Source organism: Oncorhynchus nerka, linkage group LG28 (assembly GCF_034236695.1).
Source record: "Oncorhynchus nerka isolate Pitt River linkage group LG28, Oner_Uvic_2.0, whole genome shotgun sequence".
Taxonomy (NCBI): Eukaryota; Metazoa; Chordata; class Actinopteri; order Salmoniformes; family Salmonidae; genus Oncorhynchus; species Oncorhynchus nerka.
Window position 1 is genome coordinate 17,927,993 of NC_088423.1, and position 71,733 is coordinate 17,999,725.

General features: G+C 42.7%; 4 protein-coding genes and 1 long non-coding RNA gene across 5 annotated transcripts; 2 read left to right on the top strand and 3 right to left on the bottom strand.

Annotated features, from left to right (window-relative positions):
* Positions 1-2,873: 2,873 nt before the first annotated feature.
* Positions 2,874-30,204, bottom strand: LOC135565495 (kinesin-like protein KIF16B). The gene is made up of 7 exons (XM_065012541.1): positions 29,332-30,204; positions 27,819-27,994; positions 27,598-27,669; positions 22,640-22,699; positions 5,428-5,547; positions 3,125-3,176; positions 2,874-2,914 (listed from the first exon to the last, which is right to left on the bottom strand). Exons 1-7 carry the CDS (start codon positions 29,672-29,674, stop codon positions 2,874-2,876), a joined length of 864 nt encoding a protein of 287 aa, XP_064868613.1. The 5' UTR covers positions 29,675-30,204.
* A 2,559-nt stretch (positions 30,205-32,763) lies between these two features.
* Positions 32,764-37,544, bottom strand: LOC135565496 (kinesin-like protein KIF16B). Its single transcript, XM_065012542.1, has 5 exons — positions 37,428-37,544; positions 36,180-36,277; positions 34,642-34,757; positions 33,399-33,541; positions 32,764-32,943 (listed from the first exon to the last, which is right to left on the bottom strand). Exons 1-5 carry the CDS (start codon positions 37,542-37,544, stop codon positions 32,767-32,769), a joined length of 651 nt encoding a protein of 216 aa, XP_064868614.1. The 3' UTR covers positions 32,764-32,766.
* Positions 37,545-43,088: 5,544 nt separating this feature from the next.
* Positions 43,089-45,211, bottom strand: LOC135565544 (uncharacterized). Its single transcript, XR_010461658.1, has 3 exons — positions 44,995-45,211; positions 44,823-44,896; positions 43,089-43,161 (listed from the first exon to the last, which is right to left on the bottom strand). It is a non-coding gene; the product is annotated as an uncharacterized LOC135565544 (long non-coding RNA).
* A 4,028-nt stretch (positions 45,212-49,239) lies between these two features.
* Positions 49,240-51,276, top strand: mad2l1bp (MAD2L1 binding protein). The gene is made up of 3 exons (XM_029640038.2): positions 49,240-49,644; positions 50,035-50,333; positions 50,632-51,276. The coding sequence occupies exons 1-3, from the start codon at positions 49,293-49,295 to the stop codon at positions 51,175-51,177; spliced, it is 1,197 nt and encodes a 398-aa protein (XP_029495898.1). The 5' UTR covers positions 49,240-49,292; the 3' UTR covers positions 51,178-51,276.
* A 16,808-nt stretch (positions 51,277-68,084) lies between these two features.
* LOC115112651 (cystatin) lies at positions 68,085-70,825 on the top strand. Its single transcript, XM_029639679.2, has 3 exons — positions 68,085-68,384; positions 69,814-69,924; positions 70,488-70,825. The coding sequence occupies exons 1-3, from the start codon at positions 68,178-68,180 to the stop codon at positions 70,566-70,568; spliced, it is 399 nt and encodes a 132-aa protein (XP_029495539.1). The 5' UTR covers positions 68,085-68,177; the 3' UTR covers positions 70,569-70,825.
* Positions 70,826-71,733: the final 908 nt, after the last annotated feature.

A 71,733-nucleotide genomic window follows, 5' to 3' on the forward strand; every position in this document is an offset into this window, starting at 1 on the left:
CTATCATTACCTGCTGAACCTGCCTCAGTAAATGGAAGTCAGCGTCCCAAATGGAACCCTATTCCCTACGAAGTGCCCTATGGTCCCTGGTCAAAAGTAGTACACTATAAAGAGCACTGAGCCTGGAACCTGACAGTTACAGCCCATTATCCAAAGAAGCAGTTCGGTAACACTTTACAGTACTTAAACCAGCAGGTATATATTGCATTTGAATTCAGTTAGACTAGACTTGTCATAAGCATACAATATATGACCCCCTTATGTCTTAGAATCATCTCATGATCCTGACTAAATACCAGCCACCTTGAGAGCATATTATATGCCTTATAAGACATTAAAATAAATACTTATTGATAACAAGCTATGAAGTATTATGCCAGCAGATGTTACCAGAAGTGCTTCACATCTCTGTGTGTGTATGTGGTGTGTACAGACATGGTGAAGTAGGAGGAGATACAGTATTTACAGTGATAGCTTCGAGGAAGTGGAAGATGCATTTCTTTGAAGATGTGTTTTTTCCTTGTTTGATATATAGCCGACGGCACAGCACTAATTATGACTCCGAGACGAAGAAATGCAAATTACTTTACGTACTGGGTTAGATAGCTTGTGATTTCTGCTCAAGTTTAACTGATAAAAAACAGGAAAGTTAGGGAAATGTAAGGTTATGTTCTGGGCTGGAGTTTACTCTGGTCCGGAAATAAGAGTTGGTTGGGTTGCAAGGACTGGTTTCCCAAAAATATTAATAAAAACTAGCCCTGGAATAAAGAGCATGCTCAATGTAAATTGTCTATTGAAAGTGTTTTTTAGTCCAGGGATAGGCTTAGTCGGTGTCGGGGAACCTGGCTCTAAGAGAATAAGAGCGGTTGTGGTGTGGTCTGGGGGTTTGGTCTGGTGGGTCTGGGGGTTTGGGTTAGTAAGAGCGGTTGTGGTGTGGTCTGGGGGTTTGAGTCAGCGGTTGTGGTGTGTCTGGGGGTTTGAGAGCGGTTGTGGTGTGCAGCTCTCTGAGATGTGCAGCTTCTTTAGGATGGTTGAAACGGAATATAGTCCCTCTACCTAGCTGGATTACTGCACCTGAAACCAACCAGACACAGAGACAAACATGCTCAATGTGAATGGCACATAAGTTATTATACTGTAAACAAAGTTTTACATCGATGGTTGGTTTCCTGGACACAGATCAAACTTAGTCCTGGACTAAAGAGAATCTCTTTTGAAATAGCTTTTTAGTTCAGGACTAAGCTTGATCGGTGTCTGGGAAACCAGCCCTGAGTTGAGTGCTATGGCAGTGGATGGTTGGTAATTGGAACATTATTAAAAAGCTGATAGTGGGTTCAGTTTTAGTGGGAGGCACACAACACATCTCTCCCAAATGTGTTAAGATTAAAGTGCTGCCTCTTCACCTCTTCTCATGGTATCCACTTCAAATTCCTGCATTCTGTCTCCCTCTGAAGCATTCCGTGTTACCAGTCAGGAGTGGCTGTGAACCACGCTCCCATCCCTTCTCCACAGGGCAGATGACATTTCTTTTACTAAACATTTGAGGGTGAGAGGCCTTGGAAAAAGCCCTGAACAAAGCTCCAGGCCTCTCCGGTCAATTGGCAGATGGTGGTGATAGCAGAGTGGGTTCTGAAGTAGAGACCAGGATCAACCTTTACAGAAAAGTGGGAATAGAGCCAGCCAGGCAGGCAGAGAGCTGAAGAGCTAACTTTGGCCCCAATAGAAAAACCCACTATTCAGTTAGCTCTGCCAGGTCTGTCTGCGAGCTTTTTTTTCTTCCATCGTAGCCTCGCTTACACCAACCTGCTCTGACTCAGAAACATAAAGAACAGCTGTGAGTGTGTGTGAGTGTGTGTGTGTGTGTGTGTGTGTGTGAGAGGATATAGAGGAGAAAGAGTGAGAGTCCCAGCACCCCACATCAAAAGGTCCCTGCCACTACTCCTTCATAGCCATTTCAAATTGACCCAAAAGTCCCCCCGAAGCAACTGCATCTCAGGCCATTTTCTACACAACAAATGATAGTAATTTCTGCTCCTGTTGCAGCTCAGGTGCATTGTCACTCGTCAGAAGCCATTAATCAAAGCAAGATTAGTATTTTATGCACAGAAAGAAGGAGAGAGAGCGTGCCTGTGAGAAAGAGAGGAGACCTGGAGAAAATCTTATAAGTGTGAGCCTGCTAGATATATAAGCCTCCAATATCAGCCTCTATTCCATGGCTTTACAACACATCCTAGAGTTTTTCTAGCCTATTACCTTTGGTAAATCACCCAGCCGGGGTCTTGACGAAAGCCAATCATGTCAGAGAGATTGTGTACTTCATGGCAATGTATTCACTTTACCACGGCAAAGGACTGAGAAAATTAGTAAAACTTTTTCTATTTATTTGTCAAGTTGCCTGAAAGTTAAGAGTTGTGTTGTCTAGTCCCAAAGTAAGAAGGGGAAAGATGAGGTCTCCAAAGTTGGAGCAGCCATTACAAGTTTAGCATTGAAAGAGAGGTGTGCCGGTTTAGATTATAGGTACAACTGTCCCAGTGCCCCGGTTAGAGGACGTAAATGACCAGTCACAAAGTTTGTGCCCCTAACTCCCAGGGTCAGAGAGAGGATTTTGTACACATTATCTTGCAGAGTCTCCACACACGACCGGGAGATGAGAGACGACACACACACACACACACACACACACAGACAGACAGATCATTACCCTGTGTCAGCTGACAGGGCTGGGTCGTCTCCCGTCTGTTGACAGAGCACAGCGCCCCCGTCTGGGGGATCAGAGTCACAACTCCATCACGGTTCTCAAACACACAGTGTTCCTCCAGGAGACCAGCACCATGGAGCACTGCATGGTGGGAGACAGGGTTAGGGGTCAAAATTCAAAAACTGTGTTCCTCCTGCAGACCAATACCATGGAGCACTGCAGAGAATAAAGGGAGGGAAGTGGTCAGAGGTTGATGTAGAAAAAGCGTGAGTTTAAGGGGGTCAGTTAAGGTGAGGCTCAGAATCACTTATATTGATCATATAATGAGCAAAAAAAATGAGTGCCTAATATTCTGGAATAACACTAAACTCACATGAACCCGAAGCAACAACCCACAGCAGATATCCTGTCTGCCTACTGACTCACCAATATCCGGATTGGATGAAGCCTCGTCTCGACCCACCAGCGTCCTGCCCTCCTGCAATCAGATCACAAGGCCAATGTCATTAGGTCTGCCTGATCGTAAGCTGATTTGCTCACGGCAGAATCCAAATCTAAGCCTGCATCCCAAACGGCATCATATTCCCTATATAGTGCACTACTATGGCACTGGTCAAAAGGAGTGCACTTTAAAGGGAAGAGGGTGACATTTGGGATGTAGACTAAGAGACCAGTTGTGGATAAACTAATATGGATTTTCCACATTCAGCAGTAGTTTTAAAACAAGCTACATTATTGGCTAGTACCACAGACCCATTGAGAAAGTACACTGAGTGTACAAAACATTAGGAATACCTGCAATGACAGACTGACCAGGGGAATCCAGGTGAAAGCCATGATCCCTTATTGATGTCACTTCTTAAATCCACTTCAATCAGTGTAGATGAAGGAAAGGACAAGAGGTTAAAGGATTTTTAAGCCGTGAAACAATTGAGACATGTATTGTGTATCTGTGCCATTCAGTGGGTGAATGGGCAAGACAACATATTTAAGTGCCTTTGAATGGGCTATGGTAGTAGATGCCAGGCACACCGGTTTGTGTCAAGAACTGCAATGCTGCTGGGTTTTTCACGCTCAACAGTTTCTCGTGTCTATGAAGAATGGTCCACCACCCAAAGGACATCCAGCCAATGACAACTGTGGGAAGCATTGCAGTAAACATGGGCCAGCATCCCTGTGGAATGCTTTTGACACCTTGTAGAGTCCATGCCCTGACAAATTGAGGCTTTTGTGAAGGCACAAGGGAGTGCAATTCAACATTTGGAAGGTGTTCATAAAATGTTATACACTCAGTGTATACAGTATACTCTATATACAGTGGGGAGAACAAGTATTTGATAACCTGCAAAATCGGCAGTGTTTCCTACTTACAAACCATGTAGAGGTCTGTAATTTTTATCATAGGTACACTTCAACTGTGAGAGACAGAATCTAAAACAAAAATCCAGAAAATCACATTGTATGATTTTTAAGTAATTAATTTGCATTTTATTGCATGACATAAGTATTTGATACATCAGAAAAGCAGAACTTACTATTTGGTACAGAAACATTTGTTTGCAATTACAGAGATCAAACCTTTCCTGTAGTTCTTGACCAGATTTGCACACACTGCAGCAGGGATTTTGGTCCACTCCTCCATACAGACCATCTCCAGATCCTTCAGGTTTCGGGGCTGTCACTGGGCAATTCGGACTTTCAGCTCCCTCCAAAGATGTTCTACTGGGTTCAGGTCTGGAGACTGGCTAGGCCACTCCAGGACCTTGAGATGCTTCTTACGGAGCCACTCCTTAGTTGCCCTGGCTGTGTGTTTCGGGTCATTGTCATGCTGGAAGACCCAGCCACGACCCATCTTAAATGCTCTTACTGAGGGAAGGAGGTTGTTGGCTAAGATCTCGGGATACATGGCCCCATCCATCCTCCCCTCAATACGGTGCAGTCGTCCACCAAAGAATGATGTTTCCACCTCCATGCTTCACAGTGGGATAGTGTTCTTGGGGTTGTACTCATCCTTCTTCTTCCTCCAAACACAGCGAGTGGAGACCAAAAAGCTCTATTTTTGTCTCAGACCACATGACCTTCTCCCATTCCTCCTCTGAATCATCCAGATGGTCATTGGCAAACTTCAGACGGGCCTGGACATGCACTGGCTTGAGCAGGCGTGCGCTGCAGGATTTTAATCCATGACGGCGTAGTGTGTTACTAATGGTTTTCTTTGAGACTGTGGTCCCAGCTCTCTTCAGGTCATTGACCAGGTCCTGCCGTGTAGTTCTGGGCTGATCACTCACCTTCCTCATGATCATTGATGCCCCACGAGGTGAGATCTTGCATGGAGCCCCAGACCGAGGGTGATTGACCGTCATCTTGAACTTCTTCCATTTTCTAATAATTGCGCCAACAGTTGTTGCCTTCTCACCAAGCTGCTTGCCCATTGTCCTGTAGCCCATCCCAGCCTTGTGCAGGTCTACAATTATATCCCTGATTTTATCTTACTGGTTGGTAGGTGATCAAATACTTATGTCATGACATAAAATGCAAATGATTTTCTTTTTAAAAAATCATACAATGTGATTTTCTGGATTTTTGTTTTAGATTCAGTCTCTCACAGTTGAAGTGTACCTATGATAAAAAATTACAGACCTCTACATGCTTTGTAAGTAGGAAAACCTGCAAAACCGGCAGTGTATCGAATACTTGTTCTCCCCACTGTATGTATTTGTCTTACTCACTTTTAAATGATAGAGAATGATGCCAGTGCTGAGAAGATCATCATCGATGCCGATTAAGTGAGGTAGTTTGGAGTCCATGACCACGCCTATACCCTGCTTCCTCAGAGCTACAGTCTCCTCCTATATAGTAGCAGACACAGAACAGGGTAGTACTACTATTATGATAACATGTTAACCCAGCATTACACCTATGCCCTGCTTCCTCAGAGCTACAGTCCCCTACATAGCAGGAGATTAACAGACAGGTGAGGTAAGTCCAACACTGTCGTCTCATACACACCAACACTCGAAGGTTTGGGATCACTTAGAAATGTCCATGTTTTTGAAAAGCACATTTGTCCATTACAACATCAAATTGATCAGAAATACAGTGTAGACATTGTTATTGTTGTAAATGACTATTGTAGCTGGAAACTGATTATTTCTATGGAATATCTACATAGGAGTACAGAGGCCCATTATCAGCAACCATCACTCCTGTGTTTCAATGGCACGTTGTGTTAGCTAATCCAAGTTAATCATTTTAAAAGGCTAATTGATCATTAGAAAACCCTTTTGCAATCATGTTAGTACAGCTGAAAACTGTTGTACTGATTAAAGAAGCAATAAAACTGGCCTTTATTTTTTATTTCACCTTTATTTAAACAGGTAAGCCAGTTGAGAACAAGTTCTCATTTGCAACTGCAACCTGGCCAAGATAAAGCAAAGCAGTTCGACAGATACAACACAGAGTTACACATGGGATAAACAAAACATACAATAGACTAGTTGAGTATCTGGAGCATCAGCACAGTCATAGTCAGTCAAAGACACAGAATCAGACACAGTCAGGGTCACAAACAGTCACAGTTCGATTACAAGCTCAAAATGGCCCCCAAAAAATACATTTCTTCTGAAACTCGTCAGTCTATTCTTGTTCTGAGAAATAAAGGCTATTCCATGCGAGAAGTTCTTTCAAAAACAAGGACATTTCTAAGTGACTCCAAACTTTTGAACGGTAGTGTAAGTCACACACAGTCATACATAGTCAAACGACACATACAGCACACTTCTGTATATTTTAAAAGCGTTACATGGTCGCTGCACATATCATTGCATACCGCAGAAAATACGAGAGTTCAGAGGCCTTGCTTTAACAAAGTTAACCATTTTCACTGTAGTGTTCAAAACGTCTTTCAAGCTGTCAGGAATTTCCTTGGCAGCAAGAGCCTCTCGGTGGATGCTGTAGTGGACCCAAGTGGCGTCAGGGAGCAACTGCTTGCACGTGCATTACCACTCCACTATTTTGTGCCATCACAGTGCATATACCAACACATCTTGACCAGTCCATTTGATGTCACAAAGCTGTCCAGTACTTTAAAAAGTATCCTCTCCTGTTGTCTTGGTTTCCAGTGGTTTGCAGAAGAGGATGTCTTCCTTAATTGACCCCCCATAAACGTAATGGACATATACCAGGAGCCGTGCCAGGCCCGCCACGTCTGTTGACTCATCCAGCTGTAACACATAGAATTCACTGGCTTGTACGCAACGCAGTAATAGTTTCAAAACATCTCCTGCCATGTCACTGATGCATCGTGAAACAGTGTTGTTTGATGAAGACATTGTCTGTACAGTTTTTTGGGTCTTTTCCCCCACCATTGTCCTAGTCATATCCACGGCAGCAGGAAGAATGAAGTCCTCCACAATAGTATGGGCCTGTTCTAGCCACCTGGTAGCTCACCATATAAGACGCTTTGAGCCCCCTCTCATTCATGGTATCTATTGCTTTTATACGTCTTACTACTCAAAAGTCTTACATTTTCACTCAAACTTTGTGGCTTATTTTTCAACTTCGCATGTTTTGTTTCTAAATGTCTGTGCAAGAGTGAAGGTTTCATTGAGTTGAGAGATGACTTTTGCACATATAAAAAACACTCACTGTGGCTGAGAAAAGGCACTACTCCCAATATAAGTGAACCCCAAATCAATGTAGTTCTCATCATATTTGCGCCTCTTCGATGGTCCAACGTCCCGGTCTGTTGTTCGGTGCTTTCCCGGGTAAGGGGGCAGTAGCTCTTCGGCTGCATCAGATTCACAACGGCCAGTGTCCATGCTTGCTGGGCTAACAACAAATGTAGAATTACTGATGCTAGCATTGGATCTGCTCATGGAAGCAGAATTTATGTCGTCGGAACAGAATGAACAGCAGTTACGTTTGGCTACATACGGACCGTTAGTGGAATTCCCACCAGAGACAGAGTTATATTTCGTATTGTATTATGTACTGTATATTACTAATTTTATTTGTGTTTCCTGTTTGGACCCCAGGAAGAGTAGACGTTGCCTTGGCAGCAATTTTGTTACTCTAAGCACACCCTCCAAACCCCATTCACCTCTTCTGAATATAAAGGTATAGCGTGCCTTCAGAAACTACCCTTGATGTTTTCCACATTTTGTTGTGTTACAGCTTGAATTTAAAATTGATATATTGAGATTGTCACTGGACTACACAAAATACCCCATAATGTCAAAATGGAATTATGCTTTCAGAACAGTTTAAAAATTAATAAAAAATGAAAAGCTGAAATGTCTTGAGTCAATAAGCATTCAACCTATGTTATGGCAAGCCTAATTAAGTTAAGGAGTAAAGATTTGCTTAAGTCACATAAGTTGCATGGACTCACTGTGTTCAACATGATTTTTCAATGATTACCTGATCTCTGTACCCCACACATACAGACAATTTTAAGGTCCCTCAGTTGAGCAGTGAATTTCTAAAAAAGATTCAACCAAAGACCATGGAGGTTTTCCAAGGGCACCTATTGATAGATGGGAAAAAATAAAAAATACCAAAGCAAACAGTATATTAATTATAATTTGATGGTGTAGCACTACACCCAGTCACTAAAGATACAGGAGTCCTTCCTAACTCAGTTTTCGGAGAGGAAGGAATCTGCTCAGGGACTTCACCATGAGGCCAATGGTGACTTAAATACAGTTAGAGTTTAATGGCTGTGATAGCAGAAAACTGAGGATGGAACAACATTGTTACTCCACAATACTAGGGAAAGGGGGATACCTAGTCAGTTGTACAGTGCATTCAACTGAAATTTGTCTTCCGTATTTAACCCAACACCTCTGAATCAGAGGTGCGGGGGGCTGCCATAATCGACATTCACGTCGGCAGCGCCCGGGGAACAGTGGGTAAACTGCCTTGCTCAGGGGCAGAATGACAGATTTTTACCTTGTCAGCTTGGGGATTCTATCCAGCAATCTTTCAGTTACTGGCCCAATGCTCTAACTACTAGGCTAATATCCTAAATGACACTGAAAAGGAAGCCTGTACAGAATAAAAAATATTCCGAAAACATGCATCCTGTTTGTAATAAGGCACTAAACTGCCCAAAAAAAAGTGGCAAGTAAATGTACTTTATGTACTGAATACAAAGCGTTATGTTTGGGGCAAATCCAACAGTGTGAGTACCACTTCATATTTCCAAGCATGGTGGTGACTGGAGCATGTTATGGGTATGCACGTCATCAGGAAGGACTAGGGAGTTGTTTGTATTTTTATAAAAAATAATCAGAATAGAGCTAATCACAGGCAAAATCCTAGAGGAAAACTTAGTTCAGTCTACATTCCAACCGACACTGGGAGAAAAATTCACCTTTCAGCAGGACAGTAACCTAAAACAAGGCAAAAACCAAATACACTGGAGTTGCTTCCCAAGACAACATTGAATGTTCCTGAGTAGCCAAGTTAAAACTAACTTAATACGGCTTGAAAAGCTAAGGCAAAACATGAAAATGGTTGTCTCGCAATGATCAATAACCAACTTAACAGAGAATGAAGAATTTTCCAGGTATGGAAAGCTATTACAGACTTACCCAGAAAGACTCACAGCTTTAGTCAATCATGTATTGACTCAGGGGTGTGAATACTTGTGTAAATTAGATATTTCTGTACAAAAATGTCTAAAAACATGTTGTTTTCACTGTCATTATGTGGTAGTGTGTAGATGGGTGAGAGAAACAAAAAGTTAGCTATTTTGAATTCAGGTTGTAACACCACAATGTGCAATAAGTCAAGGGGCAGGAATACTTTCTGAAGGCACTGCATGTTGCCCTCCTAGTAAATCAAATCATATTTGTCACATGTGCCAAATACAACCTTACAGTGAAATGCTTACTTATAAGCCCTTTATATAACAAGTGATGTGTTTTCTCTGCGCCAAATTATCTTTCAATGCACCATCTTCCCGAGGAAAGATTGAAGGATCGGGTGAATATGAATCATTTTTTAACAATTTCATGGCCGTATCAACCATTTTCCTTTCTGAACATTTTGTATTTATTCACACAGAAACCTCCATGTCAAACACTGACTAATAGAAGGGTTTTTAACGTCCATACGCCACACACGAGTCTGATAATGCTACCCTATAGTGTGTGTGTGTATGTGTGTGTGTGTGTGTGTGTGATGAATGCTGCCCTATAGTGCTGACATTCACATTACAGGCAGTCACACCCCCACGTTAGCCTTTGGTCGCATCAGAAACTCAAGTCAGCCTCGAATCAATGAATGTTCAGGTGGAAAAATCCATGCCGCTTGTCCAGAAATCCCTGCTAAATATGTATTTAATGCATTTTAGGTTTCTGCACGTCAGAAGAGGGTGATAAGAGGCAGGATAAATGAAATTGATCTGTGGAAGATATTTTTTAAAGCTTTAGTACAGAGAGCTACAATTCTACATTTCCATCGGCGATCTGTCTGCTTCACTGCCCACAGTATGGGAGCTGGGCTAATGTCAGGAAACTGTCCTGAGAGAGGGAGTCGACAGCCGTGTGTGTGTGATTGTGTGTGTATATTCTATAATAGAGGCTGAAAAACAAACAGAATACAAGTCACCAGTGTTATGACTATTGACATTGATGAAATGGCACCAGACATTAAAAACAGAGCAGACTTCCCACCTTGGGTTCAAGGCTAAACGGCCTTTTCCTTCCAGTCAGTGGCTCCTGCTGAATAACAAACTAACTCCTTCAGTGTGTGTCTGTGTGTCTCATCTCCCAGTCCTGTCTCAGTGAAGTGACACAGTGCATTAATCTGCCAGGCTCCTCTCTTCACCTCTAATGAAGTCAGTGAAGGAACCCTTTAATTAACTACCAGCCTGGAAACACACTTCCCTGAGACAGGATGGGTAGATGAGATTCTCTTTCTTAGTCAGACCAAATCAGAGTATAGGGCCAGGCCATGCAGCATGATGCCACTCTCCATCCCTTGATTGAGGCAGGTGGTGGACGTAATTATCTTTTGGGCAGGCTTGGGCACAAACACTCACACACACCTCATCTATCAGCCAGGCTTGGGCAGCATTTAAACTCGCATTAAAATTTCACCCAACTGCAGATGATGGCTTTCATGCATTTGTGAGCACTTCCACTCAGAGTTTCTCTACTTCACTTTACATAAATTAAAAGTAACTCCACTGCAAGGTCAGCCTACCACCTGTCCATGAGAGCTCTGATGAGAGCTTCTATCCATCAGAGAGCTATGATGAGAAAACTAGTGAGTAAGATTTCCAATATATTTTATAAAATATGGCACAAACTTTAGTTAATCCGTCAGGAGCCCACACTACAACACATCAATAAAAAGTCCTCCCACAGAGATAGCAGAGGGCAGAGTAGGGTAGTAGGCCATCTCAAAATGAAACAGTATTGTGGTAACTTGGGGTATATCTCTCCAAAGAAGTTGAAATTAAGTTCACACATCACAGATATTTGCATTATTGGGTTTTATATTTAGGAGTTGCAACAAAATGCTTGAGGCTTTGAGAGCAAACATTGCATTATTAAAATGTCACCCAACTGCAGATGTCTTTAAAGCTAGACTCCATAATGGTGAAACTGATATTTAAACAAAAAGGTTACTGCTAGCGCTGTTTTTTTACACCTCCAACATCATTGCACACACACACACACACAGCATAGAACAGCAGCATATGTACTGCAACAACAAAAAATTACGATGTGCAACGCTCCCCAGCTCTGCTTCGGCAACAAAACAATACAGTTACAGTTGCACCGTATCCCCTACATGCAGATTCCATCTTTAAATGGGTTTCTGAGCATCTCCAGACACCTAGGAGTTTCCCTACTTTACTCTACATATCAAACAAACAAACTACACAGTTGGACAGCAACGCACCTGTCCAGCTTGCAAGAAAGTCACCAGTCTGTCCAGCTCACGTACAGAAACCCATACTGAAACACTTCAATTTAAAAAAAACAAGACTTCTCCATTCGGGGCAGGTCTAAGGGAAGTCGCCAAAGACATTAGAATGAAGCTCATAGATTACAGATCTAGGCATTAATGGGATTTACTGTGGACTTGATTGAAGTTAAGGGCTCAAAAACAGCAGCAACTTGAATGCTTATTGATTTCCACTGCGAGTCAAGCCATCTGAAATTGAGCTCTATCGCTCATGTAAAGGTTATAGATAGAACAATCACAAAGGTCATCTCAAATGATACATCAAGGCCTAACTGCTGACAGGGTGGATACTAGAATGTCATGGAATCCCTTAATGATTAAATATAATGTAGAAATGACAGACCAAAGACAATGGCGGAATAACCGAAGACAGTCTGTGGGAATGACCCAGATGTAGTACTGAGCGAGCGATTAGTGCTTTTTGTGGTTGGTTCGACTATCAAAAACAATCATGGTTTTTCGATTTCGATTATTTGGGTAAATGCTGTAAGAGAATAAAAAAATATATTTAAAAAATGTCCCATGATGGTAGTGAATGCCCATTACTGTCTATCACTTACCAGTATTTTATTCACATTACTTTCCTAAAATATTTAATGTTGTGTATATTACATTTGTTTTATTTGAAGACTTTTCATTCCAAGTTATAATCTCATCTCTTTAGAGCTGCTGCGTATGCTCTGACAGAAATCACAATGTTGTAGTTCTTCAAAATCACTTTGATCATGTATTTTCAGGTAGAGATACCTCGCGAAGCAACAGCAGCTCTATCTAGATCTCCTCACGATCGATCACGGATTACTGTCTCTTCTGTAGCAGGCGTATGGTCTTTTGAAACACAGAGCGGACAAGTAGATGCGCAATGTAGTTAATTACCATTTTGTATGGGGTAAACTACGTAGAATATTAGCCTGATGGAAACTACAACTCCCTACTACATTGCATCTTCAGGCTGGATGTGATTTCTCTCTAGAGAAACTGTGCGATGTGTGCTTTGAGCTGACAGAAAATAAATCAGAAAGAAATGGAATTCAACTAGTTGTTTAAAAACTGAAAAAATATATAATAAATAAATATATACACACACAATATAGGGAATAGGGTGCCATTTGGGAGTATCAGAAACCGATGTTTACATGTATTAATCTCTACTGTCCGATGTGCTTAACATAGCACGATCAAAAGGAGTCTGATGACACAGACAGACACACAGAGAGCGAGACACACACACACACACAGACAAAGAGAGATTCATCCAACCCAAGTAACAGTTCCGTTGGCACTGGCTCTCACGACAATAGAAAACTTCCAGAAAGTAACAGTCTCCCTTTCCGCAAATCAAGAGGGCAAAGCTCCTCATATGTTTTCATCATGTTCTTCATTCCAAGAGTGTGTCCCAAATGGTACCCTATTCCGTATATAGTGCACTTTTTAAACTAAAGTAGGGCACGATATAGGGGATAGGGCTACATTTGGGACGCCACCAACACTACAAGAACAGGTTTGCAATCATCTGCGCCACCTCTCCCCAAACATGTGCAGGTACATCCTGCAATCTTGTGTGTGCATGTGTGAAAGGATACAGCAGGAAATGAGAACATTTTGGCATCTTTCTCCCTCCACCTCTTCCCTACAAGAGGCTGCCTTTCCCACAAACCCTGCAACCAATCTTTGACTGCGTCCTAAATGCCACCCCATTCCCCATTTAGTGCTCTACTTATGACCAGGGCCCATAGGGCTACAGTCAAAAGTGGTGCCCTATTCTTTCATATATATATACACTCTAGTAGTGGACTAAATGAGGAATTGGGTGCCATTTGCATTCTAAATCTACCTGAGAAATGGCATTAACCTTGTGTTTACACTGCTCTCTTTCTCTAACGACGAGGAGCCTAATATGCCCCCCCCCCCCCATTCCTCACCGTACCCCTGGCTCCATGGTGGGAGTCTCATAGCCTTTCCCTTTCAGGGAGAAGCGAAGCAGCTCTCATCAACAGAATTAACCAGTCTCCACACACACACACACACACACTATAGCCACTAATACATCCCCTGCATTCCACACCGTACCCCTGGTTCCATGGCTGGTTCTACCACTCGCCACCCTGCACAGAATTCAAAAATAGCGGAAGACAAAATGTCAAATCCATAAAGCTGTTCATCAAACACTTATCATTATGGCATCATCAGTATGCCTGCCGCTTGCCAGTACAGTGGCCTTTCAGACCGGGTGTCACAGGGTGTCGTGCTGAACGTTTAACATGGAAAAACACGGCCAGGCTTCATACCAGTGTGTGCACGCTTTTGCGCAGTACCAGTCAAAAGTTGACACACCTACTCATTCAAGGGTTTTGTTGTGAAGAGGGCACGATAAAACCTAATCCTGCTCAGAACTGAAAACATTTGGCATGAGTCCTCAGATCCTCAAAAGGTTCTTACAGCTGCACCATCGAGAGCATCCTGACTGGTTGCATCCCTGCCTGGTATGGCAACTTCTCGGCCTCCGACCACAAGGCACTACAGAGGGTAGTGCGTACGGCACAGTACACCACTGGGGCCAAGCTTCCTGCCATCCAGGACCTTTATACCAGGCGGTGCCAGAGGAAGGCCCTAAAAATGGTCAAAGACTCCAGCCACCCTAGTCAGACTGTTCTTTTTGCTACCGCACGGCAAGCGGTACCGGAGCGCCAAGTCTAGGTCTAAGAGGCTTCTAAACAGCTTCCTCCCCCAAGACACAAGATTCCTGAACATCTAATCAAATGGCCACCAAGACTATTTGCATTGCCTTCTCTACCTCTCAGAAAGACAACGGTTGGAACCAAAAATCTCAAATTTTGACTCAAAAGGACAGATTTCCACCGGTCTAATGTCCAAGTCTCTTTACCTTATTGATGTCCTTTAGTAGTGGTTTCCTTGCAGCAATTCAACCATGAAGGCCTGATTCACGCAGTCTCCTCTGAACTTTTGACTGGTACTGTGTGCATTCAGATGGGTCGTGTACATTCAAGGACACGGGCATTTTTACATTGTTGAAGGGAAATGCTTCCCAACTCCTGCACCCAAAGGGGTGCACATATTCCCTACCCTGGCCCCCACCCAACCCAAATGACAAGTTTGATGGGTCCCAAGGACCAGGATCAAGAAGCACAACTCCGAGGTATAGACAGGTATGGTAACAGATTCTTAGCGGGACCAATCCATCCACACATAATGGATGCAAATAAAATCAAAAATTAAATAACAAAGGCAACAGCATCAGTAACCCAGTCAAAAAGGAGGGTCTGGCCCTTGTGGACCACAGGTGGAATGAAATACATATATTATACTTTAAAAAAGGCAAAAAATTAAGTTTTATAGTTTTAAAAAAGTGAACAAAATCATGCAGCCTTCGACTGTGCAATGGAGGGTGGACGCTGTTCCACTCAAGAACTATACATCTTTTGGCGAGAATCAGTGGAGGCTCCTCAGTAAACCATCCTCAGTGAATTGCATAAAATGTGAAACATTTTAAAAAGTTATCCGTTTTAGATGGAACTATACTAAATATATTCACGTCATTAAATAACTGATTAAAAACACACTGTTTGGCAATGTAGGTCTAAAGTAGCCTCATCAGCACTCTGTAGGGTAGCACCATGGTGTAGCCAGAGGACAGCTAGCTTCTGTCCTCCTCTGGGTACATTGACTTCAATACAAAAAACCTAGGAGGCTCAGTTCTCACCATCTTCCATAGACGTACACAGAAATTATGACAACTCCGGAGTACATCCTCCAACCTATCAGAGCTCCTGCAGAGAACAAAGGATCAGAGAAGGAATCTAGTAATCAAAAGCACAAGCTACAGCTAGCTAGCACTGCAGTGCATAACGTGGTTTGAAGTTGATTCAGAGAAAGACAATAGTTTAACAAATTAATTTATTCTAGAATTAAGAAGCAAGAGAGCGAGCTAGCTATATGTGTTTGTATTTTTTTTAAACTTTCACTTAGCTAGCTAGTTTAGCCTACTCATAACACCCGGTTCAAAACAAAGAGGGATGCTATGTTAGCTAGCTGGCTAATTTATTGTCACCGGGGCCCGCAATTGTAACTGCTAACATGCTTGCTGTACACAGTAGTGCATGATTGGGTTACAGCTGTTGTATTGTGCACTGAAGTCAACAAGCAAAGAGGAAAGGTGAGAGGAAGAGCGAGCATAGACAGAAGAAGGAATTATATATACAATGAGCAAAGTGATGCGGTTTATATGTGGCTGCTAGTTATGTGTAATCAAGGGTGTGTACGTAACAGTATAAATTTAGTCCGTCCCCTCGCCCCTACCCAGGCTCGAACCAGGGACCCTCTGCACACATAGACAACTGACACCCACGAAGCATCGTTCCCCATCGCTCCACAAAAGTCGCGGCCCTTGCAGAGCAAGGGGAACCACTACTTCAAGGTCTCAGAGCAAATGACGTCACCAATTGAAATGCTATTAGCGCGCACCACAGCAAACTAGCTAGCCATTTCACATCGGTTACATGTACAACAGCTGTCTGTGACTAGGTGGGAAAAAAACGAGAAAAAAACTTTCATACCATAACCGCTACACCAAGCCTAAATTGTTTTCACCATATTAACGTCAGTCAACATGGCTACTAGAACTAATGCGTTGACCAAATCGTAAATAAAACCAAAAGCTTACTTTGACTTGGAAGAGTTCCAGTGTTGGATAGCCAAAGCCAGCTAGCTAAAATAGCATCCCTCTCTGTTTGAACCTGGTGTTTGAGTAGGCTAAACTAGCTAGCTGCATTGCAAGCTAAGTGAAATATATATATAGTTTGTTGTCCTTAAGCCATTTTGCCACAACTTCGGAAGTATGCTTGTGGTCATTGTCCATTTGGAAGTCCCATTTGCGACCAAGCTTCAACTTCCTGACTGATTTCTTGAGATGTTGCTTCAATATATCCACCTAATTTTCCTCCCTCATGATGCCATCTATTTTGTGATGTTCACCAGTCCCTCCTGCAGCATAGCACCCTCGCAACATGCTGCTGCCACACCTGTGCTTCACGGTTGAGATGGTGTTCTTCTGTTTGCAAGCCTCCCCCTTTCTCCTCCAAACATAGCGATGGACATTATGGCCAAACAGTTCTATTTTTGTTTCATCAGACCAGAGGACATTTCTCCAAAAAGTACAATCTTTGTCCCAATGTGCAGTTGCAGACCGTAGTCTGGATTTTCTATGGCGGTTTTGGAGCAGTGGCTTCTTCCTTGCTGAGCAGCCTTTCAGGTTATGTCGATATAGGACTCGTTTTACTGTGGATTTAGATACTTTTGTACCCGTTTCCTCCAGCATTTTCACAAGGTCCTTTGCTGTTGTTCTGGGATTGATTTGCACTTTTCGCACCAAAGTACACTTATCTCTAGGAGACGGAACGAGTCTCCTTCCTGAGCGGTATGATGGCTGCGTGGTTCCATGGTGTTTATACTTAAGTACAATTGTTTGTACAGATGAATGTGGTACCTTCAGGTGTTTGGAAATTGCTCACAAGGATGAACAAGACTGGGGGTCTACAATTTTTTTTTTGGCTGATTTCTTTTGATTTTCCCATGATGTCAAGCAAAGAGGTACTGAGTTTGAAGGTAGGCCTCTAAATACATCCACAGGTACACCTACTTGACTCAAATGATGTCAATTAGCCTATCAGAAGCTTCTAAAGCCATGACATAATTATCTTGAATTTTCCAAGCTATTTATAGGCACAGTCAACTTAGTGTAAGTAAAACTTCTGACCCACTGGAATTGCGATACAGTGTTTTATAAGTGAAATAATCGGTCTGTAAACAATTGTTGGAAAAGATACTTGTGCCATGCACAAAGTAGATGTCCTAACGGTCTTGCCAAAACTATAGTTTGTTAACAAGAAATGTGTGGAGTGGTTGAAAAACGAGTTAATGACTCCAACCTAAGTGTATATAAACTTCAGACTTCAACTGTGTATTTGATTTATATATAGATCTAGCTAGCAAGCAATGTTCTCTCGCTTTTCCTTAATTTTGAGTGCTGTTGAGGATAGACCTGTTTTTATCAATTATTTGGTGACGTGAATATATGTAGTATAGTTGTATCTGAAAAGCATTTAATGTTCCACTATTTTTTGTTTTATGAAATTCACTGAAAATGGCCCTCCCCTTCCTCCTCTGAGGAGCCTCCACTGGTTTATACCCAATATTTTCAAGCCTTAGAGTATGACCCTCTCTGTTTGAGGGTCATGTTCCCCATGTGGGGAACAAACACCATCCAGGACTAGTCCATGTAGACACTGTAGGCCTGAACAAGAGCTACTTGAGAAGTTGAACCAATTTCAAATGTGAAAGTAAATGGAGTCATTTTCAACTTGTCTCAGCTGGGCCAAGTCCATGTGAGAAACTCAACTGCTTTTCCTTGATTCCTCACCTTTTCAAAATCCATTGACTGAGAAGGTCAGAGGTCTCTCCCCTCTGAACTTCTCATCCAATGGATTTTGAGCAGGAGACTAGAGGAATCGAGGAAATGCAATTGAGATTCAAATGGAGTGGCTGCGCGACCTGTGTTTTCCCCACCCCCTAGAACACTTTTTCCAACTTTTGCCTCAAAACCTGTCAACTCTGTGAAGCTGAAGTGAACATCAACTAACTCTTTCATTGGGCCTGAGTAGCATCAACTAAAACTCTGGGTTTGCACGCTTAAGTGTGAAGACTGAAATTCTCTCCCACTCTCTCTCCGGCACACTGATGAGCCATATGGGATGTAGAGAGAGTAAGCGATTAGGCATGTCTGATGAGTTTCCCCTTCTCTCCCTCACTCTTCTCCCAGTGTCAGATGTTGACTTCAGGACCATTTAAGCAGCTATAATGTCAGCTGGATGCCATTTAAGCTAAATAGCTGGAAAATTAAATAGCAATGCCATGTTGAGGTTCAGCAGAGCAACACTGACACCCGCTGGTAGAATACAGGAACTATAAGCAGCAGTTAACATGGGACGGAACGAGGAAGAAAGGGAAATGCTGGTTAGACTGTTTTGTAAACAGGCAACTGGAATGTAGGAAAACCTGCAACTAACTCCATATTGGGTTGCTTTATGACCATTTATAAGTATTCCAGTATACAGACATACACACACAGTCAAACGTTTGGACACCTACTTATTCCAGGGTTTCACTTTATTTTTACTATTTTCTACATTGTAGAATAATAGTGAAGACATCAAAACTATGAAATAACACATATGGATTCTTGTAGTAACCAAAAAAAGGGTTAACAAGTCCAAATATAATTTATATGTAAGATTCTTCAAAGTAACCCCCCTTTGCACGCTTGGCATTCTCTCAACCAGCTTCATGACGTAGTCACCTGAAATTCATTTCAATTAACACGTGTCCCTTGTTAAGTCTGTAGAATATAATGCCAACCAGTTGCGTTGTGACATGGTAGGGGTGGCATGCAGAAGAGAGAGCTATTTGGTAAAAGACTAAGTCCATATTATGGCCAGAACAGCTCAAATAAGTGAAGAACGACAGTCCATCAGTACTTTATGACATGAAGGTCAGTCAATATGGAATATTTCAAGAACTCTGAAAGCTTTTTCAAGTGCTATGATGAAACAGGCTCTCATGAGGACCACACAGGAATGGAACACCCAAGGTTACCTCTGATGCAGACGATTAGAGTTATCAGCCTGAGAAAATACAGCCCAAATAAATACTTCAGAGTTCAAGTAACAGACACATGAACATCAACTGTTCAGAGACTGCGTGAATCAGGCCCTCATGGTCAAATTGCTGTAAAGAAATCACTACTAAAGGACACCAATAAGAAGAGACTTGCTTTGTTTGGCCAAGAAACATGAGCAATGGACATTAGAACTGTGGAAAATGTATCGTTTGGTCTGGAGTCCAAATTGGAGATTTTTGTTCCCAACTGCCGTGTCTTTGTGAGACGCGGTGTGGGTGAACGGATGATTTCCGCATGTGTATTTCCCACCGTAAAGCATTGACGAAGAGGTGTTATGATGTGGTGGTGCTTTGCTGGTGACACGGTCTGATTTATTTTGACTTCAAGGCACACTTAACCAGTATGTCTACCACAGCATTCTGCAGCGATACACCATCCCATATGGTTTGTTCTTAGTGAGACTATCATTTGTTTTTCAACAGGACAATGACTCAACACACCTCCAGGCCGTGTAAGGGCTATTTTACCAAGGAGAGTGATGGAGTGCTGCATCAGATGACCTGGCCTCCACCAAATTGAGATGGTTTTGGATGAGTCGGACCGCACAGTGAATTAAAAGTGCTCAGCATATGTGGGAATTCCTTCAAGACTGTTGGAAAACCATTCCTGGGGAAGCTGGTTGAGAGAATGCCAAGAGTGTGCAAAGCTGTCATCAAGGCAAAGGTCGGCTACTTTGATTTGTTTAACACTTTTTTGGTTACAACATGATTCCATGTGTCATTTCATAGTTTTGATGTCTTCACTATTATTCTACAATGAAGCAAATAGTCAAAATAAAGAAAAACCCTTGAATGTGTAGGTGTTCTAAAACAACTTTAGACCGGTTGTGTATATACACCGAGTATATCAAACATTAGGAGCATCGTCCTAATATTGAGTTGCACAGCCCCCCTCCTCCCCTTTTGCCCTCAATTCATCGGGGCATGGACTCTACAATGTGTCAAAAGCATTCCACAGGGATGCTGGCCCATGTTCACTCCAATGTTTCCCACTGTTGTGTCAACTTGGCAGGATTTGGTATTGGTCCTCAAAAGGTTCTACAGCTGCACCATCAAGAGCATCCCGACTGGTTGCATCACTGCCTGGTATGGCAACTGCTCGGCCTCCGACCGCAAGTCACTACAGAGGGTAGTGCGTACGACCCAGTACACCACTGGGACCAAGCTTCCTGCCATCCAGGACCTCTACACCAGAGGAAGGTCCTAAAAATTGTCAAAGACTCCAGCCACCCTAGTCATACTGTTCTTTCTGCTACCGCACGGCAAGCAGTACCGGAGCACCAGGTCTAGGTCACAGAGGCTTCGAAACAGCTTCTACCCACAAGCCATAAGACTCCTGAACATCTAAATCAAAATGCTTCCCAGAATATTTCCATTGCCCCCCCCCCCCTCTTTTACACCGCTGCTACTCTTATTATCTATGCAAAGTCAATTTAATAACTCTACCTACAGGTACATATTACCTTAATTAACCTGTTGAGCATGAAAAACCGAGCAACGTTGCAGTTCTGGACACAAACCGGTGTGCCTGGCACCTACTACCATACCCTGTTCAAAGGCACTGAAATATTTTGTCTTTCCCATTCAACCTCTTAATGGCACCAATACACAATACCATGTCTCAATTGTCTCAAGGCTTAAAAATGCTTCTTTAACCTGTGTCCTCCCCTTCATCTACACTGATTGAAGTGGGTAAACTAACAGACCCAATCGAAGGGCTGATCGTTAAGAAGACAAAAGGGTACATGGACGAGCAAGTTTTAGTATTAAATCAACTGGCCAGTGTGGCTTAGTGCAATTGTATTATAACAATCTTGCAAAATCCTCCAAACAAAGTTTACTTACAAAATACCCCAAATTTAATTTCCAAACAATTTGGTTCTTCTTTCCAAGCAACATTATTTAGTTCATAATCAGCATAGCTAGCTAATCAGTCCACAACAGAATAACTAATAAGCAAAAAACAAAATGTTCATTTACTGGAAAACTAGAATATACTCCACCAAAGTCCTGCTACATCAAGTGATTATACTGTGCCGAGTATCAACCAACTCATTTCCATACACCAGACAGCACTATGAAGCCTGCTGAGCCTCTGTTACCACATCCCAAATGGCACCCTATTCCCTATGCAGTGCACTACTTTTGACCAGAGCCCTATAAAGGGAATAGGGTGCCATTTGGGACAGAGGTTCTGAGTTGACAGAACCAACAGCAAATTGGTCCCTGGATATTTAAGAACTTTTTTGTAATCTTATTTGGCTGCCACACAAACAAGAGATGATTCTAGCAACAGAATTGTGTGAGATGAGAAGCCAGACAGCCAAGACTAAGTATGAGTCCCAAATGTTACCCTATGTAGTGCACTACTTTTGACCAAAAGTAGTACACTATAAAGAGAATAGGTTTCATTTGGGATACAAACTAAAAGTGCTTATACATGTCAAATGCCTATGGCCTTCTGAGGGAGCCGTGGATCTAGACAGACGGTCAGACGGAGCCCAAAGCTCAGACACTGACACACAGCCATCTTTTTCGACTGATCTATTGGGAGAAGTGTACGCACGCGCATGTGTCTGAGAAAGTGTGACTGATAATCACACAAATGGAGAGAAAGAAAATGGAGGAAAGAAAATGTTCAAATGTCTTACTGTTCACTAGGTTTACACACTGACTGACATTCCAGCGCCCAAGACTCATTCTACATTCCAGCATACCCCAGATGCTAGAAAATGAGTACATGATATCATCATCTATCTAGTGGAGAGCATTTGTTGCTGACCTATGAGTCAGCCAATGCATTAACCGATATGCCAGTGATGGGGATGAGTGAGAGAGAGCATCTCTCATCTCGCATAAATTGTGTGAGTCAAAGAAAATGTTGTACGAAGGATTAGATCCAAAACAGTAACAGAGGAAGGATTGCCAACTGCATCACCACCATCTGGCATCACTATCATCAAACTGAAGTGGGTTGCCACCAGTCTTCACCATGAGTGGGCATACTCCTTCCACCAAAAAAAAGAAAAAAAATAGAAAAAAAGCTACAATGGCATTTTGTTTTATTAATCTCCATAATTGTTCAGGGCCACAATGGAAATGTGTTTCATTTGAAATCCATTGCGCCACATGTGTGGTTGTAGCATTTCTCAATTGTCAAATAAATTCTAAAAAGAATAATGATTAACTGACATATTTGCGTACCTTGAGAATGTTCTGGGTCTCCCCCCACTTGTTGGTCCACTCCCTGGTCAGTTCTAACACCTGTGGGAGAGCACAGAAGGGTTTACTACAAAGCAGGATAAATGAGTTAGCGGTCTAACTTTAATAAACAACCAGAAATAACTGTTGATTTTCTAATTAAAAAAGCTAAACTTGTGCATTTCCAGTTGTTGAGAGAACTGTTGAGAACAGATCTGTAGTCACAAAACATTGACATACAACTTTTCATATTTGCAGAGAAACACATTCAGTACATTCTAGAGGTCGACCGATTAATTAGGGCCGATTCCAAGTTTTCATAACAATCAGAAATCTCTATTTGTGGGCGCCGATTTTGCAGATTATTATTATTTATTTTTTTACACCTTTATTTAACTAGGCAAGTCAGTTAAGAACACATTCTTATGTTCAATGACGGCCTAGGAACGAGGCAGAACGACAGATTTTTACCTTGTCTGCTCGGGGGATCCAATCTTGCAACCTTAAAGTTAACTAGTTAAACGCTATAACCACCTGCCTCAGGAGGAGCCTGCCTGTTACGCGAATGCAGTAAGCCAAGGTAAGTTGTTAGCTAGCATTAAACTTATCTTATAAAAAAAACAATCAACGACAGTCGTTGCGCCAATGTGTACTTAACCATGAACATCAATGCCTTTCTTAAAATCAATACACAAGTATATATTTTTAAACCTGCATATTTAGCTAAAAGAAATCCAGGTTAGCAGGCAATATTAACCAAGTGAAATTGTCACTTCTCTTGCGTTCATTGCACGCAGAGTCAGAGTATATGCAACAGTTTGGGCCGCCTGGCTCTTTGCGAACTAATTTGCCAGAAATTATGTGATTATGACATAACATTGAAGGTTGTGCAATGTAACAGGAATATTTAGACCAGTGGTCACCAAACTACGGCCCGCGGGCCGGATACGGCCCGTCAGCACATTTGGCCCGGCCCTCTGAACAATACCAGAGACGCTATCGAATTTTTTTCCTATTTGGCCTCCAGAAAAAAAATCCTAGGCCCGGCCCTGTCAAAGAGAGAACGGAATAATGGCGAAAAGGTTAGGTAAGAGAAAAATTGATTCAGAATGCAGGGTATTTAACCTGCAGTGGACAAACAATTTTTTTTTTGTTCAATGCAAAGAAAAGGCTGTTTGTCTCATCTGTCAAGAGATGGTGACGGTATTCAAAGAATACAATCTTCGCCGACACTATGAATCCCGTCACAAAGACAAGTACGATAGCTTGCAAGGCCAAATACGAGCAGACAAACTCTCAAAGCTAAAAAGTGGACTACTATCTCAGCAGAATACATTTGTACGCCAAGCTCAGCTGAACCAGGCATCCGTTCGGGCCAGCTTTCGGATTGCTAAACTGATAGCAAGAAGCGGTAAGCCTTTCACTGACGGAGAGTTTGTTAAGAAATGTATGGATGCTGTCGCGGAGGAGGTGTGTCCCGAGAAGAAAGATGCATTTAATGCCGTAAGTCTGTCGGCGAGTACAATCACCAGACGCGTTGAAGAAATCGGGAGTAATGTATATGCCCAGCTGCAGCAGAAGACGAAAGAATTTGACTTTTTTCATTAGCACTGGATGAGAGCACGGACGTGCAAGACACAGCGCAACTGCTCATTTTTATTCGTGGAGTTAGCGCAAACTTTGAGATATGCGAGGAGCTGGCAGCCCTCCAAAGTCTCAAAGGGACTACAACGGGAGAGGATATTTTTGACAAAGTGTGCCAAACCATGGAGAAGTTGGACCTGGACTGGTCAAAGCTAGCTAGCATCACGACTGACGGGGCTCCTAGCATGGTGGGCGAAACTCGCGGTCTAATAGGACGCATGAACCGGGAGTTGGAAAAAAGGGGTCTCACCGCCCCGCTACGAGTCCACTGCCTAATTCACCAGCAAGCACTGTGCTGCAAAGTGTTGAAGTGGGATTCTGTAATGAAGGTTGTGGTGTCGTGCATAAACTTCATCAGAGCAAAGGGACTTAAACACAGGCAGTTCCAAGAATTCCTGTCTGAACTGGAGTCTACGCACGGAGATGTGCTGTACTACACAGAGGTCCGATGGCTGAGCCGGGGTAGAGTTGAGGCGTTTTTACGAGCTGCTACCCGAAATTAACGCATTTCTTCATTTAAAAGACAAAACGGTCCCAGAGCTGATCGACCCAGAATGGAAATGGCACCTCGCATTTTTAACAGACGTGACAGAAATACTTAACAGCCTTAACTTGCAGCTACAAGGCGAGGGGAAACTCATTTGCGACATGTATTCACACATAAAAGCATTTGAGGTGAAATTAGCGCTGCTTTTGGAACAAGTGAAAAAGCGCAACTTCGTCCATCTTCCTGCTACCCAAAACCTGTCGACAGAGAACCCAGCGGTCCCGTTCCCAGCTGAAAAGTGCGTGGAAGCACTGGAAATGCTGAAGGCGGAGTTCGGTGTGCGATTCAGTGAACTACATGTTCATGCAAAAGAAATCCGTCTTTTTCAGAACCCCTTTGTTGCCGACATTGATGAAGCCCAGCCTTCATATCAGTTTGAGTTGGCTGAGTTACAGAACTGTGATGTTCTGAAAGACGCATTCAAGCCCAACAGTCTCATTGACTTCTATGCCGCCCTCCCAAACGACACATATCCAAACATCAAAAAACACGCAATGAAAATGTCCACAGTTTTTGGCAGCACGTATATCTGCGAGAAAACCTTTTCTCGCATGAAACTGCTGAAAACCCAGATGAGATCAAGATTGACAGATGAACATTTGCATCAGTGCTTGAGACTGGCTGTAACTAGAATGGAACCTGATATTCAACTTCTCACCAGCCAGATGCAGGCCCACAGTTCACACTGATGAACATACATAGGTAAGCTCACTTTTCTGACTTGAATGAGTCATTCTGAGCATAAACAAATATAATCATAATAAAATCTACTGGGATAAAATCCATCTTTACAACCATACTGGTAGTGAAATGTATTGTGCTGTGTAGGTGCTGTATCACTTAGTTCACTTTCTCAACCTGCTTCTTTTGTGGTTTTCACAGGGAAGTTGATGAGAGAGAGCTGCAAACAGCGGTGTCTACAAGCCTACTGGAACCTACAAAAGGATTATAAGGAAGGAACACAAGAACTTTAAGAGACTGCTCATATGTGTCAGAGAGATTCTGCTCTGACAACTGAGCTGAACTTTTATCTGTTAAGATTGTGCATGGCACGACAGAAAGTTAATGTTCCATGGCTTTTTTTTCTATGAAGAACCCAGAGAGAGTTATTTAGTTATTATTTATTTCCTGTTTTTTCTGTGAAGAACTCAGAGAGGGTTATTTAGTTATTATTTATTTCATTAATAGTGTTATTATTGGTTTCCTGACTTTTTTTCTGTAAAGAACCTGGAAAGGGTTATTTGGTTATGTGTGGCTTTCTGGAAAACAATAAATTTTTTAAGCTCCCCTACGATCGTCACACTTTTTCTGTTACAAACTGACACCGGCCCCCCATCAGAGAAGGGAAAAGTTATGTGGCCCTCACAGGAAAAAGTTTGGGGACCCCTGATTTAGACTCATGGATGCCACCCGTTAGATAAAATACGGAACGGAATAAAAGTTTTGTTTTCGAGGTGATTTCCGGATTTGACCTAAGGCTCGTATTTCTGTGTGTTTATTATAGATAAGTCTATGATTTGATATTTGATAGAGGAGTCTGACTGAGGGGTGGTAGGCAGCAGCAGGCTCGTAATAGTCAAAGGTATATGGTTTAGAGAGAAATAGTCGACGCGTTATAATTCCTGTAATAACTTGCGGCTGAACTTGAAAGGGGTTCCTTCGTTATTTTACCGTTCATGTCTTCCATAGAGAATGTCTTGATCTACTTCAGATAAGGTCTGTTTCGTGCAGGTTAGGGTTCAGGCTTAAACCGCCTCTGCGTTTTGATACCCGTGTAAATCTCACTAGGATAAGGTAATGTTTGTCAAAATATTTTCATAAATCCACTCTACAAAAAAAATCTTCGCTTATATATGATCTTCGCTTACATTTAGCCAATATTGATCAGAGTTACCTTGTCCTATGGATATCTACACAGTTATCAAATTGGCGCGGTGGTGTGAGCCTACATGAGAAACAGACCTTATTTTAAGTGAATCTAAAAATATTCTATGGATAAATAAATGAAGGAACCGCTTTTCAGATTTTGCTAGGTGTCATGGGAATTATGACTGGCACTTTGGTAGTCAATTCTTACCATGTCAATTATTAAAATAGGATTTCCTGCATATAGAAATTACAGTTTTTGTTTTCAACATTCATCACAGGTAACTTACTTTATTTTTATTCAAACAGTTGAGTGTATTTGTCTCCTAAGCAGACTCTTCAGTATCATTGTCACTTCAGAGCTGTGTGTGTTTTACAGATGGCAGAGAAAAGCAGAGCACCAGTGTGGGACTATTACATGGAATTGGCACCAGGGAAAGCAAGGTGTCTTATTTGTGATAAAGATGTAAGCATGGGGTCAGCAACGGCTAAATAAAAAAATACCACCCTGTGGAATCACCTTAAGAACACCCATCCAAAAGCCCATATGTATTATATTAAGTTAAAATAAAAGTGTTCATTGTTCATTCAGTATTGTCATTATTACAAAAATGTGATATACATACATACATACATATATAGACATACACACACATTTTAAAAATCGTCCGGGTTTTTTTGTCCTCTAATAATCAGTATCGGCGTTGAAAAATCATAGTCGGTCGACCTCTAGTACATTCCACTAGGTACTGGCAGACACAATAGGCTACAGTGAATGCATCCAGCTTTAGAATGTGTATGACGATCCCAGCAGGAATAGAACCCAAGACCTTAGGAGTCACACTGAGAAACATACACAAGTCAACCCAGGCACACTTCCTGTAGGCCTGAAAAGTGCACTCACTTTGATCTCATTCTTGTGAAGTTTCTCCTCCACCTTCAGTGTCTTGGAGAGATCCTGAGGAGAAAGGCAAGCCTGGCGAGGGAGAGGCCATACTGTATGAGCATTGTACTTCAACATACCCTTACATAATCTCCCACACACACCTGGTTGCTTTGCTGGAGAGTCACATGTACAGATATTAGCCAAATGCTTTAACATACACACCCACCCTCCCCATCTACCTGGTTGTTCTTCTCCACTAGACGTTTCAGTCTGACAATCTCCTCCTGCAGTTTTCTGATGACTGTAACACTGCTGTCCTCATTGACTGTGGGCTTGTTGAAGATGTTCTTAGCTCTGTTAGCATAATGCAGCGTGCTCAGTGTCTCACTGTAGTTCACGTCAGCGGGTGAAAGAGCTGGGCGGGAACATTGACAGGAACACATGGCTTACTAAAAACCCCCTGTACAGGAGTTAAAGCAAATGATAATCCCATGACTGAAGCGGAAGACGATCTCAGATCGACTGTCTGGGGCCAAGTTAACAGAAACAACACAAAAATATGACCCTTTTCAATTTAGTCATTTCAATAAAAACATACCTGTCCCTGACTTTTCCTAAATGTGTATTTTAGTAGTAGTACTTTGAGATAAATACCCCCAAAATACAAAAACTTTTTGCATTTCTACCTCAAAATGACTATGCATATTAACAGTAAAAGAGCCAGGCGTCCACAAGTAACAATAGATCAGTTAAATAAATAAATCCATTTAAAATATATCACTAATTAATTCATATTTTGTTAAGAAAGGTCAAATATTTTTATTTTCTTTAAATGATATTAAGACAATTTTATACCCATCAGACTACTGTCAATTTAATCTCGTCTTTAGACTACATCTAATATGTGTGTGAATTTAGTTTCAATATAAGTTTAGGCTTAGTTTGGGTCAGGCATTATCTGGGCAGACAACTACTGTCTTACAAGCAGAAAATACATTATCATCTTATTTGAGTATTTACTTATGCGCTTCTGGATCAATCAATACATTTTCATTCTAGTAGTTTAGGAATTCCGACACGCCGAGTGTTAACCTTCCCTTTCATGTAATGAAAAAGTAATAACCATCATGTATTAGACTAATTCCAGACCTTTTCAATATTGGATTCATATTTAATATACATCTCCCCCCAAAAAATACTAAATCAAATTGTAAAAATCAATATAACGTAAATCCGTCGCAAAGAAGGATAACTAACTCGAGCCTGTATTTAAATCAGCAGCTGTGCTAAACAGTAATACCCAAAGGAATACTATGAATATTCCCCACCAAATAGGTTACATTACTAGTTCCCCCTTATCAACATGTAAAGACATCGCTTAACGGCTTGGTGGAGGGACCAAAGAATGTGTTACACTGTGTAGTGTCAGAGGTAGGAATTAGATCAGTGGTATTCAAACTTTTTCAGTAGGGACACCATTTATTTCATGACCTCAACCCTTTAATCTAATGGCAACCTTTAAAATCAGTACATTTCTATTTGTACATCAACAAGAAATAACCTTCATTACATTTTCATCAAAATCAAGTTATCCAATAATTATATTTACTCAATGTTATTTTTCAATGTATTATTCTCAAAAAGTCTCTATATTGTCCATTATAATAACATGTCCTCTTACTTATTTTTATAATTTTTTTAATATAGGATTGTGACACCAATTTGAATACCACTGACTAAGATCAACCATACTTGCTATCATGATGGTCTTGGAGTTTCCTCCCAGACTGTCTTTCAGGAGCCAGGTCAGAACAGAATCTCTGTAGGGGATGAAGAGCTGCTTCTTCCCTTTTCCCTTGTGGGAGCTCCCTCCATCTCCTCCTCCAGCCATACAGACACACAGAGCGGGAGACAGAGAAAAAGCCTGGTCAGAACAGTCTCTGTAGGGGATGAAGAGCTGCTTCTTCCCTTTTCCCTTGTGGGAGCTCCCTCCATCTCCTCCTCCAGCCATACAGACACACAGAGCGGGAGACAGAAAAAGCCTGGTCAGAACAGTCTCTGTAGGGGATAAACAGCTGCTTCCTCCTCTTCCCATGGTCTGGGACTGAGAGGCTTCACTTACTCCCTAATGCTCCAATTATATCAGCTAGGAGGACACACGCAGACAGAAAGAGGAGTTAGGACAAAGTCTTTATAGGGGGACAAAAGCTGCTTTTTCCTCTTGGTAACCCCTCCAACTCCTCCTCCATGTAGAGACACACACAACACTGAAATAGAAAATTACACAAAAACATCCTCTCCATAGCCAACTACAAAAGCATGTAAGAATATGCCACAAAACTGGGCAGATAGAAATGGAATCATAAGTACATGTAGCTACCACTTGTGCAGCAGACTGATTTTAAAAAATGAATCCTTATCCAGAGTCTAATTGGTGTTAACTTATTAATAGCCTTCCTGAGTCTAAAATTGAGTAAATTGTTGTGTCATGGTTGGCATCAGGCATGTGGTGTGGCACGTGCGTGTGTGTATCATGTCTGGCACTGGACATTTGAACGGTATAATTTTTTTTATTTTTTAAATGGACATTGAGAAACGTACCTGACCCATATGCATTGGGGGCGTAACCTGATTAGTGCATCCAACAACAGTCGTCAGAAATCGCATTTAGAATATGGTAATTCCGCCTCCCGAGTGGTGCAGCGGTATAAGACACTGCATTGCAGTGCTTGAGGCACCACTACAGACAGCCGGCCATGACCGGGAGACCCATGAGGCGGTGCACAATTGGCCCAGCGTCATCCTGGTTATGGAAGGGTTTGGCCAGTATGTTCTTGTCCCATCACACTCTAGCAACTCCTTGTGGTGGGCCGGGAGTCTGTAAATGGACTTTGGTCGCCAGTTGTACTGTGTTTCCGCCGACACATTGGTGCGGCTGGCTTCCAGGTTAAGCAAGTAGTGTGTCAAGAAGCAGTACAAAAATTATATTTATTTTTGTATAATTTATCTGATGCAACATACATTTAGCTTAAAATGTTGATACAGGTGAATCTTCGTTCCATAATGCAATTGTCAAAAGCACAGCAAAGCGGTTTCATATGACAGAGATTAAAATATTGCTGTGTTTATAATGTGAAGAAACAATAGTGTATCAACATTTTAAGGCAAACGTTCTAATCTGCTGCATTTTTTTGTGGGCATTTAGAAAGAGGGGAGACTTAATATGCAACAACTAACATAGGTTGCTAATACAGTGGGGCAAAAAAGTATTTAGTCAGCCACCAATTGTGCAAGTTCTCCCACTTAAAAAGATGAGGCATGTCATTTTCATCACAGGTACACTTCAACTATGACAGACAAAATGAGAAAATAAAAACCAGAAAATCACATTGTAGGATTTTTAATTAATTAATTTGCAAATTATGGTGGAAAATAAGTATTTGGTCACCTACAAACAAGCAAGATTTCTGGCTCTCACAGACCTGTTACTTCTTCTTTAAGAGGCTCCTCTGTCCTCCACTCGTTACCTGTATTAATGGCACCTGTTTGAACTTGTTATCAGTATAAAAGACACCTGTCCACAACCTCAAACAGTCACACTCCAAACTCCACTATGGCCAAGACCAAAGAGCTGTCAAAGGACACCAGAAACAAAATTGTAGACCTGCACCAGGCTGGGAAGACTGAATCTGCAATAGGTAAGCAGTTTGGTTTGAAGAAATCAACTGTGGGAGCAATTATTAGGAAATGGAAGACATACAAGACCACTGATAATCTCCCTCGATCTGGGGCTCCACGCAAGATCTCACCCCGTGGGGTCAAAATGATCACAAGAACGGTGAGCAAAAATCCCAGAACCACATGGGGGGGACCTAGTGAATGACCTGCAGAGAGCTGGGACCAAAGTAACAAAGCCTACCATCAGTAACACACTATGCCGCCAGGGACTCAAATCCTGCAGTGCCAGATGTGTCCCCCTGCTTAAGCCTGTACATGTCCAGGCCCGTCTGAAGTTTGCTAGAGAGCATTTGGATGATCCAGAAGAAGATTGGGAGAATGTCATATGGTCAGATGAAACCAAAATAGAACCTTTTGGTAAAAATTCAACTCGTCGTGTTTGGAGGACAACGAATGCCGAGTTGCATCCAAAGAACACCATACCTACTATGAAGCATGGGGGTGGAAACATCATGCTTTGGGGCTGTTTTTCTGCAAAGGGACCAGGAAATCTTTGGAGGGAGATGAAAGTTTGTGTTGCCCAGCAACAGCCCCAAAACATCACTGCTCTAGAGATCTGCATGGAGGAATGGGCCAAAATACCAGCAACAGTGTGTTTAGACTTACAGAAAACGTTTGACCTCTGTCATTGCCAACAAAGGGTATATAACAAAGTAGAGAAACACTTTTGTTATTGACCAAATACTTATTTTCCACCATAATTTGCAAATAAATTCATTAAAAATCCTACAATGTGATTTTCTGGATTTTTTTTTCTAATTTTGTCTGTCATAGTTGAAGTGTACCTATGATGAAAATTACAGGCCTCATCTTTTTAAGTGGGAGAACTTGCACAATTGGTGGCTAACTAAATACTTTTTTGCCCCACTGTATGACTAGGATTGTGCCTTTGCATACTGGACAATGAAAGAAGGTTTATATAAAATAATTGCCTCCACGGATATGGTCTGGTTTTGGCTAGGCTTCTTTGAAGCAAGACATGCCTCATAACATGTAATAAAATGTTCAGGTTTCAAAACAATTAAGTATATGTTTTCAAATGCATACTGCTCATTAGTGGTGTGAGACGCGCCGATGAAGCTTTCCTTTCGTTGCCTTTGCTATTTGTGATGCTGTAGCAGCAGCTCTCGCGCTGTCTGACAGATTTTCCGCTCAAAGGCTCTGTATCCTGTACCCGTGTGATAAATAAGATCCATAACGAATATACTTCACGCAAAACAATTTGCAAATTAACCTATAGACTGATAAGCATGAACAGTAATATGCATTTCCATCGAATAGAATTTCCATGAATGAATAGGCTAAAAAGCATAATTTCCCAATTCGATTGTTTTTCTTCTCCCAGACAATTGATCAGCAGCAATTTTATTTATTGGCTTTACATTAAGAAAATATGTAATCGGCTAAAAGCCGGCTAACAGAAACCCTGGTGTGTGTGTGTACTAAGCATCATTTACCAAGAGCAGAGATGACAATGCCCAGTGTGACCAGGGACTTGTTGATGTTGGCTCCTTCCTTCAGCCTGGCACCAGTGGCGCATGTGGCGTCAGCCCTCTCACTGCCCGCCAAATCTACCAGGTGGATCTTACTCAGCATTTCACATGGCAGCTCTGCATCAAAACGAGCCTGGAGATGGGTACATTGAGCTGTTATCCATGGGAATGAAGGGAGGGAGAGAAGGATCCAAAGCAAACCATCCATTTAACAGAGGGGAACTAACAATCAATACTGTGCTACTTAACATATATAGCTGGATGTGGCTCAAAGCAACATGTTCAATACTAATATTGGACACATTTACTCAATAAATGGACTAACTGGCTCTTGAGGGCTGGTCTTCAGTTGCACCCTAAGGCTAGAAAATAATGTATTTACAAAATCAAGTGTCAACCACACACACCACTTGATAAGGTTATAAGCATGGTTGTGGGTTCAATTCCCTACAGGGATCACACAGTTACACAGAGAAACATTTTTATGACTCAATGTACAGTAAGATGCTTTGGATAAAAGTAGCATATGTTGTTATTTTAATCAAAATAGATGTACTGAACACTTGGTCACTAACAGTGTGTGTGTACCTGTGTGAAGTTGATGGTGAAGATGGCATGCGAGCGGCTGCTAACATCGTTCATGCCCGTGCTCGACGTGGTGCGTTTGGCTTTCCCAGCATGCAACAGCTTCTCTATATCCCTGTAGTTCTGAACCAGGTGCTTCGACAGGTCTGTACACACACCCCAAGGAGAGTCACACCCAACACATCACATATGCTGACATGCTCAGATCCTGTTAGCCACTATGACCTGTCTGAGTTGGTTAGCATCATGTCTGTCTACGGCCCATACCAGTAGGAGAATCTCACTAGAGAAAGGAGCCTTGTCAACATAGAACTATACCCTTTCCAGACTTACGGAAAGTGCCGCCTTGAAAGCACCTCAGCTACGACATGTTTGTTTGTCTGCAAAGGTACACTACAACTTTTTAAATGCCTGCCATGAAACCTCTGGAGATTGTTTCGAAGCGCCACTGAACAGCCATTTTACTTGTCTGTAAAGGAATGCCGCTTCTGGGACTAACGTCCATCACCAGAACTGTCAATTAAATAATCTCCAGCTGCCAGCACTCAGACCACTCTCCTTAAAAAATGGATGCTAAGGTTTATTAAATACTGTGACTTAACAAGACATTTAGTAGAAATAAAACATCTAGCTACCATACCATAAAAAATGACACTGCAGTAAAATCAGCTATTTCTAATGTGGTCAGGGAAACATACAAAACATTCTACGCCAGAGCAGAGTTCTACTGTCTGAAAAAGTACAGTGTTTCTGATGCAAAACTTTTTTTAAATTCTCTTAAAGGTTATCAATTGTTGCTATCGACACATCACTGTATCGGCATTCAGTCTGTAACGGGTAATATAATGAATAGAATGGTCTTGGAATCTATAACCCTGGTAATTTGACTGGTAAAGTCATGGGGAAACTCGTAACGGCTGCCTGGTATTGTGATGCAATCATTTCCATGGCATTTTGGAATGTTCTATCAACTGATGCTGGATTGCCATGGTAATTTAGAATGGAATGTATTTTTGCAGTGTCAGTTGAGTTGACTCAACAAATCACAGCACAAATTGAAGTGTACACTTTCAGCTTTTACCTCCTATACTCAAAATGGCTGCCAGTCCACCCATTATGCCATCATTGACTTGACTGGAGATGCCATCTCTATTCATTGTATTTATATGCTTGTCAACATCAAGATTATATCACTGGTCTGTTCTTAATCAATGCGGTAGTATGGTTGTGCGAGAGGAAGTCTTACCCTCCACATACGGCCCATCCTTGGGGTGTTCTCTGACCTTGAGTCCTGACCCATTCTCTGGGCTCTTCTTAGTCGTGAGAAGATCCTGCACACGCTCGTTATAGATCTCCAGGTAACTAACAGAGGAACACATTGAACATTTCACGTCACCATCGTCGGGCTGCAGAACAATCTACCGCAAGCTTCCTTCAGTAGCTAAATTCTCTAAAGAGGTTTGCTATTTGTGGTTTAAACTACTAGTCTTCATTCCACTATCACACCTCAGAGAATTACATCAGTCTGTGAAGACGTTAGAAAGCTACTCCATTTCCTGATGTCTGTCACACTGACATGGCTCCTTTCATTCAACCATAATAATAATATCAACACAACTTATCACTAGATCCAAATCATCCACTGACATAAATGGTATTTTCAAGCTCATTTTCAGCTCACAGTTAACGAATTACCCAATTAAACCATGTCAGAAAAACACATTAAAATCCATGATTTTTCTCATCGATTGTTGTACTGACAGAGATTAAAGAGACACTAACTTCAGAGAAAATCATATTCACCGCCTGAACAGAGACACTGTTCGTTTGTTAGCGAGAGGAAATGACAGTGAATGTTATTGCTCAGTTGTTTGGAAAACCCGAGTCAACGACCTGCCTACTTTAATGCTCACAATGGTTTCTCTGTGAGCACACAAATGAAAGCTGAAACAACTTCCAACTGAATACATTTTAAAACGCCTAGATGCTATTTATTGAATTACAATAGTTCTCACAACCCATTTATTCTGACAGTGGCTGGGGAAATGTTTTTATTTAGTCAAAAGCAAAAATAATTATTACTGACAGGAGAGACGTTAAATTACAGCATTTCTTTATGCTCATTGGCATAGACTTACTGCATGCACTCTGTACTCCTCAATCATTCACAATGGGCAGAAGTCTATTAAGGCAGAAGCTTAAGGCTTGCCAGTCAGGTCAGCTACTGTAGCAATTAGCTCAGCTAGCCTTTCCTATGAGGATTGGCAGTCAGGTCAGCTACTGTAGCAATTAGCTCAGCTAGCCTTTCCTATGGGGATTGGCAGTCAGGTCAGCTACTGTAGCAATTAGCTCAGCTAGCCTTTCCTATGAGGATTGGCAGTCAGGTCAGCTAGCACTTATCTATGGGGTTTGGCAATTAATTCAGCTAGTGGATAGCTAGCTATTATCCCTCAGACTTCCAGTTGGGGCATCCTCCACATATTGTTCTTATCTGCACTACTGGCTAAAAGTCTAGTCAGGTAAACGCAGCAAAAACCAACAGAGATGGCCGCACATGGTCCATTCCTCACTTGTCAGGTAATTAGTTACTTGTTAGAGAGGAGCTTAATTAATATGCCCTCCAGCCAAGACCATTGGACCACGGTGTCTGCCAGACGTATTTAAACTGCTACTGGTCCCCCAGAGGAAATCTGTACCTTGTAGCCATCTCTTGCGTCACCATAAAATGTTCCGTGACAGCATCCTGGTTGTTGTTGCTTGTTGCGCAGCAGTGCTGACTCTTACCTGACCTCTGTGCGGAAGGAGGCCCCATCCCCCTGGCTCTTCTCTGATATCTGACAGAACAGGCCTTCACAGATCCGTGGAATCAGACCAAAATCTCCCTGCAACAGTAGAAAGTATGACAGAGGACTTACATTTATATTTGCTAAACATACATACTGTAATTATATAATACCCTTCAGAATTATTTACATTTATTATAAATTAAAACTGTATTTGATTAACCTTAGTACTATCCCTGTTCACCATTAGAGGCTGTGGTAAAACGTTTCCTATATTCCATCTCCTCTTCTGTCCTGTACACACAGACTCATCCATTCAGGCAACTGCTTTAACAGCCTACAAATACCAACTAGCCAGCCAGCCAGGGCATCTAATGTGGAGTTAGCGTCACTGAGGCGTAACAGCACGTCGGTCCACTCTGATTTGTGATGTCCTGTCCTTGTTTCTAATTAGCACACACTGCAGATAGTGAATAATGTTATTAACAACCCTGTATGATTATCCTACATGTTGACAGCAGCTCTGCATGGTGCCGTTGACCTTGTATAAAAGTCTCCTGGTGGTTAGACAAGCAGAAAACTCATTAGCCTCAGACGGTCTGACTTGTGTACTGAGTGTTTCCTGTGCTGTGCAAGGAGGAGAGAGAGATCTGGGAGAGAGACTAAAGGGACGGGACTCAGACGACTCCACTCATCACATGTTCTGATTAGTGGAGAGTAACAAATCACATTTTATGTCACATGCGCTGAATTCAACAGGTGCAGATCTTAGTGACATGCTTACTTACAAGCACTTAACCGACAATGCTTTAAGAGGAGGAAAAGAAGTTACATTGAAAATCAGAGTAACAACTAATTAAACAGCAGCAGTAAAATAACAATAGTGATGCTTAATACAGGGGGTACCAGTACAGAGTCAATGTGCGGGGGCACCGGTTAGTAATATGTACATTTAGGTAGAGTTAGTGACTATGCATAGCAAATAAACAGAGTAGCAGCAGCTTAAGAGGGGTCTGGGTAGCCGTTTGATTAGCCGTTCAGGAGCCTTATGGCTTGGGGTAGAAGCCATTTAGAAGCCTCTTGAACCTAGATGTGGCGCTCTGGTACCGCTTGCCATGCAGTAGCAGAGAGAACAGTCCATGACAAGGGTGGCTGGAATTTTTAGGGCCTTCCTCAGACACAGCCTGGTATAGAGGTCCTGGATGGCAGGAAGCTTGGCCCCAGTAAGATACTGAGCTGTACATACTACCCTCTGTAGTGTCGTGCGGTCAGAGGCTGAGCAGTTGCCATACCAGGCAGTGATGCAACCGGTCAGGATGCTCTCGATGGTGCAGCTATAAAACATTTTGATGATCTCGGGGCCCATGCCATATCTTTTCAGTCTCCTGAAGGGGAATATGCTTTGCCGTGCCCTCTTCACGACTGTCTTGGTGTGCTTGGACCATGATAGTTTGTTGGTGATGTGGACACCAAGGAACTTGAAGCTCTCAACCTGTTCCACTACAGTCCCGTCGATGAGAATGGGGACATGCTCGGTCCTCCTTTTCCTGTATTCCACAATCATCTCCTTTGTCTTGACCACGATGCGGGAGAGGTTGTTGTCCTGGCACCACACAGCCAGGTCTCTGACCTCTTCCCTATAGGCTGTCTCATCGTTGTTGGCTATCAGGCCTACCACTGTTGTGTCATCGGAGAACTTGGTGTTGGAGTCGTGCCTGGCCATGCAGTCATGAGTGAACAGGAAGTACAGGAGGGGACTGAGCACACACCCCTGAGGTGGCCCCGTGTTGAGGATCAGCGTGGCGTATGTGTTGTTGCCTACCCTCACCACCTGTGGGCGGCCTGTCAGGAAGTCCAGGATCCATTTGCAGAGAGAGATATTTAAAACATGGATACAATTGGTTCATTCAGGAAGAAAGTCATTTAAAGTCTTTAAGTCATACCACAGATTCTCAGTTGGATTGAGGTCTGGGCTTTGACTAGGCCATTCCAAGACATTTACACGTTTCCCCTTAAACCACTCGAGTGTTGCATTAGCAATATGCTTAGGGTCATTGCCCTGCTGGAAGGTGACCACCCGTTACGCGAGCGCAGCAAGGAGCCAAGGTAAGTTGCTAGCTAGCATTACACTTATCTTATTAAAAAAACAAAAATCAATTTTAACAATCACTTATTAACCTAGTAATATCATCAACCATAGCTTGTCCAGTGTTGCATATAATCAATGCAGTGCCTGTTAATTTATCATCGAATCACAGCCTACTTCACCAAACGGGTGATGTTTTAACAAAAGAGCATTCGTTGCACTAATGTACCTAACCATAAACATCAATGGTTTTCTTAAAATCAATACACAGAAGTATATTTATTTAAACCTGTATATTTAGTTAAGAAATTCATGTTAGCAGGCAATATGAACTAGGTAAATTGTGTCACTTCTCTTGCGTTCATTGCATGCAGAGTCAGGGTATTTGCAACGGTTTGGGCAGTCTGGATCGTTGCGCAACAATTTGCCAGAATTTTACATAATTATGACATAACATTGAAGGTTGTGCAATGTAAGAGCAATATTTAGACTTAAGGTTGCCACCGGTTCGATAAAACACGGAACGGTTCCGTATTTCACTGAAAGAATAAATGTTTTGTTTTCAAAATGATGGTTTCCGGATTTGACCATATTAATAACCAAAGGCACGTATTTCTGTGTTTATTATATTAAGTCTATGATTTGATATAGTAGTGACTGAGCAGTGGTAGGCAGCAGCAGGCTCGTAAGCATTAATTCAAACTTTACTGCGTTTGCCAACAGCTCTTAGCAATGCTTGATTCACAAGCTGTTCATGACTTCAAGCCTACCAACTCCTGAGATTAGGCTGGCAATACTAGTGCCTATTAGAACATCCAATAGTCAAAGGTATATGAAATACAAATGGTAGAGAGAGAAATAGTCGACGCGTCATAATTCCTATAATAACTACAACCTAAACTTCTTAACTGGGAATATTGAACCACCAGCTTTCATGTTCTGAACAAGGAACTTAAACGTTAGCTTTTTTACATGGCACATATTGCACTTACTTCATTCTCCAATACTGTGTTTTTCCATTATTTAAACCAAATTAAGAATGTTTCATTATTTAAGACTAAATATATTTTATTTATGTATTATATTAACAAGTGTTCATTGTTCATTCAGTATTGTTGTAATTGTCATTATTACAAATATATCAAATAAAAATTGGCCGATTAATCGGTATCGGCTTTTTTTGGTCCTCCAATAAATCAGTATCGGCTTTGAAAAATCGGAATCCGTCGACCTCTACACAGCATGATGCTGCCACCACCATGCTTCACTGTGGGTATGGTGTCCTCGGGATGAGGTGGTGTTGGGTTTACGCCAGACATAGCGTTTTCCTTGATGGCCAAAAAGCTACATTTTAGTCTCATCTGACCAGAGTACCTTCTTCCATATGTTTGGGGAGTCTCCCACATGCCAAAGACCAAACATGTTTGCTTATTTTTTTTCTTTAAGCAATGTTTTTTTTTCTGACCACTCGTCTGTAAATCCCAGCACTGTGGAGCGTACGGCTTAAAGTGGTCCTCTGGACAGATACTCCAATCTCCGCTTTGGAGCTTTGCACCTACTTCAGGGTTATCTTTGGTCTCCTTGTTGCCTCTCCGATCAATGCCCTCCTTGCCTGGTCCGTTAATTTTGGTGGGTGGCCCTCTCTTGGCAGGTTTGTTGTGGTGCAATAGTCTTTCCATTTTTTAATAATGGATTTAAATGGTGCTTCATGGGATGTTCCAAGTTTCTGATAGTTTTTAGAACTCAACCCTGATCTGTACTTCTCCACAACTTTGTCCCTGACCCGTTTGGAGAGCTCCTTGGTTTTATAGTGCCCCTTGCTTGGTTGTGCCCCTTGCTTAGTGGTGTTGCAGTCTCTGGGGCCTTTCAGAACAGGTGTGTGTATATACACTGAGATCATGTGGCACTTAAATAAAGTCCACCTGTGCGCAATATAACTAATTATGTGACTTCTGAAGGTAATTGGTTGCACCAGATCTTATTTAGTGGCTTCATAGCAAAGGGGGTGAATACATGTACATGCACCCCTTTTCCATTTTTTTGAAACAAGTTATTTTTTTCATTTCACCAATTTAGACTATTTTGTGTATGTCAATTACATGAAATCCAAATAAAAACCCATTTAAATACAGGTTGTAATGCAACAAAATAGGAAAAAGACTGACCCGTAGCACAAACATCTGTAGCCATGAAGTGCTTTGAAAGGCTGGTCATGGCTCATATCAACACCATTGTCCCAGAAACACTAGAACCACTCCAATTTGCATACCGTCCCAACAGATCCATAGATGATGCAATCTCTATTGCACTCCACACTGCTCTTTCCCACCTGGACAAAGGGAACACCTGTTTGAGAATACCATTCATCGACTACAGCTCAGCGTTCAACACCATAGTGCACTCAAAGCTCATCACTAAGCTAAGGACCCTGGGACTAAACACCTCCCTCTGCAACTGGATCCTGGACTTCCTGACGGGCCACCCCCAGGCTGTAAGATTAAGTAACACATCCGGCACGCTGATTCTCAATCAATCAAATTTATTTGTAAAGCCCTTCTTACGTCAGCTGATGCCACAAGGTGCTGTACAGAAACCCAGCCTAAAACCCCAAACAGCAAGCAATGCAGGTGTAGAAGCACAGTGGCTAGCTAGGAAAAACTCCCTAGAAAGGCCAGAAGCTAGGAAGAAACCTAGAGAGGAACCAGGCACCGGGGCCCCCTCAGGGGTGCGTGCTCAGTCCGCTCCTATACTCCTTGTGCACTCATGACCGCATAGCCAGGCACGACTCCAACACCATCATCAAGTTTGCCGATGACAACAGACCTGATCACAGACGAGACAGCCTATAGGGAGGAGGTCAGAGACCTGGCAGTGTGGTGCCAGGACAACAACCTCTCCCTCATCATGATCAAGACAAATGAGACGATTGTGGACTACAGGAAAAGGAGGACCAAGCACGCCCCCATTTTCATTGATGTGGCTATAGTGGAGCTTCAAGTTCCTTGATGTCCACATCACCAACAAAATAACATGATCCAAGCACACCAAGACAATCATGATGAGGGCACTGTTACGTACTAATTCTCAGAGTTAAAACTCAACTGACACTATGAAAGCTTAACCAAGTTTATTCTTCCCAGAGGATCAATACAGCTGCATTAGACAAAGACATTGTTCACACAAGCACTGATATTTAACCCTTTCTCCTAGGCCGAGTCTCCTCCTACACATCTGAACAAACATTGTGTCTTTACTGCTAGGCAGGACAAAGTAATACGGCCATAAACGTACTTCTCCCTTAATGTAACCTGACCGGATCTCGACCCCCCTTCATCACTAATCCATGGCTCTCTCCCCTTATCAATGTCTGCCACATGTGATCGCTTCCCTGCACTCAATATTTCAATAGGATACCTGATATAATGCAAACATTACACATTACCCTCTCTCCCTCAGTGATATGAATAAGTATATTTCATATCCTCAGAACCCAACAGCACGACAAAACCTATTGCCCCTCAGGAGACTGAAAAGATTTTGCATGGGTCCTCAGATCCTCAAAAGGTTCTACAGCTGCACCATCGAGAGCATCCTGAATGGTTGCATTACTGCCTGGTATGGCAACTGCTCAGCCTCCAACTGCAAGGCACTACAGAGGGTAGTGCGTACGGCCCAGTACATCACTTGGAGTCAAGCTTCCTGCCATCCAGGACCTCTATACCAGGTTGTGTCCGAGGAAGGCCCTAAACATTGTCAGATTCTAGCCACCCTAGTCATAGACTGTTCTCTCTTCTACCACATGGCAAGCGGTACCGGAGCGCCAAGTCTAGATTTTCTAAACAGCTAAACAAGCCACAAGACTTCTGAACATCTAATCAAATGGCTACCCAGACTTTTTGCACTACCCTATCTTTAATTATTTGTTATTTTATTATTTTTGGCTTGTAAGCATTTCACTGTAAGGTCGACACCCATTGTATTCAGCGCATATGACAACATTTGATTTGATTTTGATTTGGTTTTAGGTACAGAGTATGCAATGGTTCGGGACAGGTTCACAAGAGTTGGTCTTACTTCAAAATGTATAGTATTATATACAGCCTCAGACAGTGCATGGTGTACAAAACACTGGAATCATAGTAGACAGTGGTGAGAGAGGAGCATAGAGGTGTCCTATATGTAATTATATGGGGTGCAACAGTGATGGGGGTGGTTGAAGAGGGCCCTGGGGGTGAGAGTAAGAGGTGAAATAGGGGTTAAGCCTGAAGCATGTGTGAAAACAGGGTGAGTTCCGTCAGTATCTGAGGGTTCTGCTCTAGAGTACAAAGAACTTGAAGAACATCACTGCAGGACTCAAGTCTGGAGCTGAAGATAAGAGATGTACAGCCTCTTCTCGATGTAGAAAAGAGAACACACACACCACAGAGTATAGCTAATGAAATTGTAACCAACAGCTTACCACCTGGCTTGAGAGTGGCTGCAGGTTTAGAGGTGTGTGTGTGTTCTATACCTTCTCTTGAGGCACAAAGTTGGGGCTTCCGACATCCGTAGAATCGTAGGAGAAATCATAGGAGAATGACTGTCTGACTCTGTCCTTCAGCCCAGTGCCAGGGGTGCCTTTGGAAATGTGCTACAAGCATAATAGCTTAGATTAATTTATAAAACAGGAGGGGTATTGTTATTTTAGTCATTATGCAACATGTCATCCTCATTCTAGAGCCTTTAGTTGTTCCTGATATTTGTACAAAGATGTCTCTAACATTGTCTGTTCTTTGAATATATAAAAAAAATATATGTAGCAATTGACATGAATCAATAATTCACCTTTTTGTTGCAATCTATAGAAGTGGTGCTCCCCTCCATGTGGATAATGACCTTCGCAGACACTTCCTTTTCTCTGTGAAATTAATGTAGAATTTTGAGCAGTTTACTTGAAGTCAGTCAGGCTGTTTTATGTAGAAAACTGAATACAATGCCCAATGTAGGCCTACAGCCAATTGATTGTTAGTGCCTTGATAAATACAGTCAGTGTCGTGATGATAATTGACTTGAATCAGAAATCCCCCTCTTATCAGGTAATTAGATTTTGAACTGTGCAGTTATTCTTTGAAAAATCACCATTGGACTTCAACATGTTTTGTGTGAATCATGACTATATCAAAACATATAGAGCCTTCATTCATATGCGGAGTCATATCTAGCCCATATAGACGCCAACTACATTTAGCCCCTATTGATGATAGTATCTTCTGGCCGGGGGAGTTTTATTAAGAGCCCCAACGCTTGTTCGAAATGTTTACGCTTGCGGTTTTGTTATTCTATATCAGCGAGAAATTATTTTATTTTAAAACACGGTTATATTACCACACACCTTTATAGTCCAAGGATCTTAAATGTTCTGTTTAGGGGAGAATTGGCTGTGGCAGCCAAATACTTCATCTAAACGTGAATCAATTCTCAATTGCAATATTGTTCTAGAAACATAATGCCCCCTCTTTTTCAGTGACAACACATGTGTATTCCTATTGCACACAGGTGTTCGTAGACGCAGATGATTAGCACAGATAGTAGACTCTGCTCTGTTTTCCGTAAACAAGCTCTGTAACATGGACATATGGTTATGTGGGAACCCTAACCCTATAAAGAGTAACATTAGGCTTCTATAGTCCATTAAAGGGCTAAGTCATATGACAAACAAAAAATACTGATATGTCAACATGACTGTACATTCCCAGTGGTTAGAGCGTTGGACTAGTAACCGAAAGGTTGCAAGATTGAATCCCTGAGCTGACAAGGTACAAATCTGTCGTTCTGCCCCTGAACAAGGCAGTTAACCCACTGTTCATAGATAGTCATTGAAAATAAGAATTTGTTCTTAACTGGACTTGCCTAGTTAAATAAAATGTAAAAATAATAATAATAATAAAGGCCTAGTTGAAAAATGAGATATGAGTTTGGGAAAGCCTGTGATAGTACATTAAATCAGTTACACAGTTTAAATTAAGTATTTGAGTTTTTACCCAAAGCCAACCTTTAAAGTGATTGTCCAATGTTTGCAAATGTCTGACATATGACCTATAATTAATGACAAGTGAAATCGTATGTTAAAAAGCATCTTTTCTGTGTTGATAGTGTGGAAGCACCCAAACAACAGAATGGTGCAGGTGTATACTGGTCATTAAAAATATTAAGGTGAGTAGACTGCTGATTGGCCAGACATCATCCTCTGAGGAAATCACAAGCATGTTTTAAACGGGCTGTTTGAGGTGGAGTTTTTGGAAGTGTTTATTCTAGAACATATGCCTTGGCCACAAATACCACTATAGGATGAGTCAACAACATTATTTTGGTAGGAGTTAACAGAATATGAACATATGAGATAGTAACTGAACAGTTACTTTAAAACTGCAACATTTTTACTTTCCACTTATACTGTTTTCAAAATGCCGCTCAATGTACCCAAGAGAAGAATAATAAGTAATGTCAAACTATGTAGAAGTGCTGGAAATACTGTTCATTAACGTTGCCATAGTGCGTATTGACTGACAGTATACAGACCTCTTGATCAAGGGTCTTACACGGACAGCCACACGCACTGACGCCATGGCACAGCGCACTTTCGTCCAAGTCACCTGAGAAGTGCACCGTGTCAGTCACATACGTAGCTACAATCCGTTAACTTTGAAATGGCAACATATTGATTCAGTTTTAATAGCTGTGGGAAACTTACTCGTTTGCAGGCCTCTTCCAATAGTTTACTTCTCAGAACGGACTGATATCAACTTGATTAACTGCGCGATGCAGCAGCTGCAACTGTGCTTGTCCCCGTCTGCACAGACTCACCGCTAGGTGGCTCTACCTGATTTGAGTTCATAGGATTTGGGCTCCAGTCTTCCACGGGCATGTCAAGAAGATATTCCGACACAGATAGAACAATGAGACAGATATTTAGCCGGATGTATAAATGTGAAGCATCCGCTTGGCGTTTCTACTCACTACCTTTATATGGTGGCTAGAGAAGGCCCAGTGTCCAGTGGGAGAAGATGGAGTGAGATGTTTTGTGGACGAAATTCTGTCAAATGTTCTCATCGATGAAACATTTGATCGCAACAGTTTTCTGCTCCCAAAACTATAATTTATTACGAACAGAGTGGACTAAGTTTTGTAGTCTTTACCATTTGCCATAGGTTTAAAAAATTGCGTTGTTTATCGCACACGCGCATTTTAGAGTAGGCGTTCCCTAAAGCCAAATACGTGCTAGAACGCTGCAATAGGATCTCGCTAGCCAGGTTGCGCTTGCTCGTGCTTGGCTCTGTCCCCTTCATTGTTCTGCCTACTATGACTAATTTGTTCCCATTGAAAACGACAGGCTGTGGATAGCCAGGCTCAGCAAGGGAAGATTCTGCAAATGGAAAAGGTTAATGGGAAGAAGATTAAAAGCAATGTACCTCAAATCACATTTTATTTGTCACATGCGCTGAATACAATAGGTCTTACAGTGAAATGCTTACCTGATGCTTATGCTATGTTGAGCGGAGTCATCAATGGGGTCACAATATCTATGTCCATAGGTGATATTAAAGAAAATGTACAGATAGGATTCCTTAGTTTCAATGTTTGAGAATTTGTCCCATATGCACTGTATTGTCACTGACTTTGAGTAAAGCCAGAGTTTCTATGTGTGTGGAGGGAATACGTTAGCCCTAAATATTTCTAAAACTAAAAGCATTGTATTTGGAACAAAGCACTCACTAAACCCCAAACATCAACTATATCTTGTAATAAATCATGTGGAAATTGAGCAAGTTGAGATGACTAAACTGCTTGGAGTAACACTAGATTCTAAACTGTCATGGTCCAAACATATTGACGCAGTCGTAGCTAAGATGGGGAGAAGTCTGTCTATAATAAAGCAATGCTCTGCCTTCTTAACAATACTATCAACAAGGCAGGTCCTACAGGCCCTAGTTTTGTCAAACCTCGACTACTGTTCAGTCATGTGGTCAGGTGCCACAAAAAGGGACTTAGGAAAATTGCAATTGGCTCAGAACAGGGCAGCACGGCTGGCCCTTGGATGTACACAGAGAGCTAATATTAATAATATGCATGTCAATCTCTCCTGGCTGAAGTGGAGGAGAGATTGACTTCATCACTACTTTTATTTATGAGAGGTATAAACATGTTGAACGTAACGAGCTGTCTGTCTAAACTGCTGGTAGACACAGCTCCGACACCCATGCATACCCCACAAGAAATGCCACAAGAGGTCTCTTCACAGTCCCCAAGTCCAGAACAGACTATGAGAGGCACACCGTACTACGTAGAGCCATGACTACATGGAACTCTATTCCACATCAAGTAACTGATGCAAAAATACCTTATGGAACAGCGGGGACTGTGAAGATAAACAAACATTGGCGCAGACACATGCATATACACACACACACACACACGCACTATACATACACATGGATTTAGTACTGTAGATATGTGGTAATGGTGGAGTAGGGGCCTGAGGCACACAGTGTGTTGTGAAATCTGTGAATGTATTGTGTTTTAAAATTTTATAAACTTCCTTCATTTTGCTGGACCCCAGGAAGAGTAGCTGCTCCTTTGGTAGAACTACAGTGTGGACTGATGGAGCTTACATGGATGTTTCTGGAGTAGCAACTGTAGTCAGTGCTTCTACTGGCCTTGCCATGGTTTTGAGGCCTGCTCATAAAATCTTGAACTCATGAATGTGCAGTGTCAAATGACACTTTGATCATTAATAAAGTTGACTTCATAGCTTTAATTGGTAAGGTTATCAATACAACTCGGTTGTGGAAAGCAGAAATGCCAGGATGAAGGTTATTGTGGAGATGGCAAAAGAGATACTGTGGGTAACATACGTTACTGTTGAAATGGCTGCTGACATGCTGAACACTCCTAAGGGTGGATTTTCTTCAGCATAATATAGATCAAGTTTAATGGGGTTGGGGAGTTTTTGGGGGGAGAGACTGTGGTAGAAGTTAGTAGGGATTTATTTTGGTTTAGAATTTTCATGGTAGTATAGAATTGGGCAGATCATGATTGATCGGACATTCAAGCACAGTAGGTGACGGCATGCACTTTAAACATTTATTTGCAGCCATGATATCATAGAAGAAAAAAAAGAAGAAAAAGAAGAAGTGCTGTGGTCTGTCTTGGGTTAGTTATAAACACCTTTGATCCAAAAAAAGATTTGAGTTTTGAAACTGCTGTCAAAGTGCAGTAACTGCAGTCGACTATGGTATTTTGGACGCAGTATTTGTCGCATACTGCAGTTATACTACACTCTGTCTGCAATCTTTTTTCGTAATGGAGCTTTTGTCAAATTAAAGTCAGATTTGACTTTTCACAGCAGGTTAAGAGAACTTAGGGAGTAGGTTGTGATAATACATGTAGCAGGTTAAGAGAACTTAGGGAGTAGGTTGTGATAATACATGTAGCAGGTTAAGAGAACTTAGGGAGTAGGTTGTGATAATACATGTAGCAGGTTAAGAGAACTTAGGGAGTAGGTTGTGATAATACATGTAGCAGGTTAAGAGAACTTAGGGAGTAGGTTGTGATAATACATGTAGCAGGTTTAAGAGAATTAGGTAAATGTTTAGAAAAGGTTTAGGGTTAGTTAAACTGGTAAATGCTGGTCATTTTTGAACATTTGAACATCTTGGCCATGTTCTGTTATAATCTCCACCCGGCACAGCCAGAAGAGGACTGGCCACCCCACATATGCTTTCTCTAATTCTCTCTTTCTTTCTCTTTCTCGGAGGACCTGAGCCCTAGGACCATGCCCCAGGACTACGTGACATGATGACTCCTTGCCGTCCCCAGTCCACCTGACCGTGCTGCTGCTCCAGTTTCAACTGTTCTGCCTTATTATTATACGACCATGCTGGTCATTTATGAACATTTGAACATCTTGGCCATGTTCTGTTATAATCTCCAGCCGGCACAGCCAGAAGAGGACTGGCCACCCCACATAGCCTGGTTCCTCTCTAGGTTTCTTCCTAGGTTTTGGCCTTTTCTAGGGAGTTTTTCCTAGCCACCGTGCTTCTACACCTGCATTGCTTGCTGTTTGGCTGGGTTTCTGTACAGCACTTTGAGATATCAGCTGATGTACGAAGGGCTATATAAATACATTTGATTTGATTTAAAATCCCCCCAAATTCTACTTTTGACGTTCATTTGACTAAAGCTGGATCCCTTAAGATTCCTGTTTTTTTGTGATGCTCGTCGTTTGGTGCAACGCAGACAGGGTGGCGTGAGTGGTGAAAAAGAAGAATCGGTCTGTCCTTTTCAGTTTTGATGTTGAGTCTTTGCCTGACATAGTGATGGTAGGATATATAAGTTATCCCGTGCAAGCTTTTGTGCCAAATACATTACTTTGTTACAGGTGTCAAGCTTATGGGCATGTCACAGCAGTATGTAGGGAGGTTCCTAGGTGTGAGAAGTGTGCAGAAGGGCATGAGACAAAGGAATGTGTAGCACTGGGGAAAGTAGTGGTATGTGTTAATTGTAGGGGTGTCCATGGGGCTGTGGATCTAAAATGTCTGGTCAAGAGAGGCAGGTTGAGGTTTCCAGGGTTAGAGGAGTGCAGAAGTTGTCTTATGCTGAGGCAGTGAAGAAAGTTGAGGTGGTGGTGGCAGCTGCAGAGAGGTATTTGGGCTTGCGAGACTTGACGTCAGAAGAGTTACAGGCTGTGTTAAGTGGTGGTGTCCCATCCTTTCAGGCTGTTGGCCTTAAGTAGAACTAAATAGATTTAAATAGTGGAGTCGGTTGGTAGGTTTAGATGGTAGGGTATTTATTGATTTATTTAAAAAAAAGTATAAGGGAGTTATACTCCAGTGTAGTAGGTGGCGGAAATGCTAAATGTATTTGATGCCAACCGCCGTTGAACCTCAAATAAGAAGAAGAAGGAGCTGGATCCCTTCTAGCAATGACCGGTTTCCATTCGTCTTCCCATGATGCAACGCACTGAGTGGAATTTTTCAAAACGAGTCAGCGATGGCGGAACAAACAAACAGGGAGGTGGTCACCGGGAGCGTAGAGACAATGAATACATTCACAAATGATCACAACCTCCGATCAAAAATGTGTCTCCCCACTTCGCAAGGAAAAGGGATCAACATACACATTAAATCCGACACCAAATGTTACGTCGCGAGCCGGACAAACGACTTATCAGACGAACAATCAGCTACGGAAACCTCGGGGCGACTATCCCAGGAAACACCGACAACAACAAGCAAATGTAACACACCAAACAGCTCAAAGTCAGATGAGATTAACTCCAAAGATATCGTAGTAACCACGGAAAATAAGGAAAACTACATCATCTCCTGTGTTTCTGATGTTGGTCAGTCTCTTCTATTCCTATTCACTTGCGCATGATGTTCACGTGTTGCTATTCGTAGGTAGCTACTGTACTTGTAGCTACGATATCTCTCTGTGTCCATGATAAATGTATCATACGTCAGTCAGCCAGGTCATACGCATGATATGTCAGGAGATCAATACTTTGAAACAGCTGTAGAAATGTTTTTTTTTAGTAAAATAAGCTTATTGAACCAACAACACTTATGACAGCCTAGTCTCTGACTGGTTGCCTGCCACCATGGTGGCTGTCATTAGTCGCGGAAACCCAGAACCTATCTCCTAAAAAGTTATTTAACTGTGTTATTTGACAGTGATCTGCTCAAATTCTGAGGTGGACCTATCAGATGATTCTATTGTGTTCTATCCACAGATCCGTCATCTGCAGGCAGTACCTGTCAGGTTATCACCGAGACCAGCAGCACAGACACAGCCACCACTCTCCCCCCTCTGACCTCCTCCAAGCAGGCTGAGGCTGACGATGCAGAGACGCTACGGAGGGCCAGGGAGGAGGGCCGTGTGGAGGTAATGTTCCCAGGTTTGGTCACACAGGAGGGCTGCTGCCGCTTCGTCAGTGAGATACTGAAGTGTATCCTTTACCAAAGACAACAGCTGCCCATGACCTATGACCAGCTGGTTTACTCTCAGAAGAGACAGCAAGCTGCCATGCAGGTGAGTGCTGGGCAGTGATGCTTCTGACGTTCTCAACCATGTTTCTCTCACTATTTAACATCAATGACTGTTTTCCCTATTTGTCTTTCTTTGATTCCTTTTTTCATCTCTTCTCACCACCTTCTCAAAATGCATTGGAGAAGGTCGGAGGGGATGAACCCTGGGAACCTCCTGCAATACAGATTTATTCCAACCGAATAAATACTGGCTGCTATAATAGCCCTACTCCTAGCAGTGTTGTCTAGGATCTATGAGTTGCTGTTTGACCCCAGGCCCAATCTCTTCCTCTTTCCCCCAGAATGAGGAGGCAGTGGCCTGGAGGCCCGGTCAGTCCACTGCAGAAGGCCTGGACTGGAGGAGGTGCCAGCGTACCCTCCAAGACCTTGAGCAGGTGCTACAACAACTGGAAGTGCTCTTCTCCCTCTCCCTGGTCCCCCGTGTGCTCCTCCTGCTCGGCGGCTCCCTCCTCCTTCCCAAGGAGCTGTACGAAGTCAACATGGAGGATGTGATACTAGCCACCGGCGACCGTAGCCTACGCGTCTCCTCGTGTCTACGACAAGTCTTCCGCACGCTCTTCGTGGCCGACCTGTTGTCTGACGCTAAACCTGTCCGGCTCACAGCCACAACGGTCATGGTTCTGGCCCACAGGGACTGTGGCGTGGGGTGGTTCCGGCCCAAGCTGGATTTCAAGGTCCCCACACGGGTGAAGAGCCAGGTTATTTCTCTGTCTTGTGACCCCAGTAGTGTCTCTGGGTCTGGGGTGTCTGAGGGAGGAAGGCAGACTGCCTGGCAGGACTATGTGTGGTTTCAGGCCCCCTTGACTATCAAAGGCTTCAGCAAGTGACATACAAGGTACAAGGAAGGTACTCTAACCCACAGCCATAGTATAGTATGAGATGAGACAAGGTCCTGTATTCAGAATCTGAAAGTAAGAGTGCTGATCTAGGATCAGGTCCCCCCCGTCTATATAATCCTACTCTTACTGATCTGAAGGCAAAACTGGGCCCGTCTTTATGAAGTGTCTCAGAGTTGGAGTGCTGATCTAGGTTCAGTTTGACCTTTTGGATCACAATGACTAACATTATATGGACCTAGGGCACATGATCCTAGATCAGCTGTGAATATGGACCTGTGTAAACGCAGCCCAAGTGTTGACTGAGCGGATTTACACATTTGCCATACCTTTCTCTCTCTCAGGGACCCCTGTCTCTCTGGCTGCGTTTACACAGGCAGTCCAATTCGGATCTTGTTTTCACTAATTGGTCTTTTGACCAATCAGATCAGCTCTGAAAAAGATCTCATGTGAAATTTAAAAATGGTCAATTGTGCTTCCTGTGTAAACACAGCATATGTAACCCTTAGCCTAGTCCAGGGACTGTTTTTATTACAATTCATATGAAAAACTTTCGGGATCTGTACAGAATGATTTTTAATGAATTATGTTGTCTTTTAGCTGTGTATTTACTTTTAGCTTGGCTATGTGCTGTAATGAAAGCAGTGTTGGTGTTTTTACTGTGTATAATATAGCCTTCTAAAAAATGTTATGGACAGTATGCCTCCTTTTCATCTGGTTGAGACGCAACACTGGCTGTACCTGTACTGTACATTGACGTGTCATGGTTTTCAATTGCTTAAAAATGGAGGTCTGAAACAATATTTTGTAAATATACCGTGTGTATGTCAGTTTTAGCATGATCACTAAATTATTTCCGATTAATTTGAATTGTACACATCTGCAGCTAAAAGCTGAATTATAGTATACATCCCAGGACTTGACTTAAGCTGTGTCCGGGTTATTCTGGGAAACCAGCCCCACCAATATTAGACACTACAAAATACTTAACAAGCCAGACATTACAGGGTTGTCAGAATAGTCATGATTACAGCAGTAGTGCATTATTACAACAAGGACAAGAGAAGGAAAGAGCTGAAGCATCTGTGATTATGTTGCTTCCACAGTTCTTGTTCAATATGGCAGACATTTGTAACCTGAATGTGTTAGTGCTGGTCAATTATGTTTTGACTGATAGTGCACATTATCAAATGACTAAGCCTTATTCATATTACATTGATCTTAAATTATAATAGCATTGTTTGACAGAGTATTTCAAATATTGACTTGATAAGACAGTTTGATTTTGAGCTTTGATAACAGTATAAAATGGTTTTAGAGAAACTTGGACTATTAGTAGTTAGTTGTGCACCTCTGTGAGAACACTAAGTCCCTGAAGTTCTGTTGGCTCTCTTCCTGGCACTTGGCTGGAGAGTGCAGTGTACACACCTGGGTTGTGTTCAATACATACCAAACCCATGTCCTTCCCCTGACAGTCCCAAATGCTTCCTACCTCTCTTCCTTGGCCCTAACCCTTCATTTCTGCAGATCTTCATTAAGGTGTCAGCAAATATGGTGTGAGCTTCACCACTGCACTTCTTATACCTATCCAGAATCTACAGAACTGCAAACATCGAGGGGTTTGTGGTAGGGAGAAATTTGGGACGGGCTGTTGTTGCATCAGCCCCAAAACAACTTCACCTTCCTAACAAACTGCAGCAGGTCGTCGGCCAAGAGCCATGTTTTTTGAAGGCAGCGAAGTGGCTTCCTTGGGGGAAGTAGGAGTAGATGTTCCTGAACCTGGGGCACATGCATTATCTCATTAAGGAACGTCGCTAAGCCTGTAGGCACATACTGTACACCATCTTCCCGAGAACAAACGCTGCAACACAATTACATTTGATTCACAGCAGACATTCATTTAGCAGGCGCTCTTTCCCAGGGTGAATTAGAATCAGTCCATTCAACTAAAGTAGGTCAAACAACTACTTAGAGACCCTCATTATTGGGAGCCTGCTATCTTAACAAAGCAAGCATGATTAGAGCTCTGTAATTCAGTTGGTCATGGGTTCAAGTCCTGCAAGGATCACATACAACTACAAATGTACAGTAAGTTACTTATGGCATATTAAGTGGCATTACTGTTTCCATTAAACAGGTATTAAATGACAGGCCAGCAGAGAGAAAGCCAACAGCCTCATGTCATTGTGGAGCACTGTGCCGCAACACAAACACTCACTCGTTATCCAGTCTGTTCTCGATGTTGGTCTTGAAGGTCTCTTTGTAGAACCTCATGATGGAGCCGGTGGTCCAGTAGATCATGGTGTTGGTCAGCAGGTAGTCCAGGGTGAACTTCATAAAGACAGGAAAAAGAAAGGACCAATCAGCAGCTCTGACAACAGGAAGAATGCTGTGTCTGCATCTGAAATCCTACTCCATTGTCTATATAGTGATCTACTTTTGATCTGGGTCAAATGTAGTGCACTAGAAAGGATTAGGGTGCCATTTGGGATGCAAATATAACCAGCAGCTGGTAGAACTGGCCATCAAAAGGGGGTGGATTTCGCCTGTAGCCCCCCCCCCCGTCTTCCAAGTCCCGGTCACACTATTTGGATAGGCCATCTGTATACAGTTGAAGTCGGAAGTTTACATACACTTAGGTTTGAGTCATTAAAACTTGATTTTCAACCACTCCAAAAATGTCTTGTTAACAAACTATTTTTGGCAAGTCGGTTAGGACATCTACTTCATGCAAGTCATTTTTCCAACAATTGTTTACAAACATATTATTTCACTTAGAATTCACTTGTCACAATTCCAGTGGGTCAGAAGTTTACATTCACTAAGTTGACTGACTTTAAACAGCTTGGAAAATTCCAGAAAATGATGTCATGGCTTTAGAAGTTTCTGCTAATTGACATCATTTGAGTCAAGTAGGTGTACCTGTGGGTGTATTTCAAGGCCTACCTTCAAACTCAGTGCCTCTTTGCTTGACATCATGGGAAAATCAAACGAAATCAGCCAAAAATTGTAGACCTTCACAGTCTGGTTCATCCTTGGGAGCAATTTCCAAACGCCTGAAGGTACCACGTTCATCTGTACAAACAATAGTACGCAAGTATAAACACCACGGAGCCGTCATATCGTTCAGGAAGTAGTCACGTTCTGTCTCCTTGCAAGCCGAAGAACACCATCCCAACTGTGAAGCACAGGGGTTGCAGCATCATGTTGTGGGGGTGCTTTGCTGCAGGAGGGACTGGTGCACTTCACAAAATATATGGCATCATGAGGGAGGAAAATTATGTGGATATATTGAAGCAACATTTCAAGACATCAGTCAGGAAGTTAAAGCTTGGTTGCAAATGGGTCTTTCAAATGGACAATGACCCCAAGTATACTTCCAAAGTTGTGGCAAAATGGCTTAAGGACAACAAAGTCAAGGTATTGGAGTGACCATCACGAAGCCCTGACCTCAATCCTATAGAGAATTTGTTGGCAGAACTGAAAAAACGTGTGCGAGCAAGGAGGCCTACAAACCTGACTCAGTTACACCAGCTATATCAGGAGGACTGGGCCGAAATTCACCCAACCTATTGTGGGAAGCTCGTGTGAGGCTACCCAAAACGTTTGACCTAGGTTAAACCATTTTTAAAGGCAATGCTACCAAATACTAATTGGGTGTATGTAAACTTCTGACCCACTGGGAATGTGAAAAAAATTAAAGCTGAAATAAATCATTCTCTCTACTATTATTTCACATTCTGAAAATAAAGTGGTGATCCTAACAGTGAATTTTTACTAGGATTAAATGTCAGGAATTGTGAAAAACTGAGTTTAAATGTATTTGGCTAAGGTGTATGTAAACTTCTGACTTCAACTATATGTTCTATCAACAAACTATACTGAACAAAAATAATCTCAACATGCAACAATTTCAAAGATTTGACTGAGTTATAATTCATATAAGGAAATCAGTCAATTGTAATAAATTCATTAGGCCCTTATCTATGGATTTCACATGTCTGGGAATACAGGTCACATACCTTTAAAAAAAAACAAATAAGGGTGTGGATCAGAAAACCAGTCAGTATCTGGTGTGACCAACATTTGTCTCATGCACATCTCCTTCACATAGAGTTGATCAGGCTGTTGATTGTGGCCTGTGGCATGTTGAACCACTCTTCAATGGGTGTGCGAAGTAGTATGTTGTGGGGAACTGGAACACGCTGTCAGATAAGTCGATCCAGAACATCCCAAACAAGCTCAAAGGGTGACGTCTGGTGGGTATGCAGGCCATGGAAGAACTGGGACATGTTTTGCTTCCAGGAACTGTCTACAGGTCCTTCCTTGCGACATGGGTCTGTACATTATCATGCTGAAACATGAGGTGATGAATGGCATGACAATGGGCCTCAGTCACAGTATCTCTGTGCATTTAAATTTCCCATCTATAAAATGCAATTGTGTTCGTTGTCTGTAGCTTATGCCTGCCCATACCATAACCCCACAGCCACCATGGGGCACTCTGTTCACAACTTTGACATTAGCGAACCGCTCGCCCACACAACGCCACACAGGTGGTCTGCGGTTGTGAGGCCCGGTTGGATGTACTGCCAGATTCTCTAAAACAACATTGGAGGCGACTTATGGTACAGAAATTAACATTAAATTCACTGGCAACAGCTCTGGTGGACATTCCTGCAGTCACCATGCCAATTGCACACTCATTCAAAACATGAGACATCTGTGGCATTGTGTTGTGTGACAAAGCTGAATATTTTTATAGTGGCTTTTTATTGTCCCCAAAACAAGGTGCACCTGTGTAATGATCTACTGGTCTACTGAATAGAACTTTCGCATTCCGGTCGCATTCCGCGTCGCTCCACAGGTAGTATCACTTTTTCACTTCTTCACTTCATTTCATTACAGTCCCAACGGTGTGATTTGTTTGATCGTAGCTAGCTACATAGCCGTCTTTGTTTCAAAGATAATTGTGTAGTCTAGAGCGATTTTCTAGGTTAGCTAGCCAGCTATTGTCGTTCTCCTACGCAACGTAACGTAACCAACACTGCTAGCTAGCCAGCTAGCTCCCGATAAGCAGCATTGTAGAAACTTCACACTCAACGGTACGACTTGATTAGGGTAGTGTCAACAACGCAGCTAGCCTACCCCAGCAGTACTCTATCATTTTAATCATTTTAGTCAATTAGATTCTTGCTACGTAAGCTTAACTTTCTGAACATTCGAGACGTGTAGTCCACTTGTCATTCCAATCTCCTCTGCATTAGCGTAGCCTCTTCTCTAGCCTGTCAACTATGTGTCTGTCTATCCCTGTTCTCTCCTCTCTGCACAGACCATACAAACGCTCCACACCGCATGGCCGCAGCCACCTAATCTGGTGGTCCCAGCGCGCACGACCACGTGGAGTTCCAGGTCTCCGGTAGCCTCTGGAACTGCCGATCTGCGGCCAACAAGGCAGAGTTCATCTCAGCCTATGTCTCCCTCCAGTCCCTCGACTTCTTGGCTCTGACGGAAACATGGATCACCACAGACAACACCGCTACTCCTACTGCTCTCTCTTCGTCCGCCCACGTGCTCTCGCACACCCCGAGAGCTTCTGGTCAGCGGGGTGGTGGCACCGGGATCCTCATCTCTCCCAAGTGGTCATTCTCTCTTTCTCCCCTTACCCATCTGTCTATCGCCTCCTTTGAATTCCATGCTGTCACAGTTACCAGCCCTTTCAAGCTTAACATCCTTATCATTTATCGCCCTCCAGGTTCCTCGGAGAGTTCATCAATGAGCTTGATGCCTTGATAAGCTCCTTTCCTGAGGACGGCTCACCTCTCACAGTTCTGGGCGACTTTAACCTCCCCACGTCTACCTTTGACTCATTCCTCTCTGCCTCCTTCTTTCCACTCCTCTCCTCTTTTGACCTCACCCTCTCACCTTCCCCCTACTCACAAGGCAGGCAATACGCTCGACCTCATCTTTACTAGATGCTGTTCCTCCACTAACCTCACTGCAACTCCCCTCCAAGTCTCCGACCACTACCTTGTATCCTTTTCCCTCTCGCTCTCATCCAACACTTCCCACACTGCCCCTACTCGGATGGTATCGCGCCGTCCCAACCTTCGCTCTCTCTCCCCCGCTACTCTCTCCTCTTCCATCCTATCATCTCTTCCCTCTGCTCAAACCTTCTCCAACCTATCTCCTGATTCTGCCTCCTCAACCCTCCTCTCCTCCCTTTCTGCATCCTTTGACTCTCTATGTCCCCTATCCTCCAGGCCGGCTCGGTCCTCCCCTCCCGCTCCGTGGCTCGACGACTCATTGCGAGCTCACAGAACAGGGCTCCGGGCAGCCGAGCGGAAATGGAGGAAAACTCGCCTCCCTGCAGACCTGGCATCCTTTCACTCCCTCCTCTCTACATTTTCCTCCTCTGTCTCTGCTGCTAAAGCCACTTTCTACCACTCTAAATTCCAAGCATCTGCCTCTAACCCTAGGAAGCTCTTTGCCACCTTCTCCTCCCTCTTGAATCCTCCTCCCCCTCCCCCCTCCTCCCTCTCTGCAGATGACTTCGTCAACCATTTTGAAAAGAAGGTCGACGACATCCGATCCTCGTTTGCTAAGTCAAACGACACCGCTGGTTCTGCTCACACTGCCCTACCCTGTGCTCTGACCTCTTTCTCCCCTCTCTCTCCAGATGACATCTCACGTCTTGTGACGGCCGGCCGCCCAACAACCTGCCCGCTTGACCCTATCCCCTCCTCTCTTCTCCAGACCATCTCCGGTGACCTTCTCCCTTACCTCACCTCGCTCATCAACTCATCCCTGACCGCTGGCTACGTCCCTCCCGTCTTCAAGAGAGCGAGAGTTGCACCCCTTCTGAAAAAACCTACACTCGATCCCTCCGATGTCAACAACTACAGACCAGTATCCCTTCTTTCTTTTCTCTCCAAAACTCTTGAACGTGCCGTCCTTGGCCAGCTCTCCCGCTATCTCTCTCAGAATGACCTTCTTGATCCAAATCAGTCAGGTTTCAAGACTAGTCATTCAACTGAGACTGCTCTTCTCTGTATCACGGAGGCGCTCCGCACTGCTAAAGCTAACTCTCTCTCCTCTGCTCTCATCCTTCTAGACCTATCGGCTGCCTTCGATACTGTGAACCATCAGATCCTCCTCTCCACCCTCTCCGAGTTGGGCATCTCCGGCGCGGCCCACGCTTGGATTGCGTCCTACCTGACAGGTCGCTCCTACCAGGTGGCGTGGCGAGAATCCGTCTCCTCACCACGTGCTCTCACCACTGGTGTCCCCCAGGGCTCTGTTCTAGGCCCTCTCCTATTCTCGCTATACACCAAGTCACTTGGCTCTGTCATAACCTCACATGGTCTCTCCTATCATTGCTATGCAGACGACACACAATTAATCTTCTCCTTTCCCCCTTCTGACGACCAGGTGGCGAATCGCATCTCTGCATGTCTGGCAGACATATCAGTGTGGATGACGGATCATCACCTCAAGCTGAACCTCGGCAAGACGGAGCTGCTCTTCCTCCCGGGAAGGACTGCCCGTTCCATGATCTCGCCATCACGGTTGACAACTCCATTGTGTCCTCGTCCCAGAGCGCTAAGAACCTTGGCGTGATCCTGGACAACACCCTGTCGTTCTCAAATAACATCAAGGCGGTGGCCCGTTCCTGTAGGTTCATGCTCTACAACATCCGCAGAGTACGACCCTGCCTCACACAGGAAGCGGCGCAGGTCCTAATCCAGGCACTTGTCATCTCCCGTCTGGATTACTGCAACTCGCTGTTGGCTGGGCTCCCTGCCTGTGCCATTAAACCCCTACAACTCATCCAGAACGCCGCAGCCCGTCTGGTGTTCAACCTTCCCAAGTTCTCTCACGTCACCCCGCTCCTCCGCTCTCTCCACTGGCTTCCAGTTGAAGCTCGCATCCGCTACAAGACCATGGTGCTTGCCTACGGAGCTGTGAGGGGAACGGCACCTCACTACCTCCAGGCTCTGATCAGGCCCTACACCCAAACAAGGGCACTGCGTTCATCCACCTCTGGCCTGCTCGCCTCCCTACCACTGAGGAAGTACAGTTCCCGCTCAGCCCAGTCAAAACTGTTCGCTGCTCTGGCCCCCAATGGTGGAACAAACTCCCTCACGACGCCAGGACAGCGGAGTCAATCACCACCTTCCGGAGACACCTGAAACCCCACCTCTTTAAGGAATACCTAGGATAGGATAAAGTAATCCTTCTCCCCCCTCCCCCTTAAAAGACCTAGATGCACTATTGTAAAGTGGCTGTTCCACTGGATGTCATAAGGTGAAAGCACCAATTTGTAAGTCGCTCTGGATAAGAGCGTCTGCTAAATGACTTAAATGTAAATGTAATGATCACGCTGTTTAATCAGCTTCTTCATATGCCACACCTGTCAGGTGGATTGATTATCTTGGAGAAATGCTCACTAACAGGGATGTAAACAAATTTGTGCACAATTTGAGTGAAATAAGGTTTTTGTGTGTATGAAACATTTCAGGGATCATTTATTTCAGGTAATGAAACATGTGACTAGCCCTTTACATGTTGCATTTCTATTTTTGTTCAGTGTACCTTTTGATAAGCAACTGCTTACTAAGGTTAGAGTTAGTTTTAGTAGAGAGTTGAAATGTTACTGATAATCTGTAGATAGTCTGTAGAGCAACTACAGATGGACTAATCAAATATAGTGTTACCCAAGTCCCTGCTGTTGAAGTCAGTCCAGGTGGAAAACTGTTCCAGTCTGTAGAGCCACTGGAGAGTCATTCACCCCTCAACCTGCAAGGGGAGACATTGTCCACAAATTGTATTTATTTATTTTTATTTACATGCCTAGAGCCACCTCGAATCCATCCAGTGTAGGTTTCTTCAGAACGCCTCGATTAGGATTTAGTATTTATTTTGTTGTCTCTGAGAGGAAATGTGTCTTGGACATTAAAAAGTGCTATTGCTTCCACAAAGGATATCACAGGTTAAAAACATATATGATCATACAATACATCATATTACTACTTTGAATTTCAGATGGGCAGTTTGTGTGTTTGACAGTGAGGTAAAAATGTGTGTGATGATCACATTCTCACCAACGGAGTCTAGCTTGGTGGCCTGGGTGTTCTCTGTAGAAAGACAGAGTGGCTGTGGAATGTGCTGGGCGGACGGGGGCGGGGGGAGTCACAGGAGTGCAATAGGTGATACTAGAAGACATCTGTGGATTAGGTGAAGGAGGGGTTGAGGTCAGGAGGTCAGGTCAGATCCCTTGAAGGAAGAAATAATGGTTTATTATCCTGTTACCCTCTTCCTGTCAAACTATAAGATGTCTGGATTGGAGAGAAGGAGGAGTGTCTAAAGTGGAGTATGTATACTTGTGATGATAGGAACATGTCTTTGTCTGAATAACAGCTGTAACGACCCTTTGGGAAGAATTAAACTTGGTTAAGCTTCTCTAGTGTCCGTGAGTTATTGATTCTGAAAAATAAGAACCTAACACACCTAACAGATCAACAAAGATGAAGAGGTCCAAGGGGAAGGACAATTGGGGCAAGCTGTCTCTCTGTTCTTAGGGTGCGTCCCGATTTTCACCCAAAACACTTTTTTCTCATGGATTAAACAATGCTGGCAAATCACTCCAGCCAATGCTTACACCAATCACATGCTTTAAAATCCATGATTGGGAGTGTGCAAGTGCACACATCTAGAAAAGAGTGGAGAATTGGGACTCTGTTTTTACTGTGGCTTCATCTGGGCAATGTTGGTATTGATGAGTGAACCCCAGTCTCCTCCCTGCAGATAATACTCTCAGAATCCCAGACGCTCCATCAGCTTGTGGAAGACTCTCGCTGCATCCAGAGCTTTAAAGTCTGCCGGGAGGGACACAACAGAAGAAGAGCGGATACAATGAGTTAGCATGACACCAGAGGAACCATAGCCCTTAGTAGCCTTCCTAGTACAGTGAAATAATAGTAAGACTTTACTGAATGGGTCTTGGTTAAAAAGTCAAACGAAGATCAATTACCAAAATCAGAAAATGACAATGGACAATAACGTATTCTTCTTCGTGAATCTCCTTATTGTATTCACATTGAACTATTAAATGTTGATTGATAATAAAAAATAAAGATATAAGTGGGGCATTTATTACTATTATACCTTCTAGTGTACAAACTTTTACAGATGCATCATTGAGAGCATTGTATCACCGCCTGGTACGGCAACTGCACAGTCCGCAACCGCAGGGCTCTCTAGAAGGTGGTACGGTCTGACCAACACATCACCAGGGGCACACTGCCTGCCCTCCAGGACATCTACTGTCACGCCCTGACCATAGAGAGCCCTTGTATCTCTATGGTGTAGTAGGTCAGGGCGTGACAGGGGTTATTCTAGTTTATTTATTTCTATGTGGTGTTCTAGTTTATTTTCTATGTTGGTGATTTGTATGATTCCCAATTAGAAGCATTCCCAATCTTTGTCTCTAATTGGGGATCACATTTAGGTAGCATTTTTCCCATCTGTGTTTGTGGGATATTATTTTGTTTTGTGCATCATGTAGTCACGTTTCGTTGTTAGTTTATTGATTTATTGTTTTGTTTTTGCTAAGTTTAACTTTATAACAAAGATGTGGAACTCAACATCCGCTGCGCCTTGGTCCGTCTCCCCTCATCATCGTGACATCTACAGAACCCGGTGTCACAGGAAGGCCAAACGATCATTAAGGAACTCAGACATCCAAGTCACGGTCTGTTCACCCCGCTACCATCCAGAGGGCGAGGTCAAATCAAATCAAACTTTATTTTTCACATGCGCCAAATACAAGTGTAGACCTTACTGTGAAATGCTTACTTACAAGCCCTTAACCAACAGTGCAGTTCAAGAGGAGTTAAGAAAATATTTACCAAATAAACTAAAGTAAAAAATAATCAAAAGTAACATAATAAAATAACAGTAACAAGGCTATATGCAGGGGGTACCGGTACCGAATCAGTGTGCGGGGGTATAGGTTAGTTGAGGTAATTTGTACATGTAGATAGAGGTGAAGTGACTATGGATAGATAATAAACAGCGAGTAGCAGCAGTGTACAAAATAGATGGGAGGGGGGGGGGGGTCAATGTAAATAGTCCGGTGGCCAAATGATTAATTGTTCAGCAGTCTTCTGGCTTGGGGTTTTAGTCCTAGACTTAGCACTCCGGTACCGCTTGCCGTGCGGTAGCAGAGAACTTGGGTGACTGGAGTCTCTGAAAATTGATTGGGCTTTCTTCTGACACCACCTATTATATAGGTCCTGGATGGCAGGAGCCCCAGTGATGTACTGGGCCGTATGCACTACCCTCTGTAGATCCTTAAGGTCAGATGCCGAGTAGTTGCCATACCAGGCAGTGATGCAACTGATCAGGATGCTCTCGATGGTGCAGCTGTAGAAATTTTTTTTAGAATCTGGGGACCCATGCCAAATCGTTTCAGTCTCCTGAGGGGGAAAATGTTTTGTTGTGCCCTCTTCACGACTGTCTTGGTGTGTTTGGACTATGATAGTTTGTTGGTGATGTGGACACCAAGGAACTTGAAACTGTCACGACTCCCGCCGAAGTCGGCTCCTCTCCTTGTTCGGGCGGCGCTCAGCGGTCGACGTCACCGGTCTTCTAGTCAACGCCGCTCCACCTTTCATTTTCCATTTGTTTTGTCTTGTTTTTCCGCACACCTATTTTACATCCCCTCATCACTCTACGTGTATATTTTCCCTTGTCCCCCCCCCTATGTCTGTGTTTGTAATTGTTCGTTACGTGTCATGTGTGAAGCTTCATGATGGTTTTTCGCTGGGTTTTGTTTGGAACCAGTGGTATTGTATGCTGTACATTATTTGTGTGACGAGTGAGCTATTTGCTTTTGCCTTTGGCGGGAGTGTCATTACGCAGTTGTGTCAATGAACAGCATTCTCACATAGGTGTTCCTTTTGTCCAGGTGGGAAAGGGCAGTGTGGAGTGTGATTGAGATTGCGTCTTCTGTGGATCTGTTGGGGCGGTATGCAAATTGGAGTGGGTCTAGGGTATCCGGGAGGATGCTGTTGATGTGAGCCATGACCAGCCTTTCAAAGCACTTCCTGGCTACAGACATGAGTGCTACAGGGCAATAATAATTTAGGCAGCTTACCTTCGCTTCCTTGGGCACAGGGACTATGGCAGTCTGCTTGAAACATGTAGATATTACAGTCTCGGTCAGGGAGAGGTTGAAAATGTCACATCTGCTCCCACTACGCCCTCTGGTGTCCATCCGGTTTTGTCATAACCTTCTGTCTGTCTGTCTGTCTGTCTGTCTGTCTGTCTGTCTGTCTGTCTGTCTGTGTGGTTGGAGACAGGTGTGCTGGAGTCAGAGCAAATCCCTACCAGCTGCATATCGTCCCATAATCAAGACCTCTACATAAACTCATTCCTGCCATTTCCACGCAGCCAGATCGTAATCTCTGATCAGTCAGTAATGATTCTATCCTTTTGTCTTAGCTCAAGATCCTGGTAGCTCTACAGTGCTTGTTCCCTGTCTTACATCATTTTTGTCCTCTCCTTAAAGTACTGATCTGTCTCCGGCTCCTGTCTCCTGTTCTACATCTCACCACCAACCTCCTTGCTCTGGATATTACTCACCACCATCACCTTGGATTCCCCTCAGGACCATTTCCCCTGTTCCACGCTGTCAACTCCAACCTCACTCTACACTCCTGGTTATTGCAACTCATCTGAGCTGCCCCGGTTCTGCACTCCCCATTTCCTGTGTTCAATAAACATTTTGTGCATTCATCCCGGTTTCCTCTGCTGAGTCCGCTCTTGGGTGTGTGTGCCCCCCCTTCGCTCATCATAACAGAAAATGTCTGTGAAGACACTTGTCAGTTGGTCCGCGCATGCTTTCAGTACACGTCCTGGTAATCCGTCTGGCCGCGCGGCTTTGTGAATGTTGACCTGTTTAAAGATCTTGCTCACGTTGACTACCGAGACCATTATCACACAGTCGACCAGAACAGCTGGTGCTCTCGTGCATGCTTCAGTGTTGCTTGCCTCGAAACGAGTGTAAAAGGCATTTTTCTCGTATGGTATGCTCGCGGCTGGGTTTTCCTTTGTAGTCCGTAATAGTTTTCAAGCCCTGCCATATCCGACAAGTGTCAGAGCCGATGTAGTAGGATTCAATCTTAATCCTGTATTGACACTTTGCTTGTTTGACGGTTCGTCTGAGGGCATAGCGGGATTTCTTATAAGCGTCTGGATTAGTGTCCCGCTCTTTGAAAGCGGCAGCTCTAGCCTTTAGCTCGATGCGGATGTTGTCTGTAATCCATGGCTTCTGGTTGGGATATGTATGTACGGTCACTGTGGACGACGTAGTCAATGCACTTATTGATGAAGCCGGTGACTGAGGTGGTATACTCCTCAATGCCATTGAATGAATCACGGAACATATTCCTGTCTGTGCTAGCAAAACAGTTCTGTAGCATCTGCCTGGGTAATAGCATCTGAATTTTACAATTCCATTGGTGAGCAGGGTCTCGTGACATTTATATTTATATTTAAGTCATTTAGCAGACGCTCTTATCCAGAGCGACTTACAAATTGGTGCGTTCACCTTAAGACATCCAGTGGAACAGCCACTTTACAATAGTGCATCTAAATATTTTAAGGGGGGGGTGAGAAGGATTACTTTATCCTATCCTAGGTATTCCTGAAAGAGGTGGGGTTTCAGGTGTCTCCGGAAGGTGGTGATTGACTCCGCTGTCCTGGCGTCGTGAGGGAGTTTGTTCCACCATTGGGGGGCCAGAGCAGCGAACAGTTTTGACTGGGCTGAGCGGGAACTGTACTTCCTCAGTGGTAGGGAGGCATTTCATAAGTGTTTTTCAATGATGTATTTAGCTGTACAACCAGGCAAACAAGACTGGGTAAACCAGTCGGCAGGTGAGTATTGAGACAGTAACCGAAAGGTTACTAGATCGAATCCCGAGCTGACAAGGTACAAATTTGTCATTCTGCCTCAGAACAAGGCAGTTAACCCACTGTTCCTAGGCGGTAATTGCAAATAAGAATTTGTTCTTACAGTTTTTCTCAGTCGCTTTGGTGCATTTCTTAGATCAAAAGTGCAATTCTTGATACTACTTGTACAAATTCCAAATCAGCTAGTCACTTGTGCACATCATTAAAGCAATTTCTTATTCCTTTGAACAAATTGCAATTGATAATGTACAAGTGTCAGCTTTTTTCCACATTATCAATTGCTCATGTCATGTTGATCAAAATATAATAGATGGTTCTCTGTTGAATAGTCTTACCCCTCAAAACATCTAGGCATTAGTTCCTTGCATAAGCCATTACATGCAAAATTGTTGAACTATTTGTCATAAACTGTCAAGCATAGTTTTACACATTTCTATTAGACCTTTTGTACAAAAACGTGAATTGATGAATCGTGCAGGTGAAATTGACCCTCACTCATGAAGGAATGTAAAGTGTTAGTTCAACCAACAATCAACCAGTTGTCTAAATTGCTCAAAGTTGCATCTCATGAAGAATCAATTGGCAAGCATATATAGACAGACCACAACACAGAGTTGCAATTTTCCAATAATGGATGGACCAGGAAACGAACAGGGTCAACAGCCAAGAGGAGGAAGAAGAGGAGCAAGGATGCGTGGTGGAAGGCAAAACAGAGGAAGAGGCAGAAGAGGACATAGGCGCATATCTGATGACATGAGGGCCACTATTGTAGACCATGTTGTCAATCATGGCCTTACAATGGCTGAGGCGGGTCGAAGGGTGCAGCCGAATATTGAGAGATCAACCGTGTCCTCAATAGTTCAAACATTTCGAAGAGAGAACAGGTATGTCCACCAATGTACACTGCACTGTTACTGTATATAAGCAGTATACTGTATACTTCCTACAATGCTTCATATTACAGTAGTCCACTTGTATTTCACAGCATACAGAAATATACTCTATACAGATACATACTGCACCTTACATGCACCCACCTGTATGTTTTACAGTAAAATGTGTGTTCGCATAGTTTTTGTCTGTGAAAGTGTGATGCATCCCTGCATTTTCCCCACATAGGACTGCAAGACTACCTCAAACCAGTGGCAGAGGACGCCTTTTCACACCTCAACAGGAGCAGGCTATTTGCACCATGGTCCGAGTCAACAATGCCATGAGACTCAGGGAAATACAAAGGACCATTATAGAAGACAACGATGTCTTTGAAAACATCCATACGGTTAGCATCTCAACCATCGACAGGGTGCTGCATAGAAACCAGATGAGTATGAAACAGCTGTACCGTGTACCATTCCAAAGGAATGAGGACAGAGTTAAGGAGCTACAGTACCAGTATGTACAGGTAAAACATATATCTATGTAACTACTTTACAGCAACATTTTATAGTGATACATAGTACAGTAAGCATAAACTGCACACATTTCCATTGCTGTGGAAGGAACATGCAATATATGTACATTTTATGTCACTCTTCCTTACCAAAACAAATTCAACTGTGTGTTCTGGGATATAGCGTATAATGGAGTTGGAATCAAGTGAACCCTCTCACAACTTTGTATACATGGATGAGGCTGGCTTCAACCTGACCAAATGCAGAATGCGGGGTCGGAATATCATCGGTCACAGAGCTACTGTGAATTTGCCAGTCCAACGGGGAGGAAATATCACCATGTATGCTGCTATTTCAGAGCATGGTGTCCTAACCCATATCCCCCTTATAGGGCCATACAACACCCAGCATCTACTCAACTTTTTAGAGACTCTCTACAGGGCTCTCATCCCTGATGATGAGAGGGGTCTGTTTAGAGAGGATTTGCCAAAGTATGTGGTCATTTGTGATAATGTGAGTTTCCCTTGATCAAACATCATAAGGCAATGGTTTGTGACCCACCCGAAGATGCTCATAGAATTCCTCCCACCTTATTCACCATTCCTTAACCTAATTGAGGAGTTATTTTCAGCATGGAGGTGGAAGGTGTACGATCGTCAGCCACACACACAGATGACCCTGCTGGCTGCAATGGATGCAGCATGTGAGGACATCACAGTAGACGCCTGCAGAGGATGGATAAGGCATTCCAAAAGATTCTTTCCACGTTGCATTGGAAGGGAAAATATCCGGTGTGATGTGGATGAGAATATGTGGGCCAACAGACAGGAACGTCTGGATGTGTAGAGACAGCACAACAGTGCTGCGGGCAAAGTTGTGCCTTAGGGGTGGTTTCCTGTGTTTCTTTCTAATTTAGTTTTTTTCCCTTTGTGCCCCTTGGGTTCCGTCCAGTCTCTTTCAATCAATAACCCACATACAGTAATATGTAAATAGTACTGTTGAAATCGATATATGCCATAGAAGTGCAGCCTTGTGCATTTTCAATACAGTAACTGTCATCCAAACTGTAGCCTAAGTTTACATCAGGTAATACTGTCAAAGTACACAGTTACATTGACAACATGCCTAAACATTTTGACGACCTTGTTCGTGAACAATGACTCAATGACTTATCATTCTGATGACACTGACATGATCATTGGCATTAATATTTACTTTTGAGAGATGTACTAAGGCTTTTTAGTGACTGACTAGCTTTAGAAACATATCTATTGTATATTGCAGTTTGTACAAATTGTTCTGAGAAATGCACTTATTATTTTGCACATGTTAGAGATGATGTGAAAAATGCACCAAAGGGACTGAGAAACTGTAACTGACATGCCTGGTTTAAAACATTTTATAAACATCCATTCTGCAAAACAAACGCACTTAATACTTGTAAACTTTTGGGTCCTCCTCTTTAGCTTTTGGGTTGAAGTGATTGGTGGAATCAAGATCAAGCCCCACTCTCAGTAAGCAGGCAGTGACGTCACCGTGTTTATATAACAGCGGTCTGAGACAAGGATTTGTTTGTTTAATACGATTGGAGTGACGATTAAAAAAAAGATATCAAACGGGAAAATGATCATGGAATGGAAGATCGTCGTTCCTTTGCTCGCGGTGGCCTTTACGGTGGCGAACGCCGGTTTGATCGGAGGCCCCATGGACGCAAATATGAACGACCAAGGAACGAGAGACGCCCTGCAGTTCGCGGTGGTCGAACACAACAAGAAAACAAACGACATGTTTGTCAGGCAGGTGGCCAAGGTTGTCAATGCACAGAAACAGGTCAGATCCTTTTCCATGTATTAGTTCACGACAAGATAATTTTGTTAGTTTGTGTAGTCTACCCAGTGAGCAAAATGACGTAGAAAATACGTATTTTCTCACTTATGTATGTTCAAAATGCGTCTTTTGTGGATGTTTGCAGTATGGGTGGAATTTATTATAATAAATATGCCAATCTGTCACATGCATTTATGTAAGCTTTTTAAATTAGCTTTAAAGATGTCAGCGACGTTGAAAAAAAGAAACCAACTACAATAACATTAATTGTAACGGTTATAGAAATGTTTCTTGTTATGACTGATATATTTTTGTATATCTACATTAGTTGAATGCACTGACTGTAAGTCGTTCTGGATAAGCTGAACGACCTAAAAGTTATTCAAAATATATATATAAAAAAACGAACAAGGCATGCTGGGTATTATTCTAATAAATGTCGCCAACAGACAAGTACCAATTTGGTTAGTCCGGCCCAGACCAAATCTGAAAGAATCATAGACGTCAAGGCTGTTTCACAAGTTTGAACAGTATTATGGCACAGTACTATTCAGAGTACAGTACAATATAGTTTAATTCCGTAGAGTACAATATGGTACATTCAACTGTACTCAACTATACCTCATTTTCTCTACTGTGCTGTGCTGCGCTCTTCTGTACTGTGCTGTGAAACATAGACGCCTATGATTGGGACAAGTCAAGGCAGGACCAAATCTTAACCAAACATAGACGCCCAAAAGACCTCAGGTGCCAATCCATGCTTATTGTGTTTGCTCATGTTTCATTCCTCAAGTGAAATGGGTTTAGTAATTTAACTAAATCGCTCTGGATAAGAGCACCTGCTAAATGACTGAAAATGGGAATGGGTCTTATTGTCAGGAAGTTCATCAGATTAACACAAGAGTACCACCACATTGAAAGCTCAATGATTCTGTGTTTATATGCCAATTTCCCAACCCCTCTGGATCAATGCACATTTGCCATTATGCAGAGGACTATTCATTTCTAAACCAGGCGGGCATCTGCGCTAATTTGAGAACACAGCATAGAATGCGGAAGGGAATTGGATTCTGTTTTTTACATTTCAATTGTTTATCATTCGTGCATGATAGGGAGAAGACCAATCTAGAATTAGGCCAAAATGCTGTTTATCACCTCTGTTAGTTGACCTCATAGCCCAACATGGTCTGAGTGCCCATCTGTTTTTGCTTTAATGTACTGTGTTTTGCATGACAGTTCTGACAGGATTTGGCAAAAGAGCAGAAACAGAATGCCACCCTGGCCTAATCTAACATGACATGTACAATCAATAAAACTTTCAAAATTACTTTGAAAGCAGGTGTGATTTCTGTATATGTGAATGATATGATCCCATAAAATGATGGCCATGATTTAAAAAGATTGTTTGTGTAACCCACCCTCTTGCCTATAGGTGGTATCTGGGATCAAGTACATCTTCACAGTGCAGATGGGCAGGACCCCATGCAGGAAGGGAGGTGTTGAGAAGATCTGCTCCGTGCACAAAGACCCGCAGATGGCTGTGGTAAGGACCACTAGGGCCTAGACTAGCCTGTTCCCAGATCGGTTTGTCCTCAACCAGTGCCAGTCGGTTATCAGAGCTTCCTATATGTCTGGCTTATGACTGGTCCATAGATTGTTTGCAACATGTTACAAACAGTCATAGCACATTGGTAACTAAGAGTTTAGACAACCGTTGATAAACGAATTCAAATTTGCTCCGTTCAGTTGTTATTGCTGTACACTGAGTATACAAAACATTAAGAACACCTGCTCTTTCCTTCACAGACTGACCAGGTGAAAGCTATGTTCCCTAACTGATGTCACTTGTTAAATCCACTTCATTCAGTCCATGCCCTAATGAATTGAGGCTGTGTGTGCAGCCTTTGGCCATGTTCAAGAGCATAACAACTAATATATTGTGTGTAAATTGTGACTGATCTACAAATAATGAGTAGTTATTTATGATGCAAGTTGATTTGTATATCAGGCAGTCGGCTGCAATGTCGAACAAGTCCATTGTCAAGTGTTCTGCTTGCTAAAAGGTTGTGTTATTATGCCAACTCATGTTGCTTTCTGTCTCCTCAGCCCTACAAGTGCACCTTCGAGGTGTGGAGCCGCCCCTGGATGAGCGATATCCAGATGGTCAAGAACCAGTGTGAAAGTTAAGACCCAGTGAAGAGAACTTCAATCAATGTCTAGTCTACCCAATAACTACTATTATCTAGTACTAGTGTTATTTGTTAGTCTTACCAATGCAGTTCAACCTCCTTGTCTAGGATGTATTCAGAGAATCCCACTAATAAAAGATCTTTAAACGTATTGCATGCCCACACTAATATAAGCACTTAATGCAAACATTGCTGTCTTGAGAATGTAGTATTAAAATAAGGCAACAGTTAACTAAATAAATGTTTTGGAACGTTTACATGTGGTTATTTGCTTCATTTAGTTGCCATATGCCCAAACCTCTCCTTTACAAGGTAAGTTCTATACGTGTTCTTTTCACATGATTGTGTCCAAAGTTGAGAAATACAGCTGCCAGTCACACGCCCAATGAGTCACAGAACCCACAGAAAACAGTACGTGACAGATAAATGTAATAAGACAGATGGGCTGGTCTGTTTTTAGTCCAGTGGGCCTATCACTTTTTTTATGTTGTGAATAATTGTCATTATCTGCCTAATGGGTGGCCTGTGTTTGAAATGTCAGGGCCGGTTTCTGGTACCAGTCCGCCCCGTGACGCAGCATACCAATTGTATATCACAGCATTTTTTAAAATTGATAATAGGTCAGAGACAAGGGACTACTAAAAACAAGGTGTATCATAAGGGATTATTGGCTATTTATACTTTATTATAAACTGGGTTGTTCAAGCCCTGAATGCTGATTGGCTGAATGTGATGGTATAATCATTGTATACCACGGATATGGCAAATTTATTTTTACTGCCCTAATTACATTGGTAACTGGTTTATAATCGCAATAAGATACCTTTGGGGTTTGTGGTATTGCATTCGGAAAGTATTCATACCCCTTGACTTTTTCCACATTTTGTTACGTTACAGCCTTTTTCTCAAATGTATTTAATGTCAATCTACACAGAATGACAAAGTGAAAACACGTTTTTAGAAATGTTGGCAAATGTTTAAAAAACCAAACTTATTTACAAGTATTCAGACCCTTTGCTATGAGACTTGAAATTGAGCTCAGGTGCATCCTTTTCCCATTGATCATCCTTGAGGTGTTTCTACAACTTGATTGGAGTCCACCTGTGGTAAATTGAATTGGACATGATTTGGAAAGGCACATACCTGTCTATATAAGGTCCAAC

Excerpts from the sequence above, each read along its gene's own strand:
- LOC135565496 (XM_065012542.1), bottom strand. The coding sequence starts at position 37,544 with ATGGGCCCCGAGATCATCAAAATGTTTTATAGCTGCACCATCGAGAGC. Across the intron at positions 36,278-37,427 it reads ACCGCACGACACTACAGAGG|GGAGATTTTGGTCTGATTCC; the intron begins GTAGTATGTACA and ends CTACTGTTGCAG. Across the intron at positions 32,944-33,398 it reads TCACCATCAACTTCACACAG|GCTCGTTTTGATGCAGAGCT; the intron begins GTACACACACAC and ends ACCCATCTCCAG.
- mad2l1bp (XM_029640038.2), top strand. The coding sequence starts at position 49,293 with ATGGCGGAACAAACAAACAGGGAGGTGGTCACCGGGAGCGTAGAGACA. Across the intron at positions 49,645-50,034 it reads CTCCTGTGTTTCTGATGTTG|ATCCGTCATCTGCAGGCAGT; the intron begins GTCAGTCTCTTC and ends TTCTATCCACAG. Across the intron at positions 50,334-50,631 it reads GACAGCAAGCTGCCATGCAG|AATGAGGAGGCAGTGGCCTG; the intron begins GTGAGTGCTGGG and ends TCTTTCCCCCAG.
- LOC135565495 (XM_065012541.1), bottom strand. The coding sequence starts at position 29,674 with ATGGGAAGAGGAGGAAGCAGCTGTTTATCCCCTACAGAGACTGTTCTG. Across the intron at positions 27,995-29,331 it reads CAAGACCATCATGATAGCAA|CTCTTTCACCCGCTGACGTG; the intron begins GTATGGTTGATC and ends GTTCCCGCCCAG. Across the intron at positions 3,177-5,427 it reads TCATTCTCTATCATTTAAAA|GAGGGCAGGACGCTGGTGGG; the intron begins GTGAGTAAGACA and ends ATCTGATTGCAG.
- LOC115112651 (XM_029639679.2), top strand. The coding sequence starts at position 68,178 with ATGATCATGGAATGGAAGATCGTCGTTCCTTTGCTCGCGGTGGCCTTT. Across the intron at positions 68,385-69,813 it reads TTGTCAATGCACAGAAACAG|GTGGTATCTGGGATCAAGTA; the intron begins GTCAGATCCTTT and ends TCTTGCCTATAG. Across the intron at positions 69,925-70,487 it reads AAGACCCGCAGATGGCTGTG|CCCTACAAGTGCACCTTCGA; the intron begins GTAAGGACCACT and ends CTGTCTCCTCAG.